Genomic DNA, 71,669 nt, shown 5'->3' on the forward strand with positions numbered 1-71,669 from the left:
TTACACAAAAGCACGAATGCCAGGATGCAAGGGCTGTTGAGACTATCTGGGAGTTCAGACAGATGAAGTCACCTGCCCAGGGCCATGTGGCAGGTGCGCTGGTAAAGACCTTGCTTCCCAGAACTTACCTCACGGAGATGGTATCAGAACTATAGGCGAGGGGCGCCTGGGTGGCTCAGTTAAGTGTCTGACTCTTTATTTTGGCTCAGGTCGTGACCTCAGGGTCATGAGATCAAGCCCTGGGTTGGGCTCTGTGCTGACCATGGAGTCTGCTTGAGATTCTCTCTTTGCTCCCCTACTCCCCACTCCTGTGCACTCTCTCTGTCTAAAAAGAAAGAAAGAAAGAAAGAAAGAAAGAAAGAAAGAAAGAAAGAAAGAAAGAAAGAACTCTAGGTGATTATGGATGAAAAAGTAATTTGTATTCCCTGAAGCATCATACAAATACTAACTTCGTTCTCACTAGGGTCAGAATCTGGGCTCCAATACATTTTTTTTTTTAAGATTTCATTTATTTATTCATGAGAGACACAGAGAGAGAGGCAGAGACACAGGCAGAGGGAGAAGCGGGCTCCGTACAGGGAGCCCGATGTGGGACTCGATCCCGGGTCTCCAGGATCAGGCCCTGGACTGAAGGCGGCGCTAAACCGCTGAGCCACCAGGGCTTCCCAACTAATACATTTCTAATTTTTTTCTTTTTAAAATGTGAAATAGAAAATTTAGATTTACTTTCAAAAAGAAATCAACTTCTAATGGCCTGAGATGATGAAACAAATTTCTTTTTTTTTTAAATTTCTTTTGGGTTAATACTTTTTTTTTAAATAAATTTATTTTTTATTGGTGTTCAATTTACCAATATACAGAATAACACCCAGTGCTCATCCTGTCAAGTGCCCCCCTCAGTGCCCGTCACCCATTCCCCTCCATCCCCTGCCCTCCTCCCCTTCCATCACCCCTAGTTCGTTTCCCAGAGTCAGGAGTCTTCATGTTCTGTCTCCCTTTCTGATATTTTCCCCACATTTCTTCTCCCTTCCCTTATATTCCCTTTCACTATTGTTTATATTCCCCAAATTAATGAGACCATACACTGTTTGTCCTTCTCCGATTGACTTACTTCACTAAGCATAATACCCTCCAGTTCCATTGAAACAAATTTCTTGAACCTAAAAATACTTTGTGTCTTCTGGTAACATAATAAGTTTATATCTCTACATTGGTAACAGAAGCCAGTGGAACTATTTCTGCTCACCTCCTCTTTGTCTTTTTATTTGGGCGAACAATGTGTTCAGCTAAAAGAGTACATTTCTCATCCTCTGCAGGAGGCGTGGACATCTGAGTGAAGTCTGGCCACTGTGTGATATGGGGCTCCCAGGGGGAGGCCTGGCAGCCGGGTGGCTCAGCCTGCCTGTACGTCCTCCTCAGCTTTCTTCTTTCCTGCTCCAGCCACCAGCTGGGCTGTGAGAGGATGCTGGGAATGACAGCTTCATGCTGAGGGCAGAGAGAAGAAAGCAGGACTCTGGGAACTGGTTCAGCACTGCTTACCTCTGGGCTTCTTCTTTTTTTTTTTTTTTAATAAGATTTTATTTATTTACTCATGAGAGACACGGAGAGAGAGGCAGAGACACAGGCAGAGGGAGAAGCAGGCTCCATGCAGGGAGCCCAATGCGGGACTTGATCCCAGGACCCCAGGATCATGGCCTGAGCCAAAGGCAGATGCTCAAGCACTGAGCCACCCTGGTGCCTCTTCTTCTTCTTTCTTCTCCTTCTCCTCCTCCTCCTCCTCCTCCTCCTCCTCCTCCTCCTCCTCCTCCTCCTCCTCCTCCTTCTTCTTCTTCTTCTTCTTCTTCTTCTTCTTCTTCTTCTTCTTCCTCCTCCTCCTCCTCCTTTTCTTCTTCTTCTTCTTCTTCTTCTTCTTCTTCTTCTTCTTCTTCTTCTTCTTCTTCTTCTTTCTTCTTCTTCTTCTTCTTCTTCTTCTTCTTCTTCTTCTTCTTCTTTTCTTCTTCTTCTTTTCTTCTTCTTCTTCTTCTTCTTCTTCTTCTTCTTCTTCTTCTTCTTCTTCTTCTTCCTCCTCCTCCTCCTCCTCCTCCTTCTTTTCTTCTTCTTCTTCTTCTTCTTCCTCCTCCTCCTCCTCCTCCTCCTTCTTTTCTTCTTCTTCTTCTTCTTCTTCTTCTTCTTCTTCTTCTTCTTCTTCTTCTTCTTCAGATTTTATTTATTTATTTAAGAGAGTGAGAGAGAGAGAGAGAATGAGTCAGGGAGGAGGGACAGAGGGAGAGGGAGAAGCAGACTCTCCATTGAGCAGGGAACCTGCCCAGACTTCTGACCTACAGAAATAAATGGGTGCTCCTTGAAGCCACCAAGTTTGTGGTGGTTTGTCACTCAATCACAGAAAACTCATCCAGTGATATTGTGCTAATTTCTTGGTCCAGGCTTTAAAAGACTAGCAGCTTTTTTATATATGTGGAACAATGGCTTTTTTGTATAATGGAACAATGGCTCTTGGGCTCCAACTCCAAGGAAGCCCAAGAGCTCCTAGGAGAGGCCCTTGTGGAGAACAGAGACTCTGTGCAGCCACAGCCCTGCGCCCCGAAAATAGCCAGGACCACTCTCCAGCCTGTGACTGAGCCGCCTTGGCAGAGCAGTGGCGATGTGGGGAGCAGGGAGGGGGTCCTCTAGCCGTGGTCAATCTGTCCCAGCTGACGCTGTGTGAGGTGGACAGGCTACTTCCGCTGAGCCCTGTCCAGATTGCAAGATAAATGATTGTCCTTGTTTTTAGCCATGGAGTTTTGGGGCGCTGTAAATACAGGGTGAATTTTCTGCTCTTTGCCCTGGACCAAAATTGCTGATTATTTCACCCATGATGTGAATGATATTAAAAGGAACATAAAGCCATTAAAGACGTTTCTACCTGAGAGGGAGAAAACAGCCCTTGCGGCTGTTAAGGGCACATTATCCCAGCCGACTTCCCTCCTGGGATTTCGTGAATCATGGAGTGCAAGGGAAGGAGAGCATCTTGCAAATCCCTAGTCACAAGAGTGGTTTATTAACTTTGCATTCCAGTTAACCACATTCACAAATATGACAGGTTCCCATGCTGCTGAGGGTGTGGTGAAACCAGTCATCTTCGATACTGCCTATGGGATCATAAGTTGGCATCGTTCTGGAAACTTTTAACTTTATCAATCATTGTAAAGTGACTAATGTTTTTACATTATTGGAATGAAAAGAGCCTAATGTAGATACAGTACCAAATGCAAAATACAGCCTAGCCCAACCCTCTCTACACAAACATACATTCATTTCAGTATTATTTGAAATTGAAGAGATGGAAGCAACATGATGTTTAACCACATGGGTATTCTTATTGTCATTATGATACACACATAATGATGTTATATTATGTATCATAATAGAGCATATTACCATGAAGCCATTGAGACAGTGTGAACGAACGGTTTTTAATGATAGGGAACAACGCTTATGATATAGTGTTAAATTAAGAAGGATATAAAATCACATTTTACTATATAATACATGAAAGTTGGTTCTTCAAGTCAAAGATTTCTAGTAGCTAAAATATAGATGCAGCTTCATGTTTAATAATAAAAAATTCTTTATTGTATTTTTTTGTTGTTTCTCTGGAATTCAAATTTGTTTGTTTTTATTTGTTTTTATTGGAGTTCAATTTGCCAACATATAGTGTAACACCCAGTGCTCATCCCATCAAGTGCCCACCTCAGTGCCGGTCACCCAATCCCTTCATCCCCCTGCCCACCTCCCTTTCCACCACCCCTTGTTCATTTCCCAGAGTTAGGAGTCTCTCATGTTCTGTATCCCTTTTTGATATTTCTCACTCATTTTTTCCCCTTTCCCCTTTATTCCCTTTCACTATTTTTTATATTCCCCAAATGAATAGACCATGTAACGATTGTCCTTCTCCGATTGACTTACTTCACTCAGCATAATACCCCCCAGTTCCATGCACGTCGAAGCAAATGGTGGGTATTTGTCATTTCTAATGGCTGAGGAATATTCCATTGTGTACATAGACCACAGCTTCTTTATCCATTCATCTTTCGATGGACACCGAGGCTCCTTCCACAGTGTGGCTATTGTGGACATTGCTGCTAGAAACATCGGGGTGCAGGTGTCCTGGCGTTTCACTGCATCTGTATCTTTGGGGTAAATCCCCAACAGTGCAATTGCTGGGTCGTAGGGCAGGTCTATTTTTAACTCTTTGAGGAACCTCCACACAGTTTTCCAGAGTGGCTGCACCAGTTCACATTCCCACCAACAGTGCAGGAGGGTTCCCCTTTAAAGAATTCTTTAAATAACTGATGGTCCATCCACAAAACAATACTTTTTAGCCACTTAAAATTGTTTTGTAAGGATACATAAATTTATGGAAAGATACTGAGGCCATTTGGTTAAGCGGTTGTATTAGCTCCCTAGGCTACTGATGGAAGTGCCTTAAAATAAGACACATTTATTCTTTCTGTGTTCTAGAGGCTGGAAGTCTGACATCAGGGTGTTGGCAGGGCCTGGCTCCCTCTGAAGGGTTTGGGGGAGACCCCTTCTTTGCATCTTGTAGCTTCTGGGTGTTTCTTGTAGGCACATCAGGCCAATCTCCACCTTTGTTATCACTTTGTACGCTCCTTGTGTGTGTCTTCATGCGAATGTCCTTCTGTGTATGTCTCTGTGTCCACGTTTCTTTCTTCTTATAAGGACACCAGTCATACTGGATTAGGGCTCTCTATGATCCAGTAGGATCTCACCTAATCTAACTAGCTACATCTGCCAAGACCCTATTTCCAAAGAAGGTCATGCTCTGAGGTTCTAGGGAGATAGGAATTTTGGGGAGACACTATTTAATCCAGTTTAGTGGGTGAGGTTAAAAAAGTCAGACTTTGTATATAAAATTATACATAATCCTTCACCAAAAAGTTAAAAATTATACTTGACATACACACATACACTCGTAGACATACAGATGCACATATGTACACTTTAAAGATTGGAAGGCTTTGTAAGAAATATTCCAGAGTGGGGGATCCCTGAGTGACTCAGCAGTTTAGCTCCTGCCTTCGGCCCAGGGCGTGATCCTGGAGTCCCGGAATCGAGTCCCATGTCAGGCTCCCGGCATGGAGCCTGCTTCTCCCTCTGCCTGTGTCTCTGCTTCTCTCTCTCTCTCTCTCTCTCTCTGTGTGTGTGTCTCTCATGAATAAATAAATATAATCTTTTAAAAAAAGAAGAAATATTCCAGAGTGGGTCTCTCTGGATCGCAAGGTTTTGGGTTCTGCTTTAATGATGTTATTATTTTTCCTGAATTTTCCACATTTTCTACATTGACAACACATTTCTTTTATAGTGAAAACAATACTGAATTAAAAATTTTTAAATTTAATTAAAAAATTAATTTAATTTTAAATTAATTTTTAAATTGTCCAAAATTAATTTAATTTTAAATTAATTTTTAAGTTGTCCAAAATTAAAATAGCTGATCGTGTGGATTGCATTGCACATTAGTTGCTACAAACAACTTTCCTGGAGGGATTTTGCCAATCCAGGATATTTCAGACTTCTTGCAATGTGCGTGTCTTTTGTAGCAGCAATTGCATTAAAAAATAGACTTACTTTTATTTTTAAACTTTCATTTATTTATTTTTAAATTTAAATCCAATATTATTAACATATACTGTTATTAGTTTTGGAGGTAATATTTATGATTCATCACTTGTATACAATACCTAGTACTCATTACTTCAAGTTCCCCCCCTCCCTTAATGCCCATCTAGATTTTTTTATTTTTTAGAGCAGTTTTGGGATCACAGCAACATTGAGCAGAAGGTACAGAGAGTTCCCTCCACACATGGATAATCCCCTCCACGGCCGGCAGCATCCCCAGGCCAGAGTGGTACATTTGTTGCAAATGATGGATCTACAATTGATAGTCATAGTCACACGAAGTCCACAGTTGACCTTAGAGTTATTAAATCTTGGTATTGGACGTGATATGGGTTTTGACAAATGTGTAATGACACCTACCCACCATTACAGTACCATGCAGAGTATTTCCACTATCCTAAAAATCCTTTCTTCTCTGCCTATTTATTCCCCTACTTCCCCAGCAATCACAGATCTTTTTACAGTCTCTGTAATAGCAATCGCAGTCTGCAGAACGGACCCTAAGGAAATCATTAGGCGTAGCCTCCCCAATCCAACAGACAGGGTGTTCACCACCTCGTGTGGCATGAAGCCTGATAGAGTCAGCTTAGGTAAGTGATGCTACCTTCAGTTGATGGAATTATGCACAGTCACTAAAAATAATTTACAGTATTTACTGACTGGGGGCAGAGGTTTGTAATATATTAAGTAAATAAAATCTGACTACTGAACAATAGGTCCCATATGAACATTTTCAAGCAGATACATGCCATGCTGTTAACAGGGCTTGTCTGCATGGTGTGCTTAGAAGCAATCTGATTCAAACTTTTCTCCTTTTGGATCACCTGCATTTCCTAACTCTTTTTCATAGTAAATACATATTAATTTTTAAATAAGGAAAATAATAGGAGCCGTTCATTAAAAATGGATAATGCTTATCCATGGGTGATGTTGAGATTATAGACGGTTTTTATTTTATTTTATTCTTCATTTTAGGTTGAGCCTAATATGAAATTGCTCTTTCTGTAGGAAAAAAAATGGTTACGTGTAGGCACTTTTATATTATTACTTTTAATATTTTAAAAAAATTCTAGGGGGATTATGTCACCTGTTCACTTAGGTTCCTCAAAGGGCTCCTGTTGAGGGGATTTAAGACTGTGACTCTCACACAAATAAATCTAAAAAGGAACACATGTCTGAGATTTTATTTAACTCACTAATTAATGAGGAAACCAACTAGCAAGACATTACAAGAGGTTCAGTGGAGAATTCCAAGAACACACATGTACACGCTATCACGGATGCTGAAAAATTTCCAAACAGATGCAAAACTGGCCAATATCTGAAGAGCAAACATCAAGGGTATCTTCACCAAAATTCACTTGCATATCTATATATCCATATACAGGAGTAATTAGTATTACTATCAGTTTCTTAGAGCTTTGTATTAGTCGGGTTCTCTAGAAATAGACCCAGTAGGTGTGTTGTGTGGTACGTGCTGGATGGCTGGTTTGTGCAAGCACACCCTGAACGTCCCTGTTAATCACTATCTTGAGACTATATGGATCTCATCCTCCCACTATATTCCCATTGAGCAAGAAATGTAGAAAAATGTGTTGTTCAGTGTTTGAGGTCAGGTGCTCAGGAGACAACCAACCTGGAACATAATGAGGGGTGTCCAGATGGCAGGTCTTCATGTCCTTGGAATGCTGGCCATGCAAGGAGGAAAGGTGACAGGTGGTTGCTAGGCTAGTTGCTACATTATAAAAGCAGCAGGTGGTTTGCCCAATGAGCTACTTCTGGACTCCCTAATGTAAGCTCCCCCAGTGAATCCCTATGTTGATTGCTGTCTCTGGGTCAATTCTTGAGTCTCGTGGGACTACCGCCCACCCTGGGCTTAGAGTCTGCTGGTGCACAGCTGCACAATATGCATGTATATATATATGTATGGTGTATTATGAGAAGCTCACTCATGCAATTTGGGAGGGTGAGGAAGTACAGACCTGGGAGACTTGGTGCTGTGGCTCTCATCAGAGTCTGAAGCCCTCAGTCCAAAGGCCTGAGGACCAGGAGTGCCAATATCCAAGAGCATTGGATATTGGAGAAGGTGGATTATTAATTGCTATTATTAATAAGCAGAGAGAGAAATTTCACTGTTTTTCACCCTTTTGTTCTATTTAGGCCCTCATTGGATTAGATGAGTCTGCCTGCATTCATTCGGGAGCCATATCTGCTTTACTCAGTCTCCGGATTCAAATGTTAACATCTTACCAAGATACCTTCACACACACCCCCAGCAATCGTGTCTAACTGGCTGTCTGGGCACCTTGTAGCCCAGTCAAGTTGATGTATAGAATGAACCATCATACGCTTAGAGTTTTCAATAATGATTGAAGATGGCTCAGGTCCTGTTGCATCAGGTAACTCCATGTGGAGAGCAAGATGGAGTTGCTCATGTCAAGCAGTGACTCATATCAAACAGTGATGTAAGGAGCCAAAGGCATTGCAGCCAAGACCAGATATTGGCCGGTGACACCAGCACCCACCGATGACACCCCCAGACCTGACAGCCAGCAGAAGCATAGGAGGCCTGTAGGGGCCCCAGACGGGTGACATCCCTCAACAAGGGAGGATTTTTGCAGCAAACCATCAGACTTCCCAGACACTGACCCCTCCACATCTGACCACTTCAAAAACACAGCTGCTGCGGAAGGTCCTGCCCAAATGAGGCCCAGGAGCAACAGAGATCCTTGCCTGCTGGGATGTAAGAGGCAGTGCCAGCTGGAAGCGGACCCGGACGGGCCAGAGGCCTTATCTCCACTGTGCACCCACACACTCACTTCGCCTGGGATGGTTCACTTACAACGTCCTGTTCCACCTCATTTGTTGTGTGGCCTGTCTCCTGCCTTGTTTTGTGGGACGTGCAAGAAGCCAAGTTCAACACGCCGTGAAATGTCCCTGAGTTTGGAATCCTGGACCTGCTTCATCATCGCGTGAACCTTGCTTGAGGACCGAATAAAGCCGGCCCTGGGGCAGACACACCTTACGTGTGCACCTTCATAGTGTGCTCACGACACCCCACGAACTTCTTTGCTCATTTCAAAGTTTTTCGCTGCTTTTTCGGACATTTCTTTTTATATGTGAAGATAAAAACCCAATTCTTGACTGTACCCTTTGGTCTGGACCCTGGCTCTCCTCTGGACCAAAGGAAGACCCTGCCCTCCTCCAACCCTCATCCCTTTGCATTCAGGCCCCACTAGGCCCTCTGACTTCCTCGGGCTTGAGGACCTCCCACCGCCCACCTGCTGCACGGACGCCCCCCTTGCCTTGCTTCAAGAGGGGATCCTCCTCAACTTCACCCTCCTACCCACCCCCACCTGAGCTCAAACTTTGTTTCCTCAGGGAAACCCCCTCCCAACCCCTGCACCTTCATCAAAGCTTCTTTTAGAGACTTTGCCACAACTTGAATTTTAGTGTGAATATGTTCTATGTAAATCTGAACTTTGTGATTTTCAAATAGCATAGGCTAAAAATCTTAGTAAATCTTTCTGCTTAAACTTGGAAATAATGCAAACCTTCTAAAGTACCCTTTCCCTCTGCCCCCTGCCCCCCCCACGCCCCCCCAAAAAAGTCCCTCAGGACCGCAGAGCTTCAGAGCTGCATTTCCAATGACCTGTAAACAGGGTTTCCACCCTGGGTGGCTGGTGGACAGAAGTGTCCGCACCCGGGGTCAGCAGCGTAGACCTTGCACTTGCTGTGACACTTCTGTGGTGGTTACTGTTTTTCCACACGCAGGTTGTTATGGCACTTGCAGGGGACCAGAAGATGCTGGAATTATGGTAAGCTGAAGATAAGTGAGACACAGCAGACACCAGACGAGCCCTCCCCTCTCCTGCATGGGGACACTCTTATCACAATCTACGGAACAAACTTTCCTGACACAACCCTTTAGCCTCTCCCAAGCATTCACCTTTCCACGGCTCGCCACGCCTAAAAGCCTACATTTCGTTTCCTTTGTCCTGTCACTTCTCTTCAAATGTATTGTCCCATGAAGACTCCTTTGGGTTACTCTGCACTGAGTTTCCCCCACCTGTATGCATGCAGCCTGTATTAATAAACTCTCTGTATTCTCTTGTTTTTCTCTTGTGTGTCTTTTGTCAATTTAATTTTCAGGGCCCAAGCCACAACACCAACGAGCATATAGGAAAATTTCTTTCCCCCTTCTCCTACACACTCACGGTTACCATAACTTAAAGTGTCTAGAAGCTCTGACAATATTCTCCAGTGGTAGTGCTGAGGCTAAGACTCTTCTCTAAAGGCCAGTCCTCACGACTCCTGGTGCTGATACTCTAAACAGTAGGAAAATTAAAAAAAAAATTTTATTTATTTATTCATGAGAGACATACAGAGAGAGGCAGAGACACAGGCAGAGGGAGAAGCAGGCTCCCTGCGGGGAGCCCGATGCGGGACTTGATCCTAGAACCTTAGGATCACACCCTGAACCCAAGGCAGACGCTCAACCACTGAGTCACCTGAACTGAGAAAAAATTTTAAGAAGTATATCAGGGAACAAAATCGGCCACACTGGCCTTGGGTGTTCATTTTTGTGGCTCATTGTTCTGGAATTATGAGTTTTGAATTATGCTTCGCTTTTAGGGACATAGTTCATAAATAAAATGCTACAATCTTGTGTGCATTTGAGAGATTATTTGACTCACGTGTTGATTTCTGGAATCTATCTGTTGTGCGCACCATTTTTTCTGACTGGCTCCTAGCACAGGACCTTGTAGGGGAGGAGGAAAAAAAAGTCTTTCCCTTCACCCTCTTAGGTGCCATGCCTGAAACCTGTGAATTAAACTATCAGAACACAGGTTAACAGGGTAAAGGTTTATTCTGCAGGCATATGGGAACCTACGGAGGAAGCATCTGGCTCACCAGGTGATTAGAGTTAACGGCTTGTATACCTAATTTAGAAGGGGAAAGTGAAGAGGGAAAGAATCTTATAGGAAAAACAAATAGATTTTTTTTTTTTTGGAAGGACAAATAGATTTTCAGGAAAACAGACAGGAGATGGGAAAGTTTGTGATAATGTTTATCTACACGGGTATAAGTGGTCTTTCGATTTTATTCGGGGTCACAGACTCCCCCTGGAGAAGGGATCTGGAGTAGGCTTTGTGTTCTCCCTTCTGTGGGTAGATCCACCCTGAAGAAGAGTTTACAGCAGCCTTATTTCCCAGTAGCTGCTGTTTTTAGCCAGAAAAGGGAAACTCTGAGAAGACTTAAAAAAAAAGATCTGTTAAATGTCAAATATAATTTTCAGCGTAAAATAATCTTTCTGCCAAACTGGCATCTTTTGGGGTGGTATATTCTGATCCCATTCAACTGGAGAGAAACGTTTCCCCCTATTTATTTGTTTCGGGGTCTTACGCTAAGTACAGGATCCACACCCTCGGGTGGTGTCTGTTCTGTTCTTGACCCCGAGTCCCCTGACAAGCTGAGAACGCAGTGCGGGGAGAGAATCCAGATGCTCCGAGAGAACCCCACGAGAGCACACAGTTCCGCGCCGGGCTGCGCGGTCCCATTCTGGGCGGTGGTCTTTTCCAGAAACTGCCACAGCGCTCCGAGAGGCCAAGGTCCTCTGTTCACGGGAGCGGCCGGGTGTGGGCGTGGGAGGCCGAGGAAACCTCTCGGAGGTCATCCTACAAACGCTCCCCCGGGGAGGTGAGGCCGCATTCCAGAGGGCTTCATCATCAGGGCTTCTGGCCTTTCAGGGAAGCACCTGCGCTTGGGGATGTGCAGGTGCCTGGCCCGAGAAGGAACCGGCTGGGCCGGACCCAGGCCTGCGCTGACGCCAGAGGGCGGCGAGGCTGTCCAGGCCCATGTCTGCAGCTGGGAAGCCCCCACCCCCACCCCTGGCCCGGCCAGACGACCACTGGCCAGGCCAGCAGGGCCCAGGCGGGGCTTGGCTCTGTGGGACCGGGAGAGAGGCCCAGAGGAGGAGCCGGGTGGAGGCTGGGGGAAGCGGTGGTGGCCCGGTGGCCCGGTGGCCCTGCCATCCTCAGCCCCACCGCCCTGCCCCGGCTGCTGTTTGGGGCTGGCTAATGATTAGCAGGAAAAAACCATCACTCCGGGGCGCGCACACCTTCCGGGAGCCAGGGGCCGGTGCAGGCAGAGGCCACCCCTGTGTTGATGGCCCGGCCTGTGACGTGCCACAGCCATTTCGCGAGGAACTTCCTGTTGACTGGTGACGTGGGTCGGGATTCTTGGGCGGCCACACAGGTTTGTGTCTGCGTCTGCGTGGGGCGAGGCGGAGGACGGTGGGCCAGATGCCTCTGGGATCAGAGGACCTTCTCTGAAGCCCCAGGGCGGGGGCTGTCGTGCTGCAGGTGAGCCTGCTCGGGCCTCGGCCGGGCGTCTGTCCAGCGGGCTTGTCCCCAGGCACCTGTCTCGGGCGAGGGGCGGGCCGCCTGGCCGCAGGCCTCGAGCTGCTCTCCCAGGAGAAGCGGCTCGGGATCAGACACATACTCTTTGTTTCCCAACTCCCACAAAGTTAAACATTAAAAAAGGAGGCTGCTCTGGGAGTTGAGGAACTCAAGATGGTTTTAAGAGAGCCCCCTTTCACGGGGCGCTGCGCTCCGGGGTGCGGGGGAACCCGAGACCCCGCTGGAGTTTGGGAGGTCAGGGTTGCAGGGCTGGAAAATCACCGTGGCCCCGTTGCTCATTCCGTGCACCTGCCAACGCCGTGTGTCCTCCCCCGTGGGAAGGAGAGCTGCTCCGAAGCCTCCGGAAGCCCTCCGAGGGCCCTGAGTCGGGCAGGCAGGGCAGCCCTTCCGGAGGTCGGGGTGCAGGGGCGGGTGTGTCCGAGGGGAGCTGTGCTGGTGCCCATTTATATCTGCGCATAGACGTGTGCAGGCAGCCCCTGGCATGGGTTTGGCTGCAGCTAATTCTCACCCACCCTGACACGCACTCGTCCTTCCTTTTGGGATTCGGCTTCGTGGCGCGGCCTGTAACAACGGGACGTTTGCAGGCGCCTTTGGATCTTAGGATATCACGCTATTTCCAGGAACCCAGAAATGTGCGTGTGAGTAATTAAGGGAGATGATCACATCAGCCATCTCCTTCCTGAGATCCCTCCTCCTGTTTAACCCTTGTAAGGAATTGGTTGGTGGTTAAATCCCATCTATTTAATACAATTTAATAAGGTGTCAGGTTTTAAGACTTTGCAGTTTTTCTACTAGAAGCAGGCACTTCCAGTCTCCAAGAACAAAATGAATGAGAAGTCAGTTCCATCTCAGGGATGACCTCAGACCACTCTCTAGGGGTACTAACTTGCAAATTACCTGCCACAGGTCCTCATTTGATTAAAACAAAGGGTCTGATTTCAGTGAGAACCTGGAATCGGCTTTCTGACAGCTCTTTCCTTCGTGCACCCTTCACACCCGGCCCGGCACACCTGTGCGTTCGCAGCAATCCTGGCACGGGGCTCCTGCAGCTCTCGGGGTGCTCCTACCCCGTCTGCCCTGTGGGTTCCGCTGGGCTCTTTGGAAACCGAGTCCCTTCTTCTACGGAGAATAAGCCCGACGGCGGCACAACCGAGCCCGTCGTAAATGCAGCACTCTGGCCCCTGTCCCAGGCCTGACTCAGCTCCGTTATCAGGATTCCCCAGGGGACCTCAAGCTGCCCCGGCAGTTTCAATAGCGCTGGCTGCGCAATTGTCATTTATTGCTTTGGGGAGAAGGTGCAAGCTTCGGCTTCTCCTCCAGCCGCGCCCGGGGAGCAGCACGCTGGGGGCCCGGTGCAGGGCCTGGTCGGCCGAGCTGCTGAGTCGTGCTCGTCGAACCCTGAAATCAGTAAATGATTCATTCGGTGCTTCCTGGCTCGGGGTCTGGAACGGGGCTGGGAAGGAAGGCTGAGATTTCAGTTTGGTTCGTGTGCGGCTGCTGAGGCCCGTTTGTGGGGGTCTCTGGCCTGTTTTAGATTCCTGCAGGGCTGACCCCCCCACCCCCCCACTGAAGACCCCCGCGCCGGGCAGGGGGCTGCAGCACACATATTGTGAACCTTACCTTATGCACATGAGTGGCTACAGTTTTGCACACATGCTGCTTTTTGCTTTCCCGGCACATCAGAGAAACAAAGGGGTGGGAAGCCCGTGTTCCTCCTCACGAGCTCTGAACACCCAGTATCTCACCTGAATGGGAAACGGGTTACAGGCCCGAGCATTTTCCCGATGCTTCACACCGTCACTCAGTTTTATTCAGCCACCGGGATGCTGTGTGCTCCGCAGACCAGACCGAGGCGTGGCGGTTATTTATCGGTGCCCTGCTTCACGTCTTGTGTTTCTGCGTGTGTGTTGCCGTGGGGTCCGCCTCTTTCGGCCTGAACGAGAAGAAAGGAGAATGAAGCTCCGCGTAGGTGCCAGCTCGTTACAAAATCCCAGGGTGGGGGTGGGGGGCGGTCTCTGGTGGAACCGCTGCCCCACATCTTGGAGGGTCCGGGTGGCTCCCTCTCCACCTGCTGATGGGGCTGGGACATCTGTGCGGATGCCAAAGCCACAGAAAACCATCCCCTGGTTAGGGCGCCGTGTTCCACACGGCGGTGGTGAAGCACATGTGAAAGAAAAAGAGCCTTTTTCTGAGGCTAAAGGGCTGTCATTTTTGTGGCCAGTTCCCAGCATGGCCAGTGGGTGACTTTCCGCGACGGCATCGCATAGGTTGGGCGCGGGGAGAAGGAGAAAATAAAAAGACAACATGCGGGGCTGGAAGGTGAGCAAGAGGCTTATCCAAGAACAAGGGATTGGCAGGAAGGGCCAAGACGTGTACAGGACAGGACCCCTGCCAGGGGGCCAGCAAGGCTTTACTGCATCTACCCTGACCTCCCCTAGCTCTGACCTGTGCTGCTCTCCCTCGCCCTGCCCTAGCTGCAGAGCCCTCTCAATCGCATTAGCACGGTCCCACCCCAGGGCCTTTGCACCTGCTGCTCCTCTGCAGATACCTATGTGGCTGCCCACCTCCCTCCCCCACTGTTCACAGAGCACCTTCTCGGGAGCCTCTCTCTGACTTCCCTAGAGGTAGTCATAGCCAGCCCACTCCACACGCACAACCACTTGCACACGCGCTCCTGTTCTATGTTCCTCTGTATGTTTGGCAACTTCTAATAAGCTTATGTTCTAGTTCTTCATTTTATCGCCCGTTTTCCCTTTTGTTCATGTGAACCTGTTGCGGGCAGGATTTATTTTTTTCCTCTGATGAAAACATCACGTTTGAAAGGGTGGGCAGTAGGCCCCTGCCCCTATGGCGCAGGGAGGGCTTCCGTGGAAACGTTGTGCCATCTGCAGTCCATGATTTACATATGGACTTGGGAGTAAGATCATTTAATACGGCGATTCTCGATCTTGAGCACGTGCCAGAAGTGGCTCCTTATTTTATTGCTTAGACAGATTTCTGGGCTCATCCCTGGATTTTCTGATCCAGTGTTTGGGGGAGGGAGCCTGGTGCTGCTGACCCACACTGAGTGGCTCTGACTAATCCATCCACAGGCACCCACAGGCTGGTAGGGGCCCCGCGTCCTCTGAACGGCGAATGCTCATCATGATGGGCTGTTACCTGCCTGCTTTATTTTCCCAGGACTGAAGGAAACGTGTGGAGATGGACAGTAGCTGGAAAGGCATCCCGGCCGTGCTGGTCGTCCTGGCTGGGCTGGCAGGTAGGGCTCCCACGAGCTTGGTGGAACGAGCCTGGGCATCTGCTTGAAGTGGGCGGAAGGGAGCCCAGCGAGGTGGCCTGGACATGTGGCTGCCAGAAGCTTCTTCCTCGGGCCCTGCTCACAGCGGAGTCTCCTCTATGGGGCCCATTTCCTGCTCTGCTGAGTGGTGGGGGTGGCCCTGCCTGTGCCCTTCATGTGCCTGCAGCCCACCACTCCTGTTCCTTGGTTTGTCCCTGTTGTGGGCATTTGCCCCCCCGCCCCCCGCCCCCGTCTTTCCCTATTACTCATGGCTCTTGTTGAAATGTCCCATCATCTGCCCAGTTTTCTCTTCTTCTGTTTATATCCGGCCTTCAAGGACGGTCTGATCCTGGCATCACTGCCTCCCTGAAGCCCTCCTGACCTGGTAGTTTTCAGGGTCATAATCCCAGCTCCCATTTATTGACAGGGACAGGTCCACTGCCTGTGAGGCCTGCCATTCCTCCCATCAGCTTCTCCTTGACCCTCATCTCCCCCCAGGGAGCCAGTCGGAAAGGACTCCAGGGTGTCCAAGGCCAGGGTCTCCGGATCAGACTCTGCTTTACAGGAGATGGAGCGAGCAGATGGCGGGGTCCTTGGGGCGGCCAGAGTTGGCTTCCCCAGATTACGTCTTGTCTAGATTTCTTTGCTTCAGGTGTATTTATCTTGTTTTCCCAACTAGGCTTTATTTTTTTTTTAATTTTTCATTTTTTAAAGATTTTATTTATTCATGAGAGACAGAGAGAGAGAGAGAGACAGAGAGAGAGGCACAAACACAGGCAGAGGGAGAAGCAGGTTCCACACAGGGAGCCCGACGTGGGACTCGATCCCGGGTCTCCAGGATCACCCCCTGGGCTGAAGGTGGTGCTAAACCGCTGAGCCACCGGGGCTGCCCCCAACTAGGCTTTAAACCCTAGAGGGTACCTGTCCTGTATTCCTCATGCAGCAATTTTAAGGCACTGCACTGAAGCATAACAAACATATAGAGAAGTGCACAAGTCATAGAGGTCGAGCTTGATGAATTTTCACAGATGGAACACCTTCTTGTATCAACAGTGAGACCAAACACCTTCCGCAAATGCCCCCTTTTGGTCACCCTGATATCCTCTCCCCCAATATTCAATATTTATTGAGAAACTAAAAAGGCAAAAAAAAAAAATAGGATAGGGACTATCAGAGTGTGTTATGGGCTGTAAGGACTGTTCTGTAAGTTTTGGTTGGGGTACACGTGGCCACAGTAAGCCCAGGGGCCCAGGCTGTGGTGTGAACATGTATTTTGGGGGCAAAGATGTTCGGAAAGGCCGGCTTACGGCACGTGCAGTGAGAGGTGTTTAGTAGGTTGCTGCATAAACGTTTGTGTGCAGAGTGGACAGCGAAACACCGTCCCTGCTCGTGGAGCGTAAGGACTTGTTGTGGGGCCAGCAGGCCACGCTCAGCACACATTTTAGGGGCAAGGCTCCAACGCGGCTATTTCAGCCACAGTGGCAAAAAGTCTCCTAGCAGCTCAGCAGGAAAGGGATGTGCTATGGAGCCTACCATTTTCCTGAGATGTTTTTCCTGAAGCTCTGTTTTGAATGAAGGGATGGTTGAATGAAGGATGGTTGAGGCCCGGGGATGGCTGTTCCAGGAGGGGAGAGGGTTACGGGCTGCTTCCAATACCCCCCCACCCCCTGGGGGCTGGGGTCCATCACAAAAGCCTGGGCCCCTGGATGTTTCATCTTGGAAAGTCTTGGGGCAGGGACTCCTTCATTTGTAGTCTTGGCTTTGAATTAGCTGTGAGCAACCTTCATGCACATCCAAAGGGTCCCTGCCAGCTCTCTCCTCTCCACCTTGTCCCCACGTAATGGTTTATTTAGAATCCGACACCCTTATTTATTTACTCAGTGAATATTTCATGTAGGACCTATTATGTGCTATTTAGTTGCAGGCACTGGGATGTGGTGATGGGCAAAGCCAGGCATAGTCCCTGCTAACAAAGAGCTAAGAGCCTAGCTGGGGAATCAAGTGTTAGTTGAAAAATCAGTATAAAATCACTATTGTGATGATTGCTTCGATGCTTTGAAAGCCTGTTATAGGATAATAGGATAATTCAACCTAAAGTGGAAGTCTGGGGAGGCTTCCTCGGGGAGGAGACAATAAGACTGGGAGCTGAGGAAGGAGACTGGCGTGCCAGGCTGATCACTGCCTGTGCAAAGGCCCTGGGGCCAGAAAGAGTTGATGAGTTGGGTAAATTTAGGAATAGCCTGGTAACTGGAGGGTGGAGTTTGGGGCAAACGGAAGTTGATAGATGCAATACTAAGTAGGGTTCTAAGATGTGATAATGTTAGGGGCTATCTGGTCTTTATCCCAAATGGATGTGTTTAAAATATTTAAACAAAGACTGAGTGTGGGGGTGGGAGGTATCTGCTCACACCGGTTTGCTGAGAAGGTCCCGCTGGGTGGTGGTTGGCGCAGGGGTGATGCTGGGGCCTCCTGCCATCATCAGTGGGACCTGCAGGGGCCTCAGGATCCTTCCCTCCCTTCTCAGTTTGCTTCTGACGGTCCCAACCCCTGACGTGTTCTGATTCCCGTTTTCTTCCTCAGAGCGGCCACACCAAACCATTTCTCTGCTGCCAAACCCCTTGCACTTCCCTTTCTCCCTTCTGCTTTTCATGGTCTGCCTATTTCTTTCCTGTGCTAAGTGAGAGATTGGCGATGGTGAGAGTTGTGCAGGTGCAGCGAGAGTGGCCAGAGGAGAGTGTCTAACCCTCTGCCAAGAGGGACAGCCAGCTGCTACTCCAGGGAGCTGAGAAAGAACCTCGGTAGAGGGGTGACAGGGTCCGCCTTTGGGATCAATTTATGGACGGCTCGCAGGAGGCCCAGGAGCAGGCAGAGGAGCGACTATCTGAGTGATCCCCATTTTGCAGATGAGAGGGTGCAGCGAGTCGAAGAGACACTTTTCGGTCCCAGCTGCAGCCAGTGGTTCATGGAGATGCCTGGTGGGCTGGGATCCTAGGCAGGGGAGGAAGCGAGAGGGTGGCGCGGGACCCTGAGTTGGGTGGTCACCACAGCCGGCCGCCGGGGGACACTGGGAGGGGGACGCTGATCTTTCCCGTGGCTCTGCCCCGATTGGTCTGTTTGCTCTGCAGAGTGAAAGGGGCAGCAGAGGGAAAGGGAGGATTTGTGTTTGATGAAAGGTCTTATTTACCATTTTCTCCTATTTGCTCTGTGCAGGGCAGGGTTGCACACACCACAGCCGATAGGATTGAGGGAGAGGAAGGAGGCCCCGGGACCTCACACTATCAGGATCCAGCTTCTGAGTCATGAGGCAGGGCTGAAGGCCAGTTGACTCATGGTGGGAGCCGAGACCGCAGGTGATGCTGTCAGGGGAGCAGAGGGCTCGGGACGGGGTGCCTCCCGTTTGATGCAGGGGTCAGCTTCAAATGCAAAGAGCTCCCACTTGGCCTCCCGCTGCCTCATCTCCCACCTGTAAGGTAGGGTGTGTGCTCTGCACGTCTTCTTGGTCACACGCGCAGTCTGCTGGCTTGGGGCAAACAGGGCCTGCAGCGAGAGGCTCTCCCCACCTTGCACCAGGGTTTCAGGTGGGTTTGCGTGTCCTGCAGGAGCTGCCTAGATGGGGATCCTGGCGGAGAAGCCTGGGTCTCGGTCATCCCGGCACTGGCCACATCCCCGCTGCTGGGCTCCGTCCACGGGACCCCCACCGAGCTGCACCCCGAGTGGGGGCAGAGCGCTCTCGACACCCTGCCGTGGGGAGAGCCGTCTCTCCTCGGGGTGGAGATTTGGCTATTTCTCTTCTTTTGTCCTTCCTCGTAAGATGCAACTCGGGGCTCGTGGAAAGAGCCAAGTTGGCACAGCGGCTGTGGCTTCCCTGGGGAATCATTTCTGACTTCCCTCCTCAGGCCTCTTTTTTTTTTTCTTTTTCTAAAATCCCAAATCAGAGGGATCCTTGGATCAGAAAAACTGGTCCAGGGATAAGGGAGGATTCCCAGTAGGAGCCTCACTGTCCCTCTTTTCTTGCCATGCCCAGACACAGGAGTAGTCTTAGCTGTTTCTGACTTTTCCCCAGTCCTGCCTCCTTGACCCAGGCCCTGGCTGCCTCTCCCCTGCTCCTGCTGCCTCTGGGGCACTGTCCATGCAGCAGTTCCTCGTCTCCCATCAGCCTGCCTCTGTGGCAGACAGTGCATTCTGGGTACTCAGGTGGCGTGTTAGTGTGTGACCACGGTGTGGTCTTTCCCCAGAAAACTTTAGGGCTGTAATGAGATTCCTTTGGGACCTGTCTTACAAGTTGACCTTATAAGGTTGGAAGGAGAGGGGGCTGCAGTGATTTGGGGGCATCAGTGCATATGGCAGGCTACCTCCTGGTGACCTGCTAGAGTCGTAAGGCTCCAGAAGGTAAGAGGAGCCTGTTGTAGTCTTATCGACATGGGAGGCAGGGCTGAGGAGGAACCACGGATGTGGTCCACCAGGAGGTCTTTTTGCTGTCAACTGAGTGAAATCAGAGGGAAAAGTAGGAAAAAGTGGGAAGGTCTGAGTTTGGGTCCCAGCTCACCACTGTGACCCCAGGTCCTGAGGCTCTTCTGCTTTTCATTTCTTCATTGTTAGACAAGAGGCGGTAAAAAATGAGTGTAAGAGATTTCGAAGACCATCCTTTGCTGTGCAAGTTCTACTTTGGGTCATTATTACAAACGTGGGAAGGTCTTGAAAACTTTGGCCGCCAACTGGCTCCTCTAAGATGACTAGAACATCAGTCCTAGATGGCCAACAGATTTCTTGGGCTCTTCGGGTGTAGAGCATGCTCCACCTCAGGTGATCATGACTGAGTTCGCGGGAGCTGGAGAGGCCCTTGAGGTATATCATGTGGAAGACCAGTCAGAAGGTGTCACTCCAGTTAAAACCAGTGTCAGGGTGCATCTGGTGAGTGGAGGGTTGAAATGTTGTGAGAAGTGTGAAGGAAACAGTTTTACTTAAGTCTGTGGCATTCTTGGCTTGTTTTTATAAATCAACGCATCCCATCTTGCAGGTCAACACAATCCCTTCCTTTTTTTTTAATGATTTATCAATTTACTGTTTTTATTTTTATCTATATATTTTTATAGAAGTTCAATTTGCCAACATACAGTATAACACCCAGTGCTCATCCCATTCTTCTCAAGTGCACATAGAATTTTCTCCAGAATAGACCACATACTGGGTCACAAGTCAGGTCTCAACCGATACCAAAAGATTGGGATTGTCCCCTGCGTATCTTCAGACCACAATGCTTTGAAACTAGAACTCAATCACAAGAAGAAATTTGGAAGAAACTCAAAAACACTGTCTCTTCTTGCACATCACATAGTGGGGAATGTTTACTGCGTGCTTGAGGGTCATGTGAAGGGCTCTCCGTGGATGATCATATCTGGTTTTTGAAACAAATCACGGTGGTACTAGAGTCCCTGCTTTGTAGCTGAGAGGAGTGGGGCATGGAGAAGTTGAGACAATGTGTCCAATGAGCCAGGAGCCTCACCTGAGAGTCCCTGGCCTTAGGCTTGTGAGCCACCTGCCTGTCTGCTGGAGCTTTAAACCCAGCACTAGATGTGGTGAGACTTGCACCAAGCTTCCTTCCAGAAGCATCGCTTGATGGTTCTCATGAAGAGAGTCTGCTCTCCTACCTCCTTCTACCTGTTTTCTCTCTCTTTATATCTCTCCCACTCATGTCCCTTCTTGTCCTTAAGAGGAGAGGCATGGCCTCAATGACAGTACAGTTCTCATGATACTTGGCGGCTGACTTTCCTATCACTCCATGACCGCGTACTCAGAATACAACTGTTGTCTCTCTCCAGCTGGATTCCTTCTCTATCAACCTTGTTTATCCACCAGCCCCAGACATTGTCCTAAGTATCCCATTTGGGGGCTCTAAGGGTGCAGGGGCGTGCGGTGGGCTGTGATTACTGTATGCTGGTGTCCGTCCCCATTCTCTTTGTGAAGAGAAGCTACTTTCCACCTTTGCCTCTGAGCCTTGGGATTTCCATACAGGTGGGAATCAAAGATCCTTCTCATTTTACTGGGAAGATAACTCTCATGTCATAACGAGGGTGAAAAATTGCCTTAAATAACACAGCTGGGTTAGGGAAGTGCTCTCAGGGCCAGGCTGGGATCAAGTATTCAAGGTATCATTCTTCTGGAGATAGAAGAACAGCACTTTTTTTTTCTTTTGGCCCCCAATTTTGCCGGGAGTGCTGAGAACTGTGGAAGGAGGGATTGGACATGAGGGATGGTTGGCTTCCTGTCCACTGGGGAGGCAAGGTGAGGGACTAAGAAGACATAGAGTCTGATCCCTGGCTATCCAGAGGTCACAGCTGGTGAACACAGAAGAGTTAAACTGTGTGGTTGACTCACGTAGGTCCATTCACTTACTGCCTTGAAAAACTGGTTGCCTTCCAGCTTCTGGATCCAGCTATCAAATCATAGAAGGTCCCAAGAATGCAACGGTGCTGGAGGGCTCGGAGGCTCGCTTCAACTGCACCGTCTCACAGGGCTGGAGGCTCATCATGTGGTCGCTGAATGGCACGGTGGTGCTGAGCATCACTCCCACGGAGCCCATCATCACCAACGACCGCTTTACCTCTGCCAGCTATGAAGAGGGCGGCAACTCCATCTCGGAGATGATAATCCATGACGTTCAGCTCGGTGACGCGGGGATTATTAAGTGCAGCCTCCAGAACAGTGACCGGGATGCCTCTGCTTTCCTTTCTGTCCAAGGTGGGTACACAGGTGCCTCTGAGGGGAGCAAGTGGAATCCTCTGGGCAAGACCAGAGCAAAGGAAGGACCCTCAGAGTTCATGTCATGTGTGACGATGGGTCTGCCCTCAACTGGAGCTATTAGAATTATTCCAAACCAACGAATACCTGTTGTTTTGCTATTTGTGATTTCTCACCCCCCCTTCCTCATTGATTCCCTTCCTACTTCCCTTCTTTCTGCTTCTCCTATCTCTCTTCCCCTTTCCCTTTTCTCTTTTTAAAATTTCTTTTAAAAAGATTTTATTTATTTATTTATTTATTCATGAGAGACACACAGAGAGAGAGGCAGAGACACAGGCAGAGGGAGAAGCAGGCTCCATGCAGGGAGCCCGATGTGGGACTCGATCCCGGGTCTCCAGGATCAGGACCTGGACTGAAGGCAGCGCTAAACCGCTGAGCCACCTGGGCTTCCCTCTCACTAAAATTCTTCAAGACAGGTCTTACAACTTTCCCATCTGGTCCATGTCCGTACTGGTAGCTTTTGTGGCATATACTCTACATTCTCCCCTGGCCAGTTGCGGTCACTGCTCTTTGATTTAGGGAGAGTTGCCAATCTTTGCCTTTCCTCTAGTTTTTTTTATACACTTGACCCTGTTTCTTTGCCTTACGTCATGTATGCACTTTGAATCATGCTTTACCCTTTACCTCTTTCCAGCTGAACTCGCTCAATCTTTTTTTTTTCTTTTCTGCCCTTAGCTGTTCTTAGAGTCAAAGATGTGTGTTCACTAAATATACCACCTATTTTAGAGAAAAGAGCAAATGAAATTTGTCATAATGGGTAACTTATTTTTCATTCTTAGAGGTAATTGTGAAGTGCTCCCAAAATGCTATATAGTGAAAAAAAATAAAAGGATGCTTTACAAGAATTCAGAATATCTTTATCAAAGATAAAGATATTTATCTTTATCTTTATCTTTTAATCACTTTGCATTCCTTATATAATTATATGGTATTTATAGATGCATTGGAGCTGATTTCTATGGCAGCATTCCTTACAGCAGACTGCGTCATATTTTTGAAATTTTTTTTTTATCTATTTATTTGCTTGTCTAGGAGAAATTTCCAAACTTTTGATTTGTGTTAATGTTGCATCAAATCTAGCTTGATAACATTTGGTAGACATGCATGTCTACTTACTTCTACTTTTTTTTTCTTCTTCTTTTTTTTTCTTAGCCAAATTGTTGTCATTTTACTCTTACGTGTCTTTAATTTTATGAGGTTTAATGATATTTTCTAAATAGTGATTTTATGAGACTTCCTGGATTATTGGCTTAGTTTGCATGACTAGATTCTTATTTTAATAATTTGTGGTATATGGGAAAGAACACAGGAAAAATAGAGTCAAAGACATGAGTTCTGGTTTTGCTTTTATCGGTTACCAACCTGGTGACCCCCAGATTGTCTCAACGTCTTCATCTCTTAAATGGGGATAAGGGTCCCCTGCCCACCTCACAGGTTTTCTGTGAGGATCAGATGAAACAATAACTGAGGATGGTTTGAAGACTCCAAAGTCCTGTCTGTTTCAATTCATCACACATGCAATTGGGAGCCAGAGTGGTCTAGTGGTTCATGATGCAGGCTTGGGAGCCTGAATGCAAGGTTCAGATTCCGGCTTTATCACTTACTGTGTATGTGACCTTGGCCATGTTATTGAATGACCTCATGCCCTAGTTTCCTCTCAGAGGGTTACTGTGGGATCACATGAGTAGGTTCATGTAAAGCCTTTAAAACAGCACCTGGGTCCTAGCAGTCTCCATACAGCCAATTGCTATTATTTATTGCATTCCTAATAGAAGCACACCTTTGTGTCAAGCATCTGAAAGGGGGACTCAATGATGAATAGAATAAGACAGAGTCCTGTCCTCAAGAGCCTTACATGAAGAGTAGATAATGCATGAATGATGTTCATGCCTTAGAGAGACTGGCAAATACCCTGAGATGGAGACAAGCTCAGGTTTGACTTGGGAAGGGAGAAGGGACAATGAAAAAAGCCTTCATGGACAACTCCATGGTGAGATGCCCTTATGTGCTCTCAAGGTCTGGGAATGATAGGCAAAATGGAGAAGCAAGAAAGGAAGAGGGACCCCTGAATCAAAGAAACAGATTCAAAGGCATGACTTACTGATATGTCTATAACATTTCAAATTCATAAACCCATGTGGTTTTATAGCAGCTTTTCTCAAAGCTATACATTTATAAAATTGTCTGAATATGCCTAAAAATGCTTTTTAATATGTTGATAATTACTATAACTTTTGATTTTAATATGGATGGAAGAATAAGCATCTAGAGGTGTTAAATTCTTTCCCAAGGTCATGCAGAACGAACCCATAGGGCAGGGACTAAACTTTGTCATATTACCAGGTTGCAATGGTCTGAATGGCACTTTGTTCCTAGAGGAACAAATGTTCTCTAAGCAGCAGGATCTCTTTCAAGGGAAAAGAATTTTGAAAAAAAGAGGAAACATTCATTTTATTTTTAAAGTGAATTATCCAAAGATTTATTTTTTCCTCCTGGTGTATCAGCAAGAAAAATAAAGACAGCTTACATAAGTCCCATAGTGAGTCATCCAAAATCTATGTGAATGTTCTAGTCATCACCCTTGTATAGAGTGTTTGTCGTGCTACTCAACAAGATTTGTGAAAGCCAATGTGAAAAGTTGAAGCATAAATATATATAGAAAAAGGAAATGCTTCAGACTGCTTCACTAGTCCATCCATCATCCAATCTACCAATGAATCATATACCAAACTCTAGACCTCTTGTGTTTGTGGGCCACTAGACTTGAGTTCAAGATCATCCATTATTAATTGAGGCAATTCCATTACTTCCAGTTTCTATCATCTGAAAGCCCTGCACCAAAATGAAACAACGGATGGAGAAAAAGGAATAAGGACAAAACCCTTTAGCTTTGAGGGACAAATCCATTCCCCTCTCATTGTTGAGTTTACAATAATCCTTGCTTTAGCAAAGGTACTTTATTTATTCCAAGAGACTATTGAGGAAAGGAATAATTGAGAATGCAATATTTCAGAGAAAGAAGAGCTTTCAGAGCTGATCCAGTTCCATCTAGTTTGGGAACTCTTGGGCATCCCCTACCCTAGATCCTTTCAGAGTCTGTGAGGTCACAACTGTTCCCATAATAATACTAAGATGTGAGTTGCCTTTCCTACTCTCATTTAAGTAGTGCACAGAGAGTCTTCTACTGTATTTTAGGAAGGTCTGTGTAGCTTAGTGGACCTGCATTTCTTAAATGACCAATGTGTGATGATACAAAGTCTTGCAAGAGTGAAAGATCAATCAAAGATAGAGTGATGGATTTTAACGTAAAAGAGAATGAAAATTCCTTTATATACTTTCAGTTTCCACAGTGCAACTAACCTGTAAGAAACCACTACTGGCCCAGTTTGGGAAATCAGAGTATCCTTGATTATCTGAAAAGCCTTCTCATTCTTCCACCTGCATATCCATGCGGGGTCAGATTTTTTTGTATACTCCAAATAAAGCAATATATTGTAACAGATTGAATGCAGAAGCTGATATGAGAATCCAGCTGGGTATTAAAGAGATTTGCATAATTATAAAGCAATGATGTTTTTCTTGATAATTTATTTTGGTTTAAAAATATAGGTATTTCCTCATAAACATATGTTAACTTGTAATGGGTTATCATTGTTATTATAAAATAAATATTTAAAAATAAACGAATACTTAATTCTAATTTCAAGTTTGGTAAATATTGGTAGATAGAATCCACATAAACAAAAGGTCTTTGGAGTCCTCATGATTTTTAAGATTGTAAAAGGTCTTGAAACCTAAACATTTGAAAACCCCAATTTAGTCAAACTGTTTCATTTGACCAATGAAAAACAGAGAGCCTGAAAATGTCAATGACTTGCTCCAGGTGATGGCAATTTTTGTAGGAAATCCAAGATTGAGAACAGAGTTTTTGATTCTTGGTCCAGTGTTCTTCCCATTATATTATGCAGCAGGGAGGATATTTTAACTTGGATGTTCCAACGTTTATATGTTTCACTAAGGCTATGTCTTTATTGGAGCCAATCCTCAGGTTATTTTATTAATATTAGCAGACACAAGGACTATTTTCATATGGGTTTTTTACAATGTTCATACTGGCATATGCCAATATATTAAGGTGGGTCCTTAATAAAAACTTTAAAATAATTTATCTGAGTATTCTATTCTGATACATGATTTAGGGCAAATATTTTTATAATTAGATTTTATTTTGATTTAATTTATAATTGGAAAAGTATTTTAAGGAAATATCATAGGAAGTTATGTTTAAAAATATGTGACCCATAAAATAAATAAAATGAATTGGACTGACCAAAGGCCAGGAAAGACTTGCTTTCCATAAGACCTTGAGATGTCTTCCTACAATGGAAAGAACGCAAAGGTTTTTCCCTTTTTGCTTTGGCTCCCAGAACAGCCCAGGACAACTTTGTAACTCCACTTCAGTGGTTGTGTAGCCTATTATGGCAGGCGCATTTACCTTCTCCTTCCCATATAATTTATACTTTCCTGGACCCTGATTTTTATTTATTCATTTTTTTCTGGAATTATAGATTTTCTGGTGAGCAACCTCACCTTCTTTCAGGAAACTGGCAGATAAAATAAATAAAGACACAGATAAAACCTGAGTTAAGACTCTCGATATAGACATAGCCAGTTAGCACTCATGAAATGTGATTTGAAGGAAAAATTAAAGAAAATTTGGAACCAAGAGACGCATGGTCAGTCCTTCAGAACATTTCTCTTTTCTTCTTTAGTTATGGGGGAGTTGCTCATTCCCAGAGGCAACCTTGTAGTCACTGAAGATGAACCCTGTAATGTGACTTGCTGTGCATTGGGCTGGATCCCACTCCCAGATATTTCCTGGAATATCGGGGTTCTGGTGAGCCAGTCAAGCCATTATTCTGGTCCGGAGCCCAACAACCTGCAAAGTGCAGTGAGTGTCCTGACTCTTACGCCTCAGGGCAATGGGACTTTGACTTGTGTGGCTAACATGAAGGGGTTGCTTGCCCACAAGTCTGTAACTGTCAATCTTACTGTGGTTCAGCCTTCTATGGGTAAGTGAAGACATTTTACTTTATATAAAAAAAAAATTATTGTTGCATGCTTATATTTTATATGTGGTGCTCTTAATCAAGAATGCCTAGGAAAATTGTTTGGTGACCTTGACTTTGGATGGGGATGGTAATGGAGACAAATCAGCATCTGTTTAATGACCCTGTGATTCCACTTTCTTTTAAATTTCATCTTCAAGTGTCTTTCTTATCTACTTACTTATGGAAACCATTAAGAACCTTGACAATTATTTATCTCAAAACACCATCAAGATCAGTGATAGGGATCCCTGGGTGGCGCAGCGGTTTGGCGCCTGCCTTTGGCCCAGGGCACGATCCTGGAGACCCGGGATTGAATCCCATGTCAGGCTCCCGGTGCATGGAGCCTGCTTCTCCCTCTGCCTATGTCTCTGCCTCTCTCTCTCTCTGTGACTATCATAAAAAAAAAATATCAGTGATAAATACCTGAAGTCAATGTTCCTCTGTAGCTTTTATCTGTTGTTCCAGTTTGATCCCATACCCTGGGCCAGTATGAGACAAGTTCTTCTAATATTTGAGGAGGGTGTACAGGTGCTCTTGGATTTCTTCCAACCTTAGTAGAATTATAGTTTCATTTTTTTAATCTGGCAAATCCACAATGTATTTGAAAGTACCTAACTAAGTGACATAAATAAGATGAAGTTGGAGAGGGAGATAAACCATAAGAGACTCTTAACTCTGGGAAACAGTCTGAAAGTTGCTGGAAGGTGGGGGAGGGGTAACTGGGTGATGGGCATTAAGGAGGGCACCTGATATGATGAGCACTGGGTGTTATATGCAACTGATGAATCACTGAACTCTACCTCTGAAACTAATAATACACTGTATGTCAATTAATTGATTTTAAATAAAAAAAATAAAGTTTTCATCCCCAAGAGAACCTACTGTAGGGTCCTTGGCATATTCAAACCTCAAACTACACAACCTGCAGGGCTGCAGAGCCTACTTAAGCTCTGAGTCAGCCCAGGCCAATGAGAAAACATGGGGCCCAGAGCTAGAGATTGACTGACTCCTTAATTTTACAAACTAGGACAGAAAAGGAGGCCCAGAGAGGTGCTGTGCTCTATTTCAGGACATGCATCAGGTTGGGGTGGAACTGGGCCCAGAAGTCAAGAAATGGTTCTCTCTTGACACAAAGATTTTCCCTTTATTCAAACAGCTTTATTTAAAGTTCAGAACAGGGGCACCTGGGTGGCCCGGTTGGTTAAGCACCTGCCTTCGGCTCAGGTCATGATCCCAGGGCCCTGGTATTAAGCTCCAGGTTGGGCTCCCTGCTCAGTGAGGTGTCTGCTTCTCCCTCTTCCTCTGCCTCTCACTCTGCTTGTGCTATGTCTCTGTCAAATAAATAAAAAGTCTTAAAAATAATAAATTTCAGAACAAAACTGCAGCCAGAGCAAGACTGATGAGGAGGAAGGAAGATGTGGCAAAGGAGGAAGAGGAGAAAGCTGAAGGAGGAAGAGGGGGGGAGGGAGATGGAGTAGAGGAAGAAACAATGCTTCACAGAATTTGCCAAGTAAAGGGTCTATTTTAAGTGCTTCTCTGATATTAACCAAATTAACGTGCACAACAGGTCCCTGAGTGGATCCTCATCCAACTGGATGTCTGAGATCAAGATGTTGGTAGAGTTGGTTCCTTCAGAAGACTATAGGGGAACAATCTCTAGGCCTCTCTCTTAGCTTCTGGTATTTGCTGGCAGTCTGGTGTTTCTTGGCTTGTAGAAGCATCAGCCTGAGCTCTGTTTTCATCTTAATATGGTGCTCTCTCTGAGTGCTTGCCTGTATCCAAATTTCCCTATTTATTTATTTTAAAGATTTTATTTATTTGACAGAGAGAGTGAGAGAGCATGAGCAGGGGGAAGGGCAGAAGGAGAGGAAGCAGGGAGCCCCATGTGGAACTCAGTCCCAGAACCCTCAGATCATGACTTGAACCGAAGGCAGATGTTTAACTGACTGAGCCACCCAGGCATCCCCAAATTTCCCTTTTTTTTAAACTAAGGACTCAGGTCATATTGGATTAGAGGGCCCATCCCATCCAGTATAAACTCATTTTAATAAAATTATGTCTGCAATACTTTATTTCCAAATAAAGTCACATTCTGGGAGTACTGGAGGTTAGTACTTTAATGTATGAATTTTAGGGGGGAACAAAAGTCAACCCATGATAATGTCTCCACGAGCCTGTAAAAAGCCATTCAGAGTCTACCTTGTGGTCAGTACAATGATTCTGTGCTTTGCACTGTAGTGATTGGTCCTCAGTGCAGTCAGCCCAAGCTTGCTCCCCTGTTGTTAGGATTTTGCCTCCTGTCTCTGACTCAGATGCCCCCAGAGACCAGGCAGACAACAGAAATGAAAGCATGAGTGAATACATGTGTCAGGTAGGAGGGGAGTGGAGGGGCCCATTGGGAACCAGACCTAATGCTCCATCCACATGGAGCAGCCATACCAGCACCAGGTGGTTGTTGCCAACAGGAAAGGGGATCCAGGACTGCCAGATTTTTGATGTGGATCTGGTGAATATCAATACTTTTGAGGGCGAAGGACACAGAAATCTGTATTTCTTTTTTTTTTTTATTTCTTTGGTTTTAAGTCAAGATCAATTTATTTTAGTTAATTAAATTTGGAGGAATTCAGCTTATTCTCTATTAAGACTATATAAGAAGAAAAAGCTAGAATTCAAACCCAGCTTACTTTTCTTGCCTCCAGTTTATTATTATTATTATTATCATTATTATTTAAAGATTTTATTTGAGAGAGAGAGAGAGAGAAAAAGAGAGAGAGAGAGAACACAAGCAGGGGGGAGCAGTGGAGGAGGAAGGAGAAGCAGACTCCCCACTGAGCAGGGAGCCCGATGTGGAGTTTGATCCCAGGACCCCAGGATCATGACCTGACCTGAAGTCAGATACTTAACCAGCTGAGTCACAAAGGCACCCCTCCAGTTTATTATTTTTAACAACAAAAACCTTTAGAAAAGTTGCAAGACAAGTGCAATGAATATCCATGTACCTTTGCCTAGATACAACAAATATTAATATTTTGTCATCTTTGCCTCTTTCTCTCTCATTTTTTTTTCTGAACCATTTGAGAGTTGATGACACTTTATCCCTAAATACCTCCGATATGTATCATAAGAATGAAGGCATTCTATTTAACCACACCCGATGTAGTTGGCAATCAGGAAACGTACTGCTGACACAAGACTGTTATATAATATACACTGCATATTCAAGTTTCACCAAGTATCCTTTATAGCGATTTTCTTCTCCAAACCAGTATCCAGTCAAAGGCCATGCCTTGCCTTTGGCTGTCAGGCGTTGCAGTCTCTTTCCCTTACTCTTGAATGGTTCCCTTACCTTTCCTGTCTTTGCTGATTATAAACATTTTTGAAGGGTCCAGGCCATTTTTGCAAGATGCTCTTCAATTTGGATTTGTCTGAGGTTTTCCAACATCCTTTGATTTGAGGCTGTCTATTCTAGGCAAGTCAAGGGTAATGTCACATGGGCTCATGATGTCAATTTTCTCTATCAATGGTAATAAGTTTGATCATCTGGTTAATGATTTCTCCATTGTAAAGGTCCCTTTCTCCATTATAATTAATATGTAATCAATGAATACTGTATGAATATCTTATTTCCCAGCGGGCTTTCACCTAATAGCTTTTGCGTTCATCAATAAGTCATTGCCTGACTCTGTTGTTTCTATGGCGGTTGTAAAAGAATGATTTTTCTGGCTCCATCATAATTTTATCTTTGTTAGTTGGTAGTCTTCTGTAAAGAAGAGCCTTCTTTCACTTTTTCTTTTTCTTTTTTTTTAAAAAACAGTTCAAATATGAACTCATTTTTATTCAATACTATAATCTACTCCTGTCATTATTCATCTTGATGCTCCAGATTGCTCCAGGTTTGGCTAGTGGGAATCCCTTCCAGCTGGCTCTGGTGTCCTTTTGACATGGCCCTATTAATTTTTGAGCACTTGGCCCAATAAAATGTTCTGAACTCCCTTTGCATTTTCCTTATTCTATCCTGGAATCAGCCATTTCTCCAAGGAGCCAATCCAGCTGGCTTTGAAGCTATTTAAGTATGATAAAGAGGGATCCCTGGGTGGCTCAGCAGTTTAGCACCTGCCTTCGGCCCAGGGCGTGATCCTGGAGTCTTGGGATCAATTCCCACATCGGGCTGCTCCCTGCATGGAGCCTGCTTCTCCCTCTGCCTGTGTCTCTGCCTCTCTCTCTGCGTGTCTCTCATGAATGAATAAATAAAATCTTAAAATAAATAAATAAATATGATAAAGTATGGTCCAAGCTTTGAAATGGAAGATTTTTTTAAGAAGTCCTATTAGCACCAAATAGAATGAAATCGACTATTTAAAGCACACATCTTAACAAGGTAACAGTGCAACAAGGAGCTCTGGTCTGACTGATGATGCCCCATATAAATGGATTTTAGAGATTCACTTGCCTGCAAAGTTTCTCTTTTGTAGGGGAAGGGCAAGGGACACATAATTTCCCTTGATCGGGTTTAATTCCGTGGAGTGCTTCCCTCGTCAGCTAGGACTAGGGAAGTTAGCGGCCTTAATTATGGCAGCTGGAGTCCCTGCAGCCTCAAAGGGAAGCACAGTGGGTGCCTTGCAATGAGTCTTACTTTATTGGACTCATTTGGAAAAGGGTAATTTGTTCCTAAATTATTCATCAAGATTCAGAGCAGCTGGTGGCTGGCTGCATGTTGTGTATTTTATGCAAGTTTTAGTAGCTGAAGGCCTCATTACAGCCCCGGCTGCTGGTGTCTGGGAGGCTTCTAGGAGCACAGCCAGGAGTGTGGAACACCCAGAATGCACCCTCCTGTGCGCTGTGCAGGCTTCTCCAGGAATCGATAAGCATCATCATGTCCCGCCAACCCATTTCCTCCTAAAAGTGCAAGGAGTCTCTGTTCATTGTGCTCATTTCTGGAGCAGTCCCTGTGAGTCGTTGCAGGAATGACAATGGCAGTTTAGGAAGGCTAATTAGTTCAAGCCAAACAATCATTGAAAGAAAAGCAGGCTGAAAAGGGTACTGCTCATGTTTCTTTTTTTTTTTTTTAAAGTTCAATGTTCTTGATTCCAGAAGCAACGCAGCCTTCAAGCATTGCAGACAGGTGTTCAACTGGCAGGTGGAAGCACCTCTCATGCACGCCTTGAGATAAGCACTGTCCACCCCCTGGGCATCCAGCTGCGTGGCTTTCTCTGTTTTCTCGTTCAAGTGTACAGACTGCGAAGCATTAGAGCAAAGCGACATTTTTAGGACAGAGGTGCACCTGCTAGAGTGTAGTGACTCCAGGTTATAGCCTTAGTTTTGTGAGGAGTGGCAACTTTGAGCACAGACCGAGGGGGGGCAGTGACAGTCCTGGGTCACAGTGCTGGCTCTGGCTGTGAGTCTCTGGGCAAGTCACTGACCTCTTGGGCTCAGTTTTCTTGCTTATAAAAAGAGAGAGGGAGAAGAATAGGACAGGACCTCTCTCTCCCGGGTTGCCCGTTAGTCTCCAGGAGCTTTAACGCACAGGATGATGCTCAGGCCCCACGCCAGAGGTTCTGATTGAATTGCCTGGAAATTTGACATTCTTAGGGAAGCTCCCAGATTCCTGGGCAGTCAGACCGGGGACTACAGAAGAGGGAAATCCCGAAGAAGGCCTTGTCGCCTGACCCAGCCTCATCAGGGGGCCACTATCCACACAGATTGCCTCTTCCTTGCTGTGTGGCTTTGGGCAAGTTACTTAGCCTCTCTGTGTCTCAGTTTTCTCATCTGTAAAACTAAGATAATGATAATATCTACCTCACGGGCTTGTGGTTGGTGTAATCAGGAAGCGGGTTACCATGTCTGAAGCACTCAGGACAGTCCCTGCTGCAAAGCCCGCAGGGTGGGAGAGGAGGCAGTGGCTGTCACTTGTTTCACTGATTCAGAGGTCTCCTGTGTCCCATCCAGTCTGCACAGGAGCACACTTTGCACATGACGCTGATGACATTTTGTTTCGAGAAATTCTATGTGGCCTTTTAAAACTCTGAGCATTTCTGTGAGAGCATCTGGGAAGTACTAGCTTCCTTTTCTGCACAGATGGGAGAAGGACAATCTGGAAGTTGTGATGAAAAGTCGTGCAGTAAACTCGGTAATGTGGTCCTGTGTGAGGGAGCACAGGGAGGAAGGCCAGTGGGGTTGAGCTCGGAAATCCTCTTCCTGGGTCGCCTCATGCACAGACGAATCCCTTCCAGCAACTCTGCTGTTTGCCTTGAACCATTATGGCCACAGCCTTCGCTAGGGCCCAAGTCAGGGACCAACGCCCAGCGGGACTCCCCATTTCCAGTAAGACCTGGGCTATATCTTCCCAGAAGATATTCCAGGTCGGACACACAACATGAGTTTGAAAGACGAGAGTCTCAGCCCTGGGTTGTTGTTTTTTTTTTTTTCTTTTCCCTGTTCTGAGTGCCCTTGTCCAGTTCACTGAGCCTCTTTGTCCTGTGTCTTATCCACACAATGAAGTGGTTGGATTGTGGACAAGGTCATTTCAAGATTCTGGGCTTTCTGTCCACTGTCATGCTTTTTATCAATATATGACCATTATTTATTTTTCTTTCAGTCCACTATAAATGTGCTTATTTAAAGATTAGGGATGGCTGCATGGTGTGGTGGCTGAGTTGTCTGCCTTTGGCTTGGGTTGTGATCCTGGGGTCTTGGGATTGAGTCCCACATCAGGCTCCCTGTGGGGAGCCTGCTTCTCCCTCTGCCTGTGTCTCTGCTGCTGTTTCTGTGTCTCTCATGAATAAATAAATGAAAATCTAAAAAAAAAGAGAAAAATAAACATTAGTATCACATTGAAGTGTTTATAATAAATACGCATGTATGTTTTCATATATATGTCATATGTGATAAATTAAAAATCATTATTAAAATAAGGAAGGTTCTTTTTTTAAAATAGATTTTATTTATTTATTCATGAGAGACGTAGAGAGAGGCAGAGACATAGGCGGAGGGAGAAGCAGGCGCCCTGCAGGGAGCCCGATATGGGACTCAATCCCAGGACCCTGGAATCACAACCGGAGCCAAAGGCAGATAGATGCTCAACCACTGAGCCACACAGGTGCCCCAAGGAAGGTTCTTCTGTGCAGCTCCAGTAGCAAATTACACCTCCTCATGGTGCATACACCATGCTATTTTGGGGAGCCCTACTGAAGTAGAGAGAGAAGGTTAAGTCTTCCCCCGGTGTGGAACTCTGGGGGAGATTTGACCCCCAGTGGACTGTGATCACAGCATATAGGAAGCAAAAGAAAGAGCCTTGTGGCTTCTGACAGCAGTTGCTGTTTTGATGAGAGTTTGGGGCTTTTAGGTGAGTGCAGGCATCAATTTGCTAAACTTGGTGGTTAAATTAAGAGACAAGAGAGTGAGTGAGGTCACAATATCACCTGCTCTCTTCCTTGGTTTGGTCACCGAATCCGGTGAGGTAGCTGGTCCCTTCCTTTAAAGAGCTCCTCCCTGAGGATAAGCAGATGTTTCTGTGCTTCATCAGAGGAAAGGTTGTCACGTCAAGATTTGATTGACAGAAGCTTGGCACACTGAACATTTTCTTCAGCAGGGGAAGAAAATGCCCTGATAGAGAATGTTTAAGTCAACAATGTGTGTTGACTTTTTCCAGTACAAACTCCAAGCCCATCTCTTGAATCCTGAGTCAGACCTTAATGTTTAACCCCAGCTGTCTCCCCTATTAAGAAAGCTGCTAATATTTGCAAACTTCAATTTGTAAAAAGTTCATCAGACTGACTTAGGGTGACGTCAGCAATCTTGAACGCGTGTGTTGTACCCTACGGTGTTCTCAGCACTTTCACATACATCCCGAGTCTCTGAACACCTTAGGGGAGGGAACGGGGCAGGAATCCTTGCAGATGAGTGAGCCAGTGGCCAGAGGGAGCACAAGGAAAACAGTGCCCTTGAGCTTTCACTGGATCCATTGACATGAAGCCCAAAGCTTCTTGTCAGTCGCAAAGCTTCCGCATGGTGATCTGAGTTTAAACTCCAGATTGTGATTATCATAAATGTGGTTTTGGACTTAATTTTTTTTAATCATATCCATAAGAGGAAGGTTATGGGAACATTCTGTAATGTGGCAGTTTGCTTAGGAAGTGTTTCCATTTTGGGCGTTTTCAATGTGTGGATCACCAACCACCTGTGTCAGGATCACCTGGGTGCCATTCCACACCCGCTGACTTGGCACCACTGGGGATGGGCTTGGGATCTGCATGTGTAACAGGCATTCCAGGTGATGCTGGGATTTTGCTCTCTGTGTAGCAGCGGATAACTTGTATCACTCTCTGGATGTGTGAAGACATTGGCTTGTTTTAAAGCTTGACTTCTGGGGGTGCTTGAGTGGTTCAGTTAGTTAAGCATCCAACTCTTGGTTTTGGCTCAGGTCATGATCTCAGGGTTGTGAGATCCAACCCTACCCCAGACTCTGTGCTCAGCATGGAGTCTCCCCATCCCTCTCCCTCTGCTTCTTCCCCCATGTGTGTGTGCTCTCTTTCTCTTTCTCTCTCTTTCAAATTGATAAATAAATAAATAAAAAGAAAATATTAAAACTCCAATTCTGGGGCTGAGGAGGGGTGTTATGAGGAGAGTAGAATCCTGTCCCTACCACCTCCACCTTTCTCGGAGAATTCTTTTCCTATTTCTGTCTGTCACAAATTATCTCACAAAAATGGTGGGTGATGTGAAGCTCCATCCATACATCCTCCCTCCCTCCCTCCCTTCCTCCCTCTGTCCCTCCCTCCATTCCTCTGATGTACCCAATATGTGCTAGGTGCTTGGAATATAAGAAAAATAAGACACAGTCCTTGACCTTGAGGGGACTAAGTTTAGTTTAGATAGTAGCAGATGTGTAAGAAGAACTGGAAGTGACAGCCATCAATTTCACAAACATTTAAGGTGGCAATGAACAGGAGATGTTTTCAAAAAATGAAATAAAAAAGAAACATTGCAGGGAATGCAGAAGCTTTGCATGAAGAGCAGAAGACAAGTATCTTTTTATATTACATAATTCTTCAAAGCACAGAGGTCTCTGAATTTTGGCACATGCTCTGAGATCAGTCCATGTATTATTTTTCAGTGTGATCCTTACTTGCCCACGAGTCAGAATCCAGGTGGTTGATGATTGTAGAAACCAGAGCATTAGTGATCATCTCTAACCATTCCTGCAAGGTACTCTGAACATTTAACTTTGACCCAGTATTATCAAATTATGATTTCAAGGTCAATTTTCATGGATGACTTTAAGGAATAACACCCAAGAACTGTTTTTCCCACTATAACCTATGGTTCCAAAAAGCTGGAAAGGCTGTTGTTTTATAAACTCTATCTTCCTTCATAGAAAGTCTACTGTTTCAGTATTTTCTGATGACTCGCATTTAATAAAATAGCATTTGTTCACAATGAGAGTCCAACCAAGCACTCAGGACTGAGTGACAGATTTTATTGAGTAGCAATTCACATTTGAACAGATCAACTTAAATGTGGTTTGACCTCAGCCTTGTTCAGGAGGGGAAGTGCGATGGTGGGTAAGAGCTCCCTCCAAGACCTTCTGGTAGTTCCCACAAACCCTTGGCTGGGCAGTGCTGTCCAACAGGGCAATGCTGTGATGAGGGCAATGCTCTACACCTGTTGGAATCAAGCACTTGAAACGTGATCAGTGCAACTGAGGAGCTGAGTATTTAATGGTATATAATTTTGGTTAATTTAATTTCAATTTAGATAACCGTGTAAAGTGTGCTGGACAGCTCTTCCTAAGACAGGATTGCCCTACCTGGTATAGCTTTCTCTTCTCCCTTTCACTCCCTGCTGGCACTTGCCTATCTGTTCTCTTTCCCAACTCCATGACTACTGGATACAACAAGAGGGCAAAGCGGATCCTAAGGCTGGTGGCTCTTGAGAACCATGGAAAGCAGCAATTATCAGATGATAAATGAGTTCTGTGGGTGTGGTGTGAATTGGCGTGACACTTCTTCAGTGTGTCCTCAGTTTTTCTGGACTCTGGACCCTTGATGGGTGGGAACATGGGAGGGAGAACCAAATGCTAGTCTTTGCAGTCTTGACCAGCAGTAGCTGCTCAGTAAGTATTCTTTGGCTCAATAAAGCATGTTAGAGTGTGGTAATTTCTACTGCAACCGGGGAGCTGTTGTCCCTTGCTGTCTACTCCCCCTCTAGGAATGATAGAGGTGCTAACCAATGAATACTGGGGCTGTGTTGCTCAGTGGTATTTATTGGCAGCAGTAAGTATTGTAATGGAAGATCCTATAGAGTACTGGACATCTGTACATATTGAAGAGAAGTTGGCCTATGACACCCAGCTGTAATGGGTGGAATTGTTATAATATTATCAGAAAATAAAATATAACTGAATTTTGATTACGTGCCCTACACAGTAGCAAGCACCACTAACTACAATTTTTTTTTCTTCTTTCAACCTTATAGGTAGCATTGATAAACCAGGTACATCATTGCCTACCTGGGCCATAGTTCTGCTTGCAGTATCATTGTCATTGCTTTTGATCCTGATAATTATTCTGATTATAATATTCTGTTGTTGTTATGTCTCCGGGAAGGAGAAAAAAGGTAATTTTTTTGTTCATATAGATTCATATATATTTTTGAACTTTTGGCACAAGCACTTGAATTTCATTAGTTCCTCAGCTCTTCCGTAAGGTGCATTGGCCTTCAGAGTGTACTTTACTTGAAACTGGACATGTGAGCTTCAGAGAATGAAAGGACTTCCTAAAGAAGGGATACATTCCTTTTGGGGGCATACTGAGATCTTCACACTTTTGGGAAGGTGAAGAGACAGCACCTTTCTCAGCGAAGACACTGACTATTTGAGTTTTGTGCATATTTGTGAGGTTGTAAGGGCATTGTAATCTGCCATTCAGATACTATGCTTTTTTTCTAGAATAATGACTACCTATCTGAGCACATTAAAACAATATCTCCTATTTTGTGTAATTCCAAATTGCCTTTTGTAGGCAAAATGTTGTAGAGGTAGGAAAAAAAGAAGGTCTTCTGTCAGTAAAAATAGAATAGATAAATTAATAAAGACGATTACACATTTCTTCTGAATGATGTCTTTAGAGATACTCAAAAGCAGTGGCCTTGTTTGGGAGCCAGGCTCAACATTGGGGTGGGCTTGTTGTAGAATTGAGCCGTTTGTGACTCTAAAAACCAAGGATCTTTGTCATGTAGTTGGCTCAGGACTTTCCAAGTGCTGAATGTGTGCCCAGCCTTACTTTTCTTTGTCTCATAAAACCTCACTTATGCCTATTTGAATATTTTCTACAGTTAATTTTTCTTAAAATCAGACTTCTGATATTAGGCTACATGTCAGTTTAATTGCATTTAAAATTTTATTAATACTAATTGCCCTTTGATGAGCACTTTTTGTGGATGTGCCAGGCACCGTGTTTATTATCCTACAGGGAATATCTCTCTTAGTGAGATATTCTGTGTAAAGTGCATAGTTAAGCCGTATCTAGGCTAATTGTCTAGCCTTAGCCCCTGCATGGATTTGGTTTGGGATTGGGAATTAATTCCATGATACAACTTTATTCCCTAGGCAACAGCACATGAAAAGTAGTAAGCTTCTGTTGGCCCAGATTTGGTGGGAATTTGCTTTTACCTGGGAGTTACCCTATATGCCACAGATGGGTTACTCAAGCAAAATACACTGGATTTTAAATGAAAACTATTGGATAATTTAAATTTTAATTTAGAAGTGACTAGGATTGTTCAGTGCCTTCAGATTAATTGTTTTCAATATTATCTGTTGTGGTGTCATTGGAGGACATTCTGGTTATTTGGATTTCTGCTTCTCTAGCCTGGTAAGAAGGCTTGATGGTTGGTGGTCCATGTAAGATGTACACCAGGGTGACTCTGATTCTTAGCATCCTCATTTACAAGATGAGAATAAGTACCATCCTATAGATTGGTTGTGAGGATAAAATACATTGATATGTGAAACTTCCACCGTAGATTTTATCCTCTATTTAACTTTGAGATGAAAAGCTCATAAAAGAGTATGCTGTTTTTATTGCCCTGGTTTGTAACAGGCCCAGGTAGGTGCTATGAGCAGGGCCTGTGACACCTCTCTCACAAATGCTACCCCATCAGGTGGAATTCACAATGGACACTGCACTTCACCCTGACATAAATGTAAAGGATGCAGAGTGGTCCTAGATTTCCCCATGACAATTATTTCCATGCTTAAAAATAATACACATCAAGTTTCTTCAGAAGTACTTTCTGGCACTTTGCTTTACTGGTGCCTGGAAAATTCTCAGTGCTCTGACCGGTTAACTGGGCACTGACCCCACTCAGTGTGGCCTGAGGGCCTTGGGATTGCTTGTGCTAATAGAACAGAGAAACCAAGCTCCCATCTCCTGGAGTCCATCTTTTATGGGAACACTAGTGACATACCAGACTTTCAATTCAAGTAAGATTGCTTCTGAGGTTCAATTTGGGATGTGAATTGGCAGATGTTACTACAACTGAAAGTAAGTGAGAACATTATCTAAAGATAAGGAAGGTGAAAACCTTTTAGATCTCAGTAAAGCTGGATGAATAGAAGGCCTTGACAGGACAGCAGAGTTGCAAAGTGTTCTTTTGAGACAGATGATTGGAGACTGGTTTGTGGCTCTGTTACTATTTCAGGTTCTAAGTTCCTTTTAGTCTAAGAATCCACTGATTAAAAACATTAGTACTTTAATGACAGCTTCTGGGGGTGAATGCAACTCTGCATTGATACCATCGCTACATGTTGATTGAAAAGGTATCTTAGAATTAAGGAAATGCAGTGCTTAAGCGATGTAATTCCTTATTTGTTAAAGTATAGTAATAAAATATAATAGTGTCTAGTTTGTTAAAAATATGATGACACTAACACCTACCTCTTGGGTGGTTGTAATGATTAAATGAAATAATATTTTGCACTGTGCTGGCACACAGTGAATACTGAGTGAATGGCAGTAGGGACTGGGAATGCAGAATGCCTCCTCCTGGTGAATGGAGTCTTTGTATCTCGCTAGTCAAATTCAATACTCATTAAATACTTATTAGGTACCTGCTATACTTCAGGTATAGTAATGATATGATAGTTAATAGTGAATTCTACTTTCCTTATGCTTGAAAGTCATTTGGTAATTCAGTATGGGGGAATTTAATAATACTGAACGGTCACAAATACTCAGCAATGTATTTAAAATGAGGGGGTCTATAAAATTGATTAGATTTTATTTTCAGAATAATTATCCTCATTTTGCTAATGTGATTTTGTTCCCCTTCCCCCCTTTTTTTCAGAATCTAGTTATCAAAGTCAAATAAGGTAAGTTTGAAATCACATCAATTTTCTGAAAACAAAACCAAAAAACTGAAAAACAACCAAGCAACACCAACCCTACCACCATTAACACACACAACTGTGGGGTTTCAGAATTGTGTTAATCAAAATTAAGTACTGAAAATGGACAGCTCCGAAAAACACGTATGCCAAATGCAAACTCATATGGTAAAATTAATTGTAAAATAAAATAGGGGATGGAGCTCCTGCCTACATTTGACTTGCCCTGGCTCACTTAGGAAAATAGATTTTCTGCTTGGTGTCTGGCATTTGCAACTCTTTCCACAAGAGGACAGTATGCACCGTGACTGTTGTCCCTCCTGTTTTGAGTCCATCTAGGGGACTTGAGGACCATTTTAAGAATAATAAAGAACCAGGCGGAGGTCCTGCTGGAATTTCTGGGGCAGTGGAGAGCAGTGAGGAAGCCAGCTGGATGGCTGCCGGCACATGAAAGCTGACCAGGCAGACAAATTAGGTAGCGTTTACTGCTTGTACCACTAATGGGGGAGGGGACAGAAAAATCCTTGCCATTCCCACAGCTGTCCAGAAGTAGCTGCAAGCAATTTTAAGGTAGCTACTATGTCAAGGACCTACAATAATACAATAACCAGCTGAAATGTCTGCAATATTTACACAAGTATAAATGCACTAAAAGGAGGGATTTTTAGATAGCAGTGACTTTGCTGGAGGTGTTATAACAAAACCATATCTAATTTTCAGTATTTTATTAGACAATTATAGTTTTTGAAATGCTGTGATTTTAAAATACCCTTTGGCTACACGTGGTGAATGAAGATGTGTGTCATCATTGTGTAACAGACACTGGCTATTTTCCCTTTGACCCCAATCGCTCAATGGTGATAATGTGGTGTTGGGAGAGGTGGCTGTGGTCTCTCTGAGGACACCATGAAGCAGCAGTCTGAAACTACACCTCCTTTGGGGCCTGACTTAGGGCAAGAGGAGAGGAAGGCAAATGGACTCCAGTAATTGTTCTGGCATTTCTCTTGATTGCTGTCATCAGAAGGAGGGCAGCTTGGATTCTTCTATTCACCATTATTGACTTCACAACATCTTTTATTTCTATTTTCTAGGATCTTAGATGATTTCAAAACATAGTACAGTGGTCAACAGCTATTTGGAGTCAAGTAGAGAATAAGAGGAATAATGACAAGAGCAGCAATAAAATGACAGTAGCGATGACAATAGCTAGTATCCGCTGGGTGCCGAACATACATTAGGCCTGGGAAGGAAAGACAGGGTGACTCACTGGGACCCCTGTACCCTATCTGCTTTCCCTGCACTGTGCTGGCTGTGCAAACTCCAGCTGCTCGCAGGTTCCTTCTGCAGTAAAATGACATGCATATGTCTTCCTATAGAATCAATGCATGTTTATTATAGAAAAAAATTAAAAATATGCTTTTAGGAAATGATTTTGAGGGACCTCTGGGTGGTACAGTCAATTGTGCCCAACTCTTGATTTCTGCTCAAGTTGTGATCTTAGGGTCTTGAGTAAGCCTCAGATTGGGCTCTGTGCTCTGTGAGGAGTTTGCTTGTTACTCTCTCTCCCTCTATCCCACCTCCCCTAAAAATAAATGGATAAATCTTTAAGAAAAATAGAAATGATTTTGAAATCTCCCCCTAATTCTATTGTTTAGAAGCAGGTATTATTATCAAAGTATGTGTCTGCTCACACACATATGCATTTACATAGATACACACATATGCATTTTGTGTCACATAGATACACACACATGGATTTTGTGAAATTTGGATCATAGTAAATGTTATTTCACAGCTTGCTTTCTCATTTGGCACTATTCTGAAGATTATTTCTGTTAACAAATTTCTATAATAAATAAATTTCTTTTAATGAAACAAAATATTTGTTTCATTAGCGTAATAAAAATACCTTATTGAAGTATAATGTAAATCCAGAGAAGTACACAAATCATAGGTGTATAGCTTGATTGCTTTTCACAAAGCATATGGACCTTGAGTGGGGACATGCAGAACTAGAACATTCCTAGCACCCCAATCTCCTCATGCCTCTCAAATCCTGTCTGCCCCTTCCTTAGGGTCATGTCTTTTTAAAGTTTTTTTTATTATTGTTATTTAAAAAATTTTTTTAGAGGGAGATTGAGAGAGAGGGACCAGGGAGGGGCAGAGAAAGAGGGAGAGAGAGACTCTTAAGCAGGCTCCATGCCCAACACAGAGCCAAACTCAGGATCTCACAACCCTGAGCCCAAATCAGGAGTCGGATGCTTAAGTGACTGATCACCCAGGCATCCCAAAGGTTATGTCTTCTGACCTCTGTCTCTCCCCACATCCCCAGAGATTAGATTTTAGATTAATACAAACTTTATATAAATGGAATCATATCATATATACTCATTCATTTTGGTTTTCTTAAGTGTCACACTGTGAGATTGGTCCATATTGTTCAATGAAGATGTAGATGGTTTATCATATAATACCACACTCTGGGTATATATGCAACTTATTTTTCCCTTACATGGGCATTTTGGATAGTTTTGGGGGTCATTATGAATTCTCTGGCACTAAGCAATTTGATATGGATCTTTGGAGACAAGTTCATAAGTACTCCTTCCTGTTTGTAGTAGGTTGGGTTTATATCTACCAGTGAGATCTGGGTAGTAGAGTCAGAGTAGGTAGGGCAGACAGCATTGCCATACAGTTTTCTGAAGTGGGTGTGTTAGTTTATACTTTCACCAGCAGTGCATGAGAGCTCTCACCTGTAATAATTCTTACAGGTGGCATGGAATTTCATTTTGAAGATGTATTGTCATGTATTTCACTAGTCCTCAGTGGTGAGGCACTAGGCCATTTGCAGTATTTGCTGTTATCAATAGTATGAATGAACATTCTTTCAAGTAAATCTTTGCACATACCTTTGGTTATTTCCCTATAATAAGTTCTTAGTGGTCATGCATGAATATTATTAAATCTTTGGATATCCATTGTCAAGTTTTCTTCCCCTGGGGTGTTGCACACATTTTTATTGTATTTCAGAGATTGGCACACATTTTCTATAAAGGGCCAGATAGTAAATATTTTGCTTTTGCAAGCCACGTACTCTCTATCACAATGACTCAGTTCTGTTGATAGCTATACATAATATGGAAGCAGACGGGTGTGGCTGTGTTCCAATAAAACTTTATTTATAAAAATAGGTGGTGTATTTGCCATGTAGGTCTTAGTTTGCCAACCCTGTTTAATTTGGTCACTGGCTTCTGAGGATTGATTATCGACTGGGGAATGGAGTCCATGGGGCTATCATGATGAAGTTCCATCTCTCCCCACCTCAATGGGAGCATGAGAGACAGATCAATCACACAGTCTGCTGGTGGCTCTGAGTGTCTTTCCTGATGCTGTGGTAAGTTCAGCAGGCACGAATGCTCTGGGTGGAGCAGTGTGAACTGAACGTCCACTGCTGATTAACATTTGGCTTTTTAAAATGGTCTAATTCCAGGAACTCTGCAAGTATGAAGACAAACAAAGAAACTTCTGAGATAAACTTAAAAAGTGGGAGTGAAAACAGTGCCTATAGCCCAGATGAACCGAGGACAGCAAGTGAGTGGGCATGTGGGGCAGTCAGAAGACCTGGGCATGTGCAAGAGGGGCTGGCAGCACCATGCAGGGGACTCAGCCCTTGTGGGTCATTATTTTTTGAGTAACTTTCAGAAGAAGGAAAAATTTCAGGACTAGAAGTATTCTAGGAGCAGAGAAACAGTAAAAAAAACCCACCCATTTGTCCAAAGTTTAAAGTAAAGTGGGATGAAAATTTAAAGGCTTTTAAAATAAATTTTCTGGTTTCTTTTTTTTTCATGCTTTCTCTTTTGTAAAAGCCTTCTATCTTTAGTAAAGCATGTGAGGAGGCATTTTAATACATTGAGGGTCACTTGCCCCAAATGTCAAATAAAACTGAAACTCAAGGAGAAATCTGTTCCTACTGAGCTCTAGAGGGTGTGGGAGAATCAAAAAAGGAAACCCGACTTTGAAAAGTCTTTGTAGCACCTGAACATCTTCCCTTTCGAGGACACAGTCCTCGTGGGGGCATCTTGGATGGCTTGGCCACCAGCAAGCGGCAGGGGTAGGATTTGATCTAAGATCCTTCCGGAAGGCAGATGAGAGAGGAAGGGAGTACACATGGGTAGGAGAGGGAGACCCGGCCCTTACAAGTTGCCTGGCAAAACAAATTCCATGGAAAGGTGTTTGGTTAGTTAGTTCTTGCTGAGAGGCTCTCCCTCAAATTGTTCTTACTAAGATTGGGGCTGCCCTCCATGGTCATCTCTCCCCCTTCACCATGGGCACCTCCCATGTCCATTCCAAATGGCTCACTTCAGCTTCCACAAAGCATGACCATGTCCTTTCACATTCTGACCACAGCTTACAAAATATCCTATGGGCAAATGTTTATTTATTAGTGTTTCGAGCAATTAATCAAGTAGCTTGACCAGAATCATGGCCCAAACCAAACCTCTTTGTCTTTTTTATCCTCTTGTGTTCTGTATTTATTTTCCCTTTATTTATTAAAGCTACGGATTCACCTTGTCTCTGGATGAGGCTAATGAGTCAAGGAAGGACTTGACTGTGAGTTTGGCATATTTTTATTTCATTAGAAAGTTAAGATTTGAAAAGTATATGACCTCAAGGGAATGCTAAAAACAAGTCTGTCTGTGGTTAAGGATTACTTTATGCTAGGGCTACTACCTAAGAGCCAATGTGTTTCTTTATAAATCAGAATTGCTTGGATGTTATTTGGGTTTTGTCACTCACACTCTAAAATCATTCTTCTCTTGCAGAGCTTGCTTCTCTCTCGCCAGAGTCCTCCGAATCCAGTGCTCTGGAACAACACAGAAACAGGCAACCACATCAGGTGATTGAGACTATTTTCCCTATTTGGAGATTTTTATTTTTAGCCATTTAAAAATCCTTGCCTGTTGGTAGGTGATTATAAAATAGTACTTGCTTTATGTTCAGGTTGGAAGAATGAGGCCTTTGCTCACTGGTCAACCTGCTAGCATGGAGGACATGTAGTGCCTCTTGCACAGAAGTGTAGGTGAGAGCTTGTAGATCTTGGGGTATCTCTTACACGCCCACATAGAGATGCTGAGTGGGCAGTTAGATGTGAAGTCTGGAGTTCCAGCTAAGGAACACTAGTTGTAGATATTTTTGGTTGTTAGGCAAACTCTGGTGGGTTCCATCCTTCCAAAGAACATGAAGAACACAATCACCCGGGACCTATGAGGACACGGTATGTTACTTTTGTGACACAAAGCAGTGTTGGTTGCCACAGATGAGTGAACTGCAGTGCATACACAGAAAATGTGATTCTTTATATCCACCATTGTATTAGGCAAAATATGTATTTTCTGACCTCCACAATGGTACCTTCTAATGAGAAGCACTTTGATATGACTCTGTGATGCTGTCCCGATGTTTATGGATATCCTCCTCTTTAGCTCTTGGAAAAGGCTCACTTGCAGATTGGGTTCCTGACAGGACGTGAGATCTGTGGTCTTGGCTGTGTTCTGCCTATGAGTCCCTATTAGTCTGAGGTGCTGCTGTGGGGAGTGTCTTCACAGACCCATCATTCTTTCTTGGGGGCAGATATTGACTTGGGTTGCTGGGCAGCTCCAGGCCATAATATTACTCCCCATGGTTGGGATTGAGCTTAATCCATATATCTTGTCAGTGATGTGTGCCTCCCAGGCCTTTGTTGGGGAGGCGAGCTTTGATTGATGCTCAGCCATGTATCGGGGGATCTAACTGATGCCATTAGTGGAAAACAAGTGGTAGCCAGATAGTAAGACATATGAGGGGTCTATGGCACAAGAGAACATTGGCATAAGTGACAAATTGTTGGGTTCCTGGTACAAATTCAGGCTATGTCCTTAGGCTGGGTGTCAGGAAAATGGAGAGGTAAATTTCTTTCCATCACGGCTGCTCTCTTTGGCACATAAATCTTCTGATGCATTCAATCTGGCCCAGGGAGAGATAGCTAGGGAGGTATAACAGGTTCTCTTTCAAGGGGCCATCTCTTGAGTAAGGTGTGACTGGCAAAAGGGAGTAATCACCAGGCTGTGAAGGATGTTTCCTGTCAAACCTCCACAACTGGACCTGAGTGGGAGCTGTGGGCTGATGGAAGAGTTCTTTTCACCCAGAACAAAGCATGGTCACCCAAGAACAAATTTCCTCCAGCCCTTATTTCTGCGACTTTTCTATAGTTACCTTTTACTGTCACCTGTCTTTCCACCAGACAAGCCAAAATGCTTATGTCTGGAATCGGGGGCATGAGGTAGGCAGGGAGGGAGTCAGAAAATATTATGTCAAATGATCCCCCCACTGAAGTAGAAATGAAGACAAAGGGGAACTCTAGATGCATTTGGATACAGGAATGGAGAATGATGTTTTGGAGCTAGGAGTAGATGCTTCTTAGGCTTGAATGTTTTGAAAATATGCAGGGAGAGAAACTTAAGAAGTCTTTGCTACTTAAATATGTAACCAACTAAATAATCTATTGGTGGAAAAAGAACAGTGGCCTGAAGGTGCTGGGCCCTGGGGGATGGTCACCTGTGTTTCTTGAAGTGTCTGTCAGGCTTCTAGGGGAAGGTGCATCTCAGCCCAGAGCATTAGGGTCCCTATGAAACCAAACAGAATGTAAGGAAGAGGAGCTGCTTTTGCCTGGGCTAGAAACTGGCAGAGAGCTATTTAATCAGCTGTATTCTTCTACTTAGAGTGTGAGAGCTTTAGTGCAAGCACAGTTTTGAAGAGTTCCATCTCCGATCATTAACCAAAGAGTGCCTCTCAGGTATGGGCTTAGGCCCTGTCTGCAGGTTGCCAGACAATCCGGACTCAAGATGTGGTCTACGCTTTCCATGAGCATGTAGTGAACGGAGGGAGCAAGACAGATGGCAGAGGGAGTGGTCTGGCCTTGGAGGATACAGGCCTGCATGTGGGCAACTGGCCACTTGAGAGCTGCCAAGTGGCCAAGCCACTTCTTATAGAAGCAGGTCAAGGTGACCTGTGGCACAAAAGTCCCTTTTAGAACTTCTCAATGCCAGCCCTGCAGCCCTGCCTGGTCCATGGGGCCATGTTCTTGATGTACAGGTGGAGGAGGACCTTCCTCAGAGCTTGTTAGGACTTGGGGCAGGAATACTTGAACCTGTGCTTTCTTGTCTCCTAGCCTTTCTCCATTCTGTAGTGAGCTTTGACAGTTAACAGCCCGGGAGAGGCAGCTGGGAGCTTCTCAGACCCTCTTCATCTTTCTTTCATCTGGGCCTCCTCCCCACAGGCCTCAGTATGACTCTGGCCCATGACAGAGCCACCCATGCTGTTATGGGGTGTTTCCATTCCCAGGGGCTCCTCTGGGACTCCTGCCCAAAAAGCTGGCTTGTTGGGAGTTTAGGACTGTTAACTCCAGACTACACAATTGTGCAGAAAATCTGTACTAGCCTCGGGTCCTGAAAAATCCTTAGCTCCAGCTGAGAGATTTCCAGCTGGGAGTCAGCCTGCAGCAAAGGCTTTTCCCATTCCCCATCACCATGGAGCTGGTGGGGGCAGATGCACATCTTATCCATGGAGGCATGGCGTACACATCAGCAGCCAAGGCTCCCATTTTGTATTAATAGATCTCACAGTGGGGTGATCTTGGCTTTGCCGACAGCACAGCTACTGTTGAGTACATGCTCTTGTTTTCTCTTCATGCTGGCTTTCTCGTCTGCTCAACCCGCTGGTCTTATTTTCGCTCAGCATTTTCAGATCTTAACTAATGGGTGGCCATGGACCACATGCAGTCCAGCACAGCATTCCCAGGTGCTCATTAAAAGTTATTTGTTGGGATCCCTGGGTGGCGCAGCGGTTTGGCGCCTGCCTTTGGCCCAGGGCGCGATCCTGGAGACCCGGGATCGAATCCCACGTCGGGCTCCCGGTGCATGGAGCCTGCTTCTCCCTCTGCCTGTGTCTCTGCCTCTCTCTCTCTCTCTCTCTCTGTGACTATCATAAATAAATTAAAAAAAAAATTAAAAGTTATTTGTTGAAGTGCAGAATGTCTTCCATGTCTCGCATTCTGGTGTCACAAGCAAGGAGATACAAGGAATGTATGTACAGTAGAGATGGTCCCCATGTGGATAATCACAATCTGGTCATGACAAGCTATATTATTACACTGGTATAAATTAGTATGCTTTGTAAAAATATTGTGTTTTGAGTCATTGAATAAAAGTGAATAATTCCATGTCAGATTGCCACTTTAATACTTTGCAGTCTTGGGCACTTTGGTTTTCAAGGGTATCCTGTTCAAACACCAACCAAAGAAGGGGAAGCCTGAAAGGCTAAGGGCTGCATATAGGAATTGTTAATGTGGCCTTTAGGATGACCAGATTTTTTGGTCCTACCTGTGGACCACCTGGCTCAGTGGACTTGGGGAGCAGCCTGAGTGCATCTGAGTTTTAAGACAACACGAGGTAGTTGTCTAGGTGGCTGGGTCTAAGGGCAATTAGCTACCTTATAGCAAGATGGAAATGGGTGGCTGCTGGAAGGGACAGTGGGACATTGCCACCAACCAACTTGCCTATCTGCAAGTTGTATCTGCAAACCACCCATGGTTATGATTTGCTAGTGTCCCAGAGCATTCATAATACTCATGTTAAGTACACTGGGTAGGGGTTGTACTGGACTCTTTTCAGGGGTGGAGGGTGCTGTGCCCTTATTGGAATCATGCGGATCCCTTGCAAGTAGAGGAGGGGCCAGCCCTGAGCCTTGAGTGTATATCTGGCTTAGGGACCAGTGAAGTGCTCTGAGGAGCAGTCATTGTGTCAGGGTCATTCACATCTTCACCTTCAAGATCACAACTTTCAGCTCCACCCAGAGTCCCATGTCTGATCTCCAGGTTGTGGTGAGCCTCCATGCATTGCATCCTCAACATGCAGCACCAGCCATGATTTTAATTACATCCTACACCCAACAGTTACTAAGACAGGAAGCTGGAATTTTAATACTTAGGATGTGCTACAAACCCCATTTGTTGCTGTACCAGCTTCCATAATCAATATCCTTCTGATTGAGGTCCAGAACGCCAGAGACCCACTGGCCTTGGAGAAGATCAGCCTGAGATGTCTTGAGAATCCTCTTTTTCATATCTCTTATTATGTCCAGATGCTTTCAGTACTGACAGCCCTGAGAAAGCTTTGGAGGGGGGAGGGCTCTGCTCAGGGACAGGCTGACATGAGTCAGGTGTGTTGGTAACTCTGGGCTGTAAACACAGGAAAAGGTACCTGCTGTCTGCCTGGAGCTCTCCCCCTTGCTCATCCCCACCTCTAAGCCCACTCCCCTATTAGGATCTCCCTTGAACATGGGACTTTTCACTAGAGGTTGAGAGATGGGGGCAGTCCTTGTTCCTACCATCAACTGGCAGAAAGGAAGGATGTGCCCAGTATCCTGGATCCTAAGAAATTCTTGCTGAGGAAGGAGGTTCATCCAGCACCTGTAAGTTCCTGCATCTTGGTACCTTGCTGCTCCCTTGGTAAATCTCAGTGGAGCAGTATACCAGAAGCTCTTTGGGTGTTTGTTAAAATGCCAAGTCCTGAGTCTCTTCCAGCCTTTCTTGATCAGAATTTCCAGGAGATAGGGTCAAAGAATGGGTGTTTTAACCATGTTCTTCAGGTGATCTGCTTCAAGGATGATATTTTAATGACTCAACATAAAAATGTAATGGACGTGTATAGCGCTGTTCCTAAAGGCAAGTCATCACGGAGTCCTGGGGTTTTCCTTACAATCATGCGCTGGGAATGACTTCAACTTACCAAAAAGCATGGAGAGGAATTGAGGTGCTGTGTGATGCTGTGATGAGTGTCAGACGGAAGGGTCTCGATGCTGAGGTTCTTGACAATCGAAGTTCTTCACAATCATGGGGGAACACTTTTTTTTTTTGGGGGGGGGAACACTTTTTAAACCTCCTGTAGTTTAGGTGGGTCCTAAAGCATACTGCATTCACTCTACGTGAAAGAAAAACAAGATTTTAGGTTGTAGAGCCCCCAGAGCATGTATTAAATTGTAGGAAGGATCAGAAAGGAAAACAAGAAAGTGATGTTCAAAACTGACGTATACCAAAATGTGATGCTTCTCTCCACTGATGATCCCTATCCAGGCTAGACTTAGAGTTGGGATACATCATTCCGACTTTATTTTCTAGAAAGGAGTTTCTGTTGGTGAAGTACAGTAAACTCAGGCACAACTGCCCATAAAACATGTGAAGACAAAACTAATCAATAAAATTAGAAATTTTGACTAACAATTATAGCTAATGGGAAGGGTAAACACCCTTTATTTATTTATTTATTTATTTATTTATTTATTTATTTATAATAATAAATTTATTTTTTATTGGTGTTCAATTTGCCAACATACAGAATAACACCCAGTGCTCATCCTGTCAAGTGCCCCCCTCAGTGCCCGTCACCCATTCACCCCCACCTCCCACCCTCCTCCCCTTCCACCATCCCTAGTTCATTTCCCAGAGTTAGGAGTCTTTATGTTCTGTCTCCCTTTCTGACATTTCCCACACATTTTCTCTCCCTTCCCTTATATTCCCTTTCACTATTATTTATATTCCCCAAATGAATGAGACCATATCATGTTTATCCTTCTCCGACTGACTTACTTCACTCAGCATAATACCCTCCAGTTCCATCCACGTTGAAGCAAATGGTGGGTATTTGTCCTTTCTAATGGCTGAGTAATATTCCATTGTATACATAAACCACATCTTCTTTATCCATTCATTTTTTGATGGACACCGAGGCTCCTTCCACAGTGTGGCTATTGTGGACATTGCTGCTATAAACATCGGGGTGCAGGTGTCCCGGCGTTTCATTGCATCTGTATCTTTGGGGTAAATCCCCAACAGTGCAATTGCTGGGTCGTAGGGCAGGTCTATGTTTAACTCTTTGAGGAACCTCCACACAGTTTTCCAGAGTGGCTGCACCAGTTCACATTCCCACCAACAGTGTAAGAGGATTCCCTTTTCTCCACATCCTCTCCAACATTTGTGGTTTCCTGCCTTGTTAATTTTCCTCATTCTCACTGGTGTGAGGTGGTATCTCATTGTGGTTTTGATTTGTATTTCTCTGATGGCAAGTGATGCAGAGCATTTTCTCATGTGCTTGTTGGCCATGTCTATGTCTTCCTCTGTGAGATTTCTCTTCATGTCTATGCCCATTTCATGATTGGATTGTTTGTTTCTTTGGTGTTGAGTTTAATAAGTTCTTTATAGATCTTGGAAACTAGCCCTTTATCTGATACGTCATTTGCAAATATCTTCTCCCATTCTGTAGGTTGTCTTTTAGTTTTGTTGACTGTATCCTTTGCTGTGCAGAAGCTTCTTATCTTGATGAAGTCCCAATAGTTCATTTTTGCTTTTGTTTCTTTTGCCTTCGTGGATGTATCTTGCAAGAAGTTACTAGCCAATAGGATCCAATAGTACATTAAGAAAATTATTCACCATGACAAGTAGGATTTATTCCCGGGACACAAGGCTGGTTCAACACTCGTAAAACAATCAATGTGATTCATCGTATCAGCAAGAGAAAAACCAAGAACCATATGATCCTCTCATTAGATGCAGAGAAAGCATTTGACAAAATACAGCATCCATTCCTGATCAAAACACTTCAGAGTGTAGGGATAGAGGGAACATTCCTCAACATCTACAAAAAGCCCACAGCAAATATCATTCTCAATGGGAAAGCACTGGGAGCCTTTCCCCTAAGATCAGGAACAAGACAGGGATGTCCACTCTCACCACTGCTGTTCAACATAGTACTGGAAGTCCTAGCCTCAGCAATCAGACAACAAAAAGACATTAAAGGCATTCAAATTGGCAAAGAAGAAGTCAAATTCTCCCTCTTCACCGATGACATGATACTCTACATAGAAAACCCAAAGGCCTCCACCCCAAGATTGCTAGAACTCATACAGCAATTCAGTAGCGTGGCAGGATACAAAATCAATTCCCAGAAATCAGTGGCATTTCTATACACTAACAATGAGACTGAAGAAAGAGAAATTAAGGAGTCAATCCCATTTACAATTGCACCCAAAAGCATAAGATACCTAGGAATAAACCTAACCAAAGAGGTAAAGGATCTATACGCTAAAAACTATAGAACACTTCTGAATGAAATTGAGGAAGACACAAAGAGATGGAAAAATATTCCATGCTCATGGATTGGCAGAATTAATATTGTGAAAATGTCAATGTTACCCAGGGCAATTTACACGTTTAATGCAATCCCTATCAAAATACCGTGAACTTTCTTCAGAGAGTTAGAACAAATTATTTTAAGATTTGTGTGGAATCAGAAAAGACCCCGAATAGCCAGGGGAATTTTAAAAAAGAAAACCATATCTGGGGGCATCACGATGCCAGATTTCAGGTTGTACTAGAAAGCTGTGGTCATCAAGACAGTGTGGTACTGGCACAAAAACAGACACATAGATCAATGGAACAGAATAGAGAACCCAGAGGTGGACCCTGAAGTTTATGGTCAACTAATAATCGATAAAGGAGGAAAGACTATCCATTGGAAGAAAGACAGTCTCTTCAATAGATGGTGCTGGGAAAATTGGACATCCACATGCAGAAGAATGAAACTAGACCACTCTCTTTCACCATACACAAAGATAAACTCAAAATGGATGAAAGATCTAAATGTGAGACAAGAGTCCATCAAAATCCTAGAGGAGAACCCAGGCAACACCCTTTTTGAACTCAGCCACAGTAACTTCTTGCACCCTTTGTTCTTATATAAACTCATGGGCTTTGCAAATGTTTTGCATCTTGATGAATAGTTAACACAAAGAACCCTCCTTCTCGTCTCCTCTTTCCAGGCCTCAACTCACTGCCAGTCCATTTTTCTGTTTATTTTGGGAAACTCTGTTTCTTTCTCTCCTGAGTCTGTCAGTTTTGAAGGGTGTGCGCATGAACGACTTGAAATGTGGATCAAGTCTTCCCCGCTAATCACCACCCTCCTGAGATAAACAGAAATACACTCTTGGTAAATTTAGAAAACGGCAATGCTTTTGTGCAGCCCAGCCGGGCAAACAAAAGGCAAACAACAACTGCAAAAATGTCAAGCATATTCACAGTGGAAGCCCAGTTCTTAAAGCATGTTGCTGAGGTGGCTCCACCAGCTTCCTGTTCTCCCTGTAGGACTGGGAGTCACTAAGTTAAGACCATGTACCAGAGTGATTCTATCCTCAAGACTTATTGACATTCTATTGCAACTTAAATAATGCATGGTGCCCAGTTACATTATTTAGGGTGTGCAATGCAGCTGCAGTGCTCTGGAATCTGAGCCGACACTCTCAGGACTGGCAGGAAAACATATTGCATGTTTTGCAATATGGCAATACTCTTCAGCAGGCATTAGCCCCTCTGGAGGAGTATGTGATTTGCTTGGGATCACATTTCCCAATGAGAATGGCAAAGACTACATTTCTGAGAGGAGACAGCAGCACGGCTGCCTGGGGGGACAGTGGGGTGACCTGTACAGGGGGTTGTTCAAATTTGTCCCTTGCCTTTAGAAGGAAAGTATGGTTTTAAAGAAGGTTAGAAATATTTTATATTTTCATACAGAAGTTAGAATTTCCATAGGAAGAGTTAAAAAAAAAAGAAAACAAATTGGAACAATGCATCTTTGCTATTAATTTGCCTTCATACAAACAAATATTGGGTTCTTTGAACTGCATTGCTCATTAGGCCCTGAACTCAGAAACTTCTAGAGTGTGTGGTCATTGAAAATAATGAAATAAAGGAAGGACGTGTGTTGACATTTTGGTTCCTCTCTGGGCCCTCACATTTCATCTTATCTGATGAGTGGAGCTTTCTGCTCAGGTGTGCCTTTTACATTCATCTCCATTGATTAAATCCATCTTCTCTTTGTCACCAGGGACATGACCATCAGCGGCCAGGCCCGGTAGGTCGCCCACAGGTTTCCTTCATCATGACCAGTCCTAGGACTGTCAGGAACGTGACTTTGGTCTAGTGAAGATGTCCCTTCAGTTCCATTTTGCACGAGGCTGATGACCTGCATCAACAAATATAGTCCTTCCTCTCTGCCCCAAGCGTGGGCTCCCGCTCTGCCAGTGGTACGAGGAAACAGTGAAGCCGGAGTAATCTGAATGGACACTTCATAGTGAGAAAAGGATCTATTTCCTCACCTTCCAAAGTAGAATTTGGCTTTCAAAAATGTTTCAAGATTTTAGTGAATTCCACCAAGTAACTAAGTAAAAGCTGCAAATTCATCATCTTAATTTACTTATCACTCAACACTCCTTGCTAATCCAATAAATGCAGATAAGCCTATATCCTACCATGACTTTTAAAATATTTTTTTATTTTAAATCATATAAAGATGATATTTATGTATGTTTAATATATGGGGCATTATTGTATATTATCCATGAAAAAAGAGCATACACATTAGGATCAAACAGAAATCTAGGATTGCCTGGAAAATCAGAACTTATGGGTTAGGAGTAAGATTAAAATCAAAGCCGATACGCATATTGTGAAATATTTCATCATTGGATATTTATATGAAGACATTCACTTTTATCTGCTCCTTATCAGTCTTGCTCTCGTGTTGTCCGATGGGTTAGATGTGGATTATACTTTGTGGGGGATGTACCTTACATGTTACAAATGCTGTGAAAAAACTGGAAATGGATAACATGTTCTTTAAGAAATAAAAGAGAAAACACTAAGCCGTATGTATTGCCTTTCTTAATTCCTTACTATTCAGGTAATAGTTTAAGGAATCATGATATTTAGGAATCAAGCAATTCTAAGAAGTGAAACCAGAGATGTCTGTAAATAAAATCATATCTTCATGTTAGTCTTTGATTACATTTGCCTCATAAAGTTAATATGAACGTAGTTATGAAGAATAAAATTACTGCATTTTCTACATATTTATTTTGTGTGTAGATATTGTCAGTGCATCTCCTGCCCATCTCTTCATGTTTACCCCAGAGGCAGGACTATTATTTGGCTGAGTGCTATGCCAGTTGGTACAGATTTCTATGATGCTTAGTAATTAGAGACAGTAATTAACAACACGCCCAATATGGTCCTGCTAACATGGAATGTGACTTTTAAAATGTGTTGAGATTTTAGTGTTGCTTTATTTATTTATTTATTTATTTATTTATTTATTTATTTATTTATTTATTTATTTATTTTTAGTGCTGCTTTAGAGTTAGTATTTTAAGTTTTTTAAAAAATTTTTTTATTTATTTATGATAGTCATACACACACACACACACACACAGAGAGAGAGAGAGAGAGAAAGGCAGAGACATCGGCAGAGGGAGAAGCAGGCTCCATGCACCGGGAGCCCAACGTGGGATTCGATCCTGGGTCTCCAGGATCGCGCCCTGGACCAAAGGCAGGCGCTAAACCGCTGCGCCACCCAGGGATCCCTAGAGTTAGTAAGTATTGATGACAAGAGCTAGTATATGCTGGGTGCTGAACAAACATTAGGTCTGGGGAGGAAAGGCGGGGTGGCTCATCAGGACCCACATACCCTACCTGCTTTCCCTGCGCTGTGCTGGCTCTACAAAAACTCCAGCTGCTCCCAGGCTCCTTCTACAGTAAAATAATATACATATTTCCTTCCTTAGAATCAATGTTGTTTATTATAAAAAATTAAAAACACAGTTTTAAAAAATGGTTTTGAAAGCACCCCTAATTCTATTGTTCAGAATTAGGTGTTGTTAGGTAAGTATGTGTCTGTTCACACACACGTGTTTGCATAGATGCATACACATGTGCATTTTGTGAGATTTGGATCATCATAAACCTTATTTCATAGATTGCTCTTCTCATTTGATGTGATCCTGAAGATTTATAATTGCCTATGACATTTTAGCTTTATTTGCTTAATAAAAATATTTGATTGAAGCATAAGTCCAGAAAAGCACACAAATTGTAGGTAATATAGCCTGGTTACTTTTCACAAAGTATATGAGCCTTGAGTGGGGACATGCAGAACTAGAGCCCCTTAGCACCCCGGCCTCCCCATCCCCCTCAAATCACTATCTGCCCCTTCCTCACAGGTCACCTTTTGCCTCCAGATGTGTTAAGATTTTAGTGATTCCTTAAATGATGTGAATTCATCAGGGTGATGTTTCTTATCACTTAACACTCCTGCTTGCTAATCCACTCAATGATTAACAAAACTATGTACCACCATGATTTAGAAAATATTTTTATGATCTTATACATGCTGCCTCTACCCTGAGCCCCCTCTTGGAATTGGTTATTACTAATTCCAGGACTAATTGCTGGCACAAATGGGGCTGTGGCTGGTATCTCTTCTGACCCACGGTGCTCATAAGTATCTGTTCTGAGTGGCTATTGTTCATGCTGTACTGGTTGTCAAATATTTTGAATATCACCACTGCTTGGAGGATCCCGAAAAAAATGTCATCTCTTCTAGGACTATGTCCCTAAAGTGAGGGAATTGGCTGCCTATTTTCTCTGAAGTAGAGCTAAAATACAAAATTTCTAAAACCCATGATTATTGCTGAGTCACTTTCTTAAGGTAATTTATATGGAAAAAATTGCTAATTCACTTGCTTAAGAATGAGTCTCTTGCTTAATATAGCTTCTTCTTTACTCTTTTGTCTCCCACCACTATCCTGAATGGGTACAAGTCAAGAGGAAAGACAAGGGTCCTGAGACCCTTTGGGCAGTTCAATGAGTGAACACCATACTTTTCACTTCATGGTTTGCTCTCCTTAAACCACCACAGAGCCTAGATCCCAAGACAAGGCAAATATCATGTCATCCATGACTTTTGTAACCTTTACAGAAGCTAGCATTCTGTAGGCATTTCGTAAATATTCAGATCAAACAGGTCAATATTGAGAAAGACAGTATATCGAAGTGTAACGAATATTCGCCTGCTATAAGAATCATATTTCTGTGGTTATTTTAGGAGTCAGCGGGAGTTGCATGTAGAATATGCTTGAACTTTAAGTTTTGAACTCTGCAGACCGGTGCCAAATGAGTTTCATGGAATTGTCTCCGACTTGGTTTGTGCGTGTTGAATCACCCTCAAAATATTTATCAGACTCTGGGAAGTTTTTCTGTGTTTTTCTACTTTCCTACAGTAGCTTGTTCTGGAGTAAGGCTTCTTAAAGGGATCCCCAGCCAGTGCTTACTGCACAAGAGGTGGCAAGTTATTTGAACAGAGCTATCTGTAGCTCCGCTGTCCAAAACCTTAGCATGTGTCGTTATTTACATTTAAGTTATTTGAAAGTAAATAAAAGACAAGATCCATTTTCTTGCCACAGGTGAAGTACTCAGTCGCCGTGCATGGCCAGTGGCTACTGGGTTGGACAGTGTAGATAGAAGGTTTCACTGCTGCAGAAAATTCTATAGGACTGTGCTGACCTGGAGTTAGCTACTTAGAAATGACCTTGATGGGCCAAGGGTGGCCTCTTTTTACACAAACACTCAATCGGTGTTTTCTGTTAGTGTTATGTCTGTATACTTGCCAGCTTCTATTTAGGAACCCTGTAAACCCCAAGGCAGCTCTCAACTGAAAATGGTATTTTGCTGATGTGGTAAATTCATCTCTTACTTCTGCACTGCTGAGAGCTGAAGCAAGCTCAGGGGGATGAGGTGAGAGGGGTCAGTCACAGCAAAATGTCACGGCCAAGGGTGTTCCTTAGAAAGGCAGATGGGGTGACTGCTAAGGGGTGGCTATGAGGTGCAGGTTTACTTTAACTAGTATCTCTCACAGGTGTGTGTCATAAATCCTAGCAGTGCAAAAACACTGTCCATCCTCCCAGGCATCTTTGACCTTGGTCCCTCTGTCAGATTCCAAGCCTGCCCCTGAACTCAGGGACCTTCCACAGTTTACTTAGAGTAGGGCCTAAGTGGTAACATCAACACATGGAAAGTGATTGGAGGGATTGAATAGATGCACTTCCTTCGCTCTGTGTGGCCCTGACCTTGGACACCGTTAGAGTTGCTGAAGTTGCCTTGCCAGACCCTGAGAGTCTGATGACCAAAAGGGTGAATGGGTGCTGCCAAGCATATAGGAGATGCTGTGTCAGCAACTGAATCATGCCATGTAAGTGCTCAGGATGTCATGAAGGGGGATGTCGCTCCATCCTGTGTGAAGGGGGAGGACGGCTCTCCCTGTGAGAACTTGCAGCAGAGATGAAAGGGATAGGGGGGACAGGATGGTAGGAAGGGTTGGGGTCAGTAGAATGGAATAGACAGGGTGTCAAGCAGGACTGGAGACAGAACATGAGACTCCTAACTCTGGGAAACGAACGAGGGGTGGTGGAAAGGGAGGTGGGCGGGGGGGTGGGGGTGACTGGGTGTTGGGCACTGAGGGGGGCACTTGATGGGATGAGCACTGGGTGTTATGCTATATGTTGGCAAATTGAAGTCCAGTAAAAAAAAAAAAAAAGGACTGGGGCAGGACCTGAGGAGCTGTTATTATCCATGGGGCTGACAGGACAGGGAGAGGTGGCTAGACTGGTCTAGAGAAGGCCTCTGCCAGTTGCTGGGCCTTAGATACAGGGTTGCTGCCAATTAGGAAACTTGGCAGTGGAGAGTGAGGTGACCAAGACTCCTTCTCCTCACTCTCCTGCTCATGCCTCCCATTGACCAAGCACAACCAGAGCCGGAGGTCCATGGGGTCAGCTGATGTCATCCATACAGGATGGAGAAGGGCAGGAAATGAATGTGGATGGAAGGCAGGTAGGAGATACCCTGCCTGGAGCATCTGGCAACATTTATGAAACAGAGATCAAGGAATGGAGAACGTGTTTGTAGAGTCATGGGCAAAGACACACGGCTGAGCAACATTCCACTTTTTCCTTTCCGTAACACTGAATCCATTTACCAAGAGAGGACACCACTGGGGGGAAAGAGAGGAATTTGTCTGCACTAAACCTGAGAGGGTCACGGCTTTGATGACACATCAGTAGAACAAAGGGATTGATGGGCTCCTGAAGTCTCTTCCTGGTGCCTACCTTCAGAGAGGTGCTCACACACGCATGCACACACACGCACATACACACCTGCCCCGTCCTCACCTGACATGGCCCAGCTATTGGGACCAAAGCTCCTCTCACGTGAGTGTGTGCAGACATCCCCCGTCCCTGCTGCCTGGGGAGAGAGCTGTGCTCATCTGCAGATGGTAAGTATTTAACTCTCACCCAGTTCGGCCTGTAAATCACACCACGGGCCATGGCCTCGGGTGAGGCACACCCTCCAACATTTATGAAGCAGGCGCTCCAGTGTCTCCCCGGACCTGGGCGAAATGCAGAGTGGGAAGCGGCAGGCTGGGTCCTGGGCTGCAAGCCACCTCACATTTGCCTTCCTTCCTTCGTTGGTGGAGGCATGTTATTTCTAGCAACACAATGGGATTTGGAACCCACGGACTGGTGGGAGGATTTGTGAGAATTACTGCCCAGCCAGTGGCTTCAGACTGAGAGATTCATGACCGGCGTCTAATCCTACTGGGCTGACAGAGCAGAAAATGAGTGATCCCAGTAACGCCTGGGGGGAGAAATACAGCGCAGAATGTATTGATTATATTTATGTTCAGGAACCTTAAGAAAGTATGGTATTTTATAGGGTAACTTAATTTGAGAACAATTGGTAATATTATGCTTCAATTTCATGGCTAATAAAATCTGAGGTAGTTCAAATAATAGCAAATTATTGTCTAAGTCAAAAACTGATTCTAAACATTAGAGTTGGTCTAGTTTTTTTCCTTGGAAAATGCAAATAGAGTGGGAATAGGTGAAATGTGGTTAGCCTGAAGGCTTGTAACCTGGCAGTAGCAGGTGTTGGAAGAATGTGCCCATCCCTTCTGCATCTTCACAGTTGTGTGGTGCGTGTGTGTGATGTACATGCATGCGTGTGTGCTATGGTTGTGTTTGCATCTCTCTGTGTGTGGTATGTGTATGTGGTGTGCATGTGTGGGTATGCAGTGTGGATGTGTGTGTATGCATGTATGTGGTGTGCATGCATGTGTATGCTTTGTCTGTGTTTACAGCTCTGTGTGTGTGGTATGTGTGTGTGTGTTGTGCATATGCATGTGTGTGTATGCATATATGTGCTGTGTCTGTGTGTTTCCGCAGGTGCCTGTGTCATGGGGGTTAGGAGAGCTGGGAGAAAGGCAGGGGTCCCAGTTTTTCTTCGCAGGTCCAAGTTTGCATCCCTGCGGTCCCAACTCTTCTTGCTGATGGCAATGACTACAGGCCCATCCTGGATGCAGAGGCAGGAGCTTGCCATGGACTCCTCGTGGGCTTCGCCTCATAGTCCCTGGTTAGTGATTCTCCTGATCCTCTCACCTTCCCCTTCTGGGCCTTTACTTCCCCAGCGTCTCCTATGATTGGGTGAAGTTGAGTCCCTATAATGAATCCCTTACTCTGTGTTACTTGGAGTGTTGTGCTTCCCTGATGCAACTCTAACAAACCTACTCCCTGTTGGGTTGATGCCTGGACTGCGTTAACACATCACCTTAGATGTCTTCATTGTGCTACCTGGTGACATAATTGTTTGTATAATGATTTGCTGAATGCCTCCTTTCCCATTAGATTCTGTGAGGGTGGGCAGCTCCACATCTGCCTTGCTCCCTTGCAGCCCGGGCACTAATTCCACCAGGGCAGGCACATTCCATGGGGGTCCATAAATACCTGCCGAATGAATGATTTATTCCAAAAGCAGTGAGGGCACATGAACCTTGATTTTGTTTTTAGGCAATTGTTCACATGTTTTTGAAATCCCTAGGCTGTCAAGGTCCATGAACTGATGCACGTTAGCAGCCACTTTCCACTCACTGTCTCACCTGATGCCACAAACGAAGGAGGCACAAGCATCCACCTACTGCTAGAGACACACACTGTTAAGGTAATCACCATGAGTTTTCTTGGTCAGAGGGTCATTGTTGAGTGGGATTTTTTCTTTTGGAGGCCTGGAGGCTCCTAGCAGCACGATCCAGGTGAAACAGCTAGAGAGAAGCTTGCTGCGCAGGTGACCTTGGGAATGTCACCTGACTCGTGTGAGCTAAATCCCATTGGTAAAAAGTGTGAGCATGGTTGGGTGCTTGAAGTTCTTAATGATTGACAGGTGCCAGTGGCTTCCAGTTGAGGGCAGGTTTCTTTAAAATGATAGTGATAGATCTGTTTATATGAGCTTATGTTTCGCTGTAAATGTGTCACAAGAAGTAAAAGCATAGAATGTGTTTGTTGTGCATCTAAGGAACCAAATTTTCCACAAATGCAATGACCTTGGAAAGACTGTGGTTGGCTTTGTGAGGAGCTTCATCCAGGGCGGTTTGCCATTTTGGCAAACTGCATCACCAGCAGCACCACCACCTGCACTATCTGAGCTGCTGTCATGAGACCCAGCGATCGCTCTAGAGTTATAGCTGCCGCATTCTGGTGATTCGCAGTGTGGAGGCAGGGATTTGACTGTCTCTTGTGTCCTACATGGAGTTCCACTGAGCATTGCATTTTGCTGTCTTATAAACAGCTTCCCTGTTAAACCTCTTTTATACCATATACAGGGCGTTATGTTGGAGTTTTATTTAATCTTGAAATTTAGGTATACAGGTAAGTTATCTATGAATTTAATTTCAGAATGGTAAAACAGGCATTGCAGAATAATTGTTATCAAACTGGTGTTGCATTCGAAAGGGCAAGAGCTTTTCCACTATCTGTCAATGTCCTTCTAGCTTCACGGTATCTCTGCATCTCCCCCATTCCCATAGCATCACATTTGACTTCCGGAGGAGGTTTGGCAAAAGCCAAGAAGAGGAAGCCTCCAAGTTAGCATGTTCAGGTATGGATTTCTTCTCTTTCCAGCTGTGTTCCTTTTACCTGGATATTTACACATTTTTTGAAAATGTTTTGAGCGTTGGAGAATTATCAGTGACATCAGAGTTTCACGGGAGACCTTTATAGCACTGCGCTTGACATTGTCTATTCGCAACTTCTGGTTCTGAATTCAGTATTTATATGCCGCAAACTGGCTGCTTAACATTGGAGAGGGGCTCTACTTTTGCCTGGGGTGTAGACAGCTGGAAAGAACGTCACTCAGACTTCAGTGAGAACATGCTGGAGAAAGTACCAAATTGTAGCTTTTCCTGGAGCCATCAGAAGTCAGAGAGCTCAGGGCAACTGAGTAGCCTGAAACCCAAAGGGACAGAGCCCTTCCCCTCCAGCAAAGGCAGGACATAGCAGTTGGCAGAGCATAGGAGGAAGCCCCCTCTACTAGAGAAGTGTTTCAAAGAAATCAGCTAAAATTTTAAGTAACTACACCTGGCCCCAGGATGGACTCCAGCGTGTCAGCCCAGAGACCCTGGGAGCAGCAGATGCAAGAGGATTCACATGCACTCACAGACTCTGTTCCTTGTACCTCCATCAGGAACTCTGCAGAAAGACCAGGGTGGGAGGCTGGAGAGACCTTGAGAGGCCACCTTCTCCTTGCATCCTCACATGGTTGTGCCTCTGTGCATATGCATTCTTGGTGTCTCTTTCTCTTCTTATAAGGACACCAGTCAGATTGGATTAGAGTACACTCCTTATGACCTCATTTTACCCTCATCATTTCTGTAAAGGTCGTGTCACCAAATACAGTCACATTCTGAAGTGCTGGGGTAGGGCTTCAACACATATACTCTTGGGGGGAAATAATTCAGTCCATAATGATACCAAGAACTAAAACAGCCCAAACCCAGTTCCATCTTAACTAGATTTACTCAAGCCTCCCCACTTAAAAAAAAAAAATCACCTCTCATCCTATTATAAGTGTTTCTCCATTGCTGCAGTCACTATGGTTGCCATGGTTAAAGATTACATAATAATTCTTAGACTGGATTTGTCATTCTTATGTCTTTTCCTGCTGTTGCACATTTTAGGTTAGTTCCCCTATTTGTTTTTTTTTTTTGCAAGGAAGATTTTTTTATGCATGTATTTTCGATAGTTGAGAACAGGACATTAGGATAGATTCTAAAAAGAGAAATTAGTGCATGGAAGGGGATGACCTTTTTCATGTGCCGAATTGTATTTCCTGCAAATTCATGTATTGAATGGCATTTGGAGGTGGGGATTTGGGGAGATAATTAGGGTTAAACAGGGCCATGAGGGTGGGCCCCTAACCCTACAGTGTTCTTGTAGGAGGAGAAGGAGGCGCCAGCTCCTTCTCCCCACCCTCATCCCCAGCGTGTGCCCACAGAAAGGCCATGTGAGCGCACAGCCAGAGCAGACCACTACAACCCCTTTTACACATTACACATACATTAATTATCCATAAATGCTCTTGCCCGTAATGAAGTCACCTACATTTTCTTCTGGCCATTTACACAAACTTCTCTGTATGACTCCCTCTGAATGACTTTTCTGTCATCTATAAACAGGATATTCAAATGCACTCCTTCATGTAGATAATTTATGCAGATATATGTCGGATTTTAGCACTGATATCCTACAATTAAAATTCATGATTTTTGTATCTTTAAGCTTATCAATAACAAAGCAGTAACTGAATTCAGACATTTCCTTCTTTTTTCTTTTAGATCAGCCCTTTCATGTACATATGACCACATGACTAAAACCAAACTGAAACCCAAGAAAGCCCAAAACCCCTCAAACTAAAAAACCCCTGGAGTTATAAGAATTTGTGACTAAACCCTATAAATATTTTAGCAGACATTTTCCCAAAGTATATTTTTCTGTGTCTTTAATACACAAGGAGTATTCTCTGAATACTTATTGCTTTCACTAGATTTGCATTAGTTTAAAACACAGAGAGGAAAACCTCAATGCAACACTTTTCTGTCATGTGTGTTGGCAAATATGAGGAGTGAAAATTATGTAAAAATTAAAAATGAATAGCCAAGGAGAGATTGGCTATCATTAGATGATCCGACTTTGAAGATGAACCCTTGGTTCCCCCTGCGATATGGCTGCTCTGGGACCACGGGAGTATCACTTGGATGGAGGATCAGATTTTGCTTCAGAGCCTTTGTTGCTGTCTTCAATCGAAGCTACAGTCAGTCAATGAACATTTATTGATTTTCCAAGGTTTCTTAGGATGCAAAGAATAAGGTACTGTCTGCATGGACTTTTTGAATCATTGGTTTTGTCAAAGTGCTGTTCTAAGGCTGACTACTGCTCATGATGGTACACTAGGGACTTGCCCCTGGGTTCTCACATGAGTTACATCATCTGAAAGAGAAATACATCTCTGCTTCTCAGGTTTGTCGATGTTTCCTCAAAGACTGGCTATATTGCAGTCAATGTACAGATCAGGACTTTTAGAGGGAATAGGGAAATTTTCAGATGATCCAAAATTGTCATTTAATGTTAAATTGGCTCATGAATCCAGTTACCTCCTTGCCCAATTTCCTGACATATGCACATAGCAGAATTGATGGGGGGGGGAGGGTTTTAGTTCACCTGTAAAGAAGGTGATTTCAGGAAGCAGGATTTAGGGAGTAGGGAAGTGAGGTAGGGAGGGGGAAGGTAGAGGGTATGAATGTTATCCATAATACACACAAGCCAAAAGGGCTTGCAATTGTGACGTGAGGGCCCAGGCCCAGGCTGCTCCTGCAAGGAGCATGGGTACCCCCAGAAAGATTCACCTGAAGGACAGCAGGTTTATTCATGCACTCCATTCCCACTGACTGGGGACATTAACGTCTTCCTTCCTTCCTCCCAGCTGCCAAGAAAATGCTGGGGTGCAAATAGGGGAGGCTCAGGTGCCTGCCTGAGATGGGGTGCTGCACAGTGCAGGATGAGTTTGAGTGCACTGGGAACTCTTCACTACATCTGTGACACTGCATCAGGGAGACAAGATTTGCAGTACCAGGAGCATTGGCCTCAAGTGACTTTGTCTCCCCCTTCCTTTTCCTATCTGACTCCATAGCCAAACAAGCCAAGATCAGAAGAGAGTAGAGGGAGGACTCAAGCTTCTGATCTCAAGACTCCCATAGGACTCCCATAGTCTAAGTCTTGCTTTTTTTTTTTTTTTGGTAAACTGTTGAGAAAGTGTGCAGTCCTTGCAGCTGCACTTAGATCATGATAATTATAAGGAAACAAATTAATGAAGAAGCCTGGGGGCATTGACGAGCATTCTTCCATTGTCATGGCTATGCAAGCAGTTCTCTTAAAGACCTATAGGACTAACTAGACTTAAAAAGTAATGAGGGTAACATGTTTTAACTCATATGTCTTTTCAGAGAAAACAAGGGCAGGTGCAACCGCAACCTGAAAAATGCAAAATTTAGATCCATTCTCTGGAAAATGCACAATTCTGAGTTTCAAAGACCAATGGCCAATTGTGGTGGAGGGCATCTGCATGGCTACTGTTGGTCATGGCTTAGGATAGCACCAACATACCCTTGACTTTTTATTTCATCATCAAGATAAAAATAGTAACATCTGTCTGAATGTGATACTACATAATATAAAGCTATGATATGTGGCTTCTTAAAAGCTTAAATATAGAAGACACTACTGAGGGGAGAGGTTAAGTAATGTAGAGTCAACCAGGAAAACAGTTAAATGAATGTTTAAAAGAGTGAGCTATTAGTGTCATTACCAAGTGGTAAGGTTGTGAGTGTGGTTACGAATTCATGTTTAGGGGAGGGTGGCTGGGAGATTTTGCTGTTGTTTTCCTGTAATGGTGAATTCCTGGGTTTCAAGGACTTCTTGCTTTTAGGAAGAGATGATGATAAGGGAGAGCATCCATGGCTAGAGTGGGACTCCAGAGATGACTTGGAGATGGAACCATGGCCAACGCTACACTGAATATGTTTTCTAGAGAAGAACACACATTTTAGGCAGCTTGAAAGATTTGTTGTTGGAAGGCAGGATTTTAGCCATGTTGGAGGAATGGATAAAGAGACATAGTGTGTGATGTGCATAAGCAGAAGGGAAGGATGGAAGACAACAGCAAAGTGGTGGGTTTGTACTGATTTACTGTGCAAGAGAGGAAGGGCACCATGGGAAAGGAGTCACTGGAAGAGGAAGTAACATTCCCAGGGGTCAGAGGACAGTCCAAGAGAAGTCTAAGCAGCAGACAGTGGACCAGTGAAGAGCAGGTGTCAGTGAGGAGCAGGGTGGAACCCAGAGTGGGGAAGGTGGGAAACGTTAGGAAGGACCTACCCTTGGCTGGTTCTTCCATAATTAGTGTGTGATGGTTCCTGGGGATCTTCTGAGGGAGGCTTTCTGAATGGCCAGATCCTCTTTGGAGAACTTTGACCATGAATCATCTTCCACTGTGTAATCAAAGTGCTGAGTTTCATTCGCCTTTCATTCTCCTGGTGGTTAAGAGCAGGTTGCTGGTGACTTGGACTGAGTCTGATGGAAACAGGCCACCTGGTAGGAGCCCTTCAGTCCTGGCCAAGTGCTTAGCCAGCGATTTCTGCAAGTGACACTACATGTCTCTGCCACACATCTCATTGCAGCAATTAAGGGGGAGGGGTGCACAGGGCATGGCAATCCTAGCAAGACCTCCCCTCCCCCAGCCTCCCTGCTTGAGATGAAATGAGAGCTGGTTTACCAAATTTCTTCTAAAAGACCAACAGAAATAATCTTATCACTCAGTATGCATATCTCTCTTTAGGTCATTCTCCACCAGAGCCCCAAGACTTTTAGTGGCCTTTTCCTATCCTGATTTGTGCCTCACAAGATTCTTTATATCTTTTGAGAGGACTCAGTCTCCCACCCCTTCCCTACCACTCAAAACATTCTACTGTGTCCTCTGCAATGTGATCTGGCACAGCAAGATTTCCTGGACCTTCAAGCTCTCAGGAAGTTTCCTTCTTTCTCAGAATGAGATCTGCTCTCCCCCGGGGACACTGTAGTCCTTTTCATCGTTGGCTATTTCTTCTCATTCTCCGTGGAGCACAGGACTGGGAGGAGGGTGGACATCCTTTCTGTTTCTCATGGCCTCTTCCTACCATTTTCTTCCTACTTTCCTCAAAAATTCTGGCCTTGTCAGATAGCTTCCATTACCATATGTATTAGGCTGGGTTTTCCAGAGAAACAGAACCAAACTCCTCTAATAGAAAATATTATTATGTCATATTAGAAAAAAAATATGTGATACATTGTCTACATATTTGCAGTAAGGAACTGGCTCACATGATTACGGAGGAGTCTAAAATCTGTAATGGGCCAGTGAAGACCCAGGAGAGCTAAGGGTGTAGTTCTAGTTTGAGTTCAAAGACTTGAGAACTAGGAGAGCAAATTTGTGTAAAATCCTGTCTGAATCGGAGACTGAAGTCAGGAGAAGACAAATGTCTCAGCTCAAAGACCACGAGGCAGAGAGAAAAGATTCTTTCTTATTCTGTCTTTCGTTCTATCTGAACCCTCAGCGATTGGATGCAGCCTCCTCTAATGGGAGACGGCATTCTGTTTTACTCAGCCTACTGATCCAGATGTTAATCTCATCCAGAAACCCCCTTACAGACATACCTAGAAGAAAGTTTAACTAAATATTGGGATGCCCTGTAACATGTACAACCAGTCATCACACCATACTGTCCTGTCACGGTCCTCTGCTCGTCTTCTGGTCACTTTTTTTTTATGGAAACTTGGACACTCCATCGTTATTATTATCTGGGGAACTGTAGAGAAAATATTTTTATGTTTCTGCACAGTTAGAGCATTCTGAGCAAATTTTATTAAACTTGAAGCCTGGGCTAAAAGAACAAGCCTTGAAGTTGAAGTGTGATTAGACAAGGAGAACTTTCCGGAGAGATTTGCCTCCCTGGAAGTGTATGTTTACAGTTCAAGGTGGGGATGAGACCCAGGGCCATCCATGGGTTCTGAAGCCGGAGACACTAATCTCTTCCTCTTGGAATCATTTATTTACATTCCACAGGGTAAGAACTCAGGATCCTTTCCAAGGAGAATTTATTTACACTAGGGAGTGACAAAGATTCTTTGCTTGACCAAACGTTAGTCAGGCTCCTGAACCTTCTCCCAGACCAGTCTGTATACTTCCTTGTAAAATCTAGTTTTAGCAAGAACCCTGCCAAGTCAGTTTAACCACAGCACCCACCCTGGATGTCTCCTCAGGTTCCTCATCCTCACCTCCCACCCCAGGTGGAGTCTGATCACCTGGCCTGCTTTCAGCAAGAATCCTGTCAGGTCAGTTTTGCCAGAATCTGCTTTAGCCCTGAAAATTTTTTATCTACTCTGCTTAGACATGTTTTATCCACTACCTCACAACCTGCTCCTTGACTATAATTTCCACTTGTCTATGCTGTATCAGAGTTAAGCCTGGTGTATAGTAAAGTATTTTTCCCCCCATCCTAATAGTTCTGAATAAAATCTGTTTTTACTATTATAACTACTGTCCAACTCTGGTTTTTCTTAGGAAGGAAATAAATTTTATTTTCCTTTTTCAGAACAGGAGGAGGACTGGGACACAAGCCATTCTATGTAGCCACTCAGATTTATATTTTTATTTGTGGACCACAGTGTGTGTGTGGGGACATCTGACGTAGCTCTAATTGCATCTCATTGTATTACCGCAGGGGCAACTGGGGGATGTGAGGAAGGAGGGTGGTTATTAGAAGTAATAATTAGTCTGTCTTTGTTCTGGAAACTCACATCAACTTCAACTGAATGTGAGCAGCCATGGATTCTGAACACAGAACATTGTCTTCAACACTGCTCCGGTTCTTGGTGATTGAACACTCCTGTCAAACCACCACACTCAGGCTTCTTGGGTCCTTCATTTCCTCACTGTGCATACACATTTCTTCTCTACTCTACTCCCTACCCATTGCTTTGATCATTTCTTAGACGTCCAAAATTTAAACTCTGAACATATTCTGCTCAGACTCCCCACTTCTTTCTTTTCTTTTCTTTCTTTCTTTCTTTCTTTCTTTCTTTCTTTCTTTCTTTCTTTCTTTCTTTCTTTCTTTCTTTCTTCTTTCTTTCTTTCTTTCTTCTTTCTTTCCTTTTCTTTTCTTTTCTTTCTTTCTTTTTTTTTTTTTTTTTGAAGGAGGGGCGGAAGGAGAGGGGCAGAGAGAATCTCAAGCAGACTGCCTGCTGAACAGGGAGTCTGACATGGGGCTTGATCTTATGACCCTAAAATCATTATCTGAGCTGAAACCAAGAATTGGATGCTTAACCGACTGAGCCACCCAGGCTCCCCTCTTATCTTCACTTATTGTAGTCCTTCTGCTCCCATGATCCTTAGTCTTCATTGGGACCGCCAATGTATTAGCAGTCCTTCTTCACTCCTCATGACTCCTTTTTTCCACCCAGTTTAGAGTTCATGGACCTTAAATATAACCATTCCCTTACACACACCCTCAGCTCCTTGACCTTCCTGACATTGCTCGGCAAAACTTCAGCCTTCACTACAGTAGATTTTCTGAGTATTTCACACCTGCTTCCATTGGCAGCATGTGGTGCTAATTGTTTCTGTTTTGAATTCATCACACAACCTCACATAGCTCTTCAGCACTGCCCAGCTATCCTGCTACTTTCTCTTGTCATTTTTCCCCCTCACCTATACAGAGATAATTATTTCATACTTTCTCTTCTCTCCTTAAAATTGCTCATACCCTTATGTATTAGACAGTTTTTGCTCTGTAACAAACAAGTACAAAATCCCAGTGGCTAGGAATTTGTGACCATACTTACAGGTCTGATCAGCCAGGCTGCTTGTTCCATGTGTCCCTCCATGTGTCCTACCATTATCCTGGTAGTAATTGGTGGCCAGGGGTCACATTCTTCTCATGGCAATAGCAGAAGCAAAGGGGCCAAGACCAGGTGGACTAGGTCATTTTGTTTCTCTGTTCACCTCACATTCATTCACATTCCATTGGCCAAGTTAAGTCACAAAGCCAAACCCCCCCTCTCTGTGATGGGAAAGTCTACTCCTCAGATGGAGATATTGGGGGAAGGGAATGATTATTGTTGAACAATAAATGCCCCCAGGTGATGATATTGTTTTATTTCACTGAGTAATGAAAGGAGAACCACCTTATGTTTTCCCTGCCAAATTGTCAGCCCAACATCAGCCTTGGTCTGGCTCATGCACCCTACTTCTCTTGTGGTAAAAAGCCTACTTTCGCTGTGCCAACTGCTCCAGTGTGACTTGGATCCTGTCTTCTTTGGACATGCCAGTTGGCTTCCCTGCGTGGTTGGCTTTTCCTTCTCTCCTGAATCATTCTCATTAGCTAGCACCACTCTACTGCCTGCACTGAAACATCATCCTTGTTTGTTTGACCCTCTAGTCACTAACCCCATCTGCTATTCTCTATAGTAAAACTCTTCACAAGAGTTGCTCCAAATCACAGTTCCCACTATCCCATTTCCCAATTCCAATCAAGATTTTGTCCTCCACATTGAGATCATGCCAGTCAAGGCAACCCTTGACTACCATCTTGTCCAACCCAGTGGACATTTGGCACTCTCCATCATGCTTGACCCATTGGTGGTATTTGACATGGTTGATTGCTTCCTCCTTGAAATCTCCATGGTTTCCCTGAAGCTCCATTCTCCCCTTCTACCGTATTAACTTCTTCTATGTTTTTTTTTTTTTTTTTGTTCGTTCTTTGGGATTCTCCTCTTCCTGTGATGTTTAAATCTTGGTTCATTCTGAACTGAGTTTTAGATTCTCAAGGTACAGTCTCTTTCCAGATGGCTTCACATTTCACATTTCATTAATCTCATGGCTGATAGTTCCACATTTTATATTTATCCTTGACCTCCCCCTGAATGCCACACTTGTTATCCAATTTACTATGTGGCATCTCACTGGGATGTTGACCACATCAAATCTGCATATCAATACTAGATTTCTCTCTGACCTCAATGCTCCACATGTCAGAAATGATACAACCTATTGTCTGGGCACATGGCTTTGGTTCTCTTCTTCACATCTTTCATCCAGTGTCTTATTGGAA

At 44.4% G+C, this 71,669-nt stretch overlaps 1 protein-coding gene and 1 long non-coding RNA gene across 8 annotated transcripts; both read left to right on the top strand.

Annotated features, from left to right (window-relative positions):
• The first annotated feature begins 5,812 nt into the window (after window positions 1-5,812).
• On the top strand, window positions 5,813-9,792 carry LOC140621696 (uncharacterized). Its single transcript, XR_012021464.1, has 2 exons — window positions 5,813-6,269; window positions 7,840-9,792. It is a non-coding gene; the product is annotated as an uncharacterized lncRNA (long non-coding RNA).
• A 1,725-nt stretch (window positions 9,793-11,517) lies between these two features.
• Window positions 11,518-55,458, top strand: IGSF5 (immunoglobulin superfamily member 5). 7 transcript variants are annotated; one of them, XM_072807030.1, is made up of 10 exons: window positions 11,524-12,044; window positions 12,686-12,739; window positions 15,282-15,360; window positions 21,799-22,116; window positions 26,949-27,248; window positions 37,761-37,901; window positions 40,632-40,656; window positions 44,162-44,262; window positions 45,495-45,568; window positions 54,642-55,458. In XM_072807030.1, the coding sequence occupies exons 3-10, from the start codon at window positions 15,303-15,305 to the stop codon at window positions 54,735-54,737; spliced, it is 1,113 nt and encodes a 370-aa protein (XP_072663131.1). In that variant the 5' UTR covers window positions 11,524-12,044; window positions 12,686-12,739; window positions 15,282-15,302; the 3' UTR covers window positions 54,738-55,458. The 7 variants fall into 7 exon arrangements, with proteins under 7 accessions (XP_072663134.1, XP_072663131.1, XP_072663132.1 ...); XM_072807031.1 differs by having other exon boundaries at window positions 12,686-12,733; XM_072807032.1 differs by lacking the exon at window positions 12,686-12,739 and adding an exon at window positions 13,943-14,066 and having other exon boundaries at window positions 11,524-11,937.
• The last annotated feature ends 16,211 nt before the right edge of the window (window positions 55,459-71,669 follow it).

This window comes from Canis lupus, chromosome 30 (assembly GCF_048164855.1).
Source record: "Canis lupus baileyi chromosome 30, mCanLup2.hap1, whole genome shotgun sequence".
Taxonomy (NCBI): domain Eukaryota; kingdom Metazoa; phylum Chordata; class Mammalia; order Carnivora; family Canidae; genus Canis; species Canis lupus.

What these genes read in the sequence shown, in the direction of transcription:
- IGSF5 (XM_072807030.1), top strand. Translation starts at nt 15,303, where the DNA reads ATGGACAGTAGCTGGAAAGGCATCCCGGCCGTGCTGGTCGTCCTGGCT. An exon ending in TGCTTTCCTTTCTGTCCAAG is followed by an intron (nt 22,117 to 26,948) that starts GTGGGTACACAG and finishes TTTCTTCTTTAG; the next exon opens with TTATGGGGGAGTTGCTCATT. An exon ending in AGATGAACCGAGGACAGCAA is followed by an intron (nt 44,263 to 45,494) that starts GTGAGTGGGCAT and finishes CTTCTCTTGCAG; the next exon opens with AGCTTGCTTCTCTCTCGCCA.